This window comes from the organism of the source record quoted next, unplaced genomic scaffold (assembly GCF_019419815.1).
Source record: "Pyrus x bretschneideri cultivar Hongxiangsu unplaced genomic scaffold, Pyrus_bretschneideri_v1 Contig10, whole genome shotgun sequence".
Classification (NCBI taxonomy): Eukaryota; Viridiplantae; Streptophyta; class Magnoliopsida; order Rosales; family Rosaceae; genus Pyrus; species Pyrus x bretschneideri.
This window is the reverse complement of record NW_025999391.1, coordinates 5,959,877-6,031,348: the sequence shown is the minus strand read 5'-3', so window position 1 is coordinate 6,031,348 and position 71,472 is coordinate 5,959,877. Positions and strand designations below refer to the sequence as shown.

Genomic DNA, 71,472 nt, shown 5'->3' with positions numbered 1-71,472 from the left:
GGAACTGATCTACTGCAAGTCTCAGGATCAAATGGCAGACATCTTCACCAAAGCTCTACCAAAAGAAAGATTTGTCTATCTCAGAGAAATGCTTGGGATCAAAACCAGAATTCATTTGAAGGGGAGTGTTGGAATTAAATGAAATTTGGTTTTGATCTAATGGTTGAGAAGGAAGGAACCAACAGTTAAGAGAATGCTTAGTCTCATAGGACAAGTGTATGTTTAGGACAAGTGTATGCTTAGATTTCTGTTTTATGAATCAAGGGCTGATATAGCTTGTAAGGAAAGTGTTGTGTTGATATTTTAATGAAAATATTTGTGTTTGCTCTCTGTGAGAGCTCTGCACATTCCTCTGAAAACCTTTTCTTCTTCTGTGTTTGACATTCCCCCGAAAATACCAACTTCAAAACATTCTCAGAATTTATCAACAACAACTACTTAACAACCCCCGCACGCGCTGACTCTCCTCCCTACGGCATTGATTTTCCGACCCACCGACCCACCGGCCGCTTCTCCAATGGCTTAAACTTCCCCGACATTACCAGTACTATGATCACCATCGATCTAACTAGCTTAATTTAATTACAGTTCCCCCATTTCTCTTTCATATGGTAACACATAAATTATATGTGTAATACATAGGTGAGCAAATAGGATCTGAACGCGTATTGCCATATTTGAGTAGCGAGCTCAGAGGACAAAAGCTGCTTATTGGAGCCAACTTTGCTTCTGCAGGAATCGGAATCCTCAATGATACTGGGTTCAATTTGTAAGTCCCTTAACTACCCATAAGGCCACTACCACACAGGATTTTCTGTATTTTAGTAATCTAATTTTTGGTATCATATATTTTTTTTTATTTCCTAAGAAGAGGAAATTATTAATTATACTTTATCTTCTAGCTAGCTAGCTCTACTTTATTAGTATTTTTTTTCTTCTAAATTTATTATTATTAAGGAGAAAGTTCAAAACTATCACAACAATTAGTTATACTTTATCTTCTAGCTAGCTAGTTCTACTTTATCAGTTAACTAAGTGAGAAATTATGTGAAATAAAAAAGATAAACAAGTGAAAATCAACCAAATTAACTTTTTTGGACAATTCTGTCATAACCATTAAATATGACGGTTACTTTTTTCTTAAAGCATAGAATCATAATCACCGCTAGATCTGTAATGTATGTCACACATTATTATATGCAGTCATTGTGTGTCATTCATTGTTGTAGTATGAGGACACCAAGTGTGTCTTCCTACAAAAAGATGAAACTTTTCATACTTTTCTTATCCCTATCATTGTTGTTGCCTATATACGTTTCACTTCTGTTGTGAAGAATTCGAACATGATTATCAAATAAGCTGCAAAGTTAATTGTGTTTGTGTTCTTTTTAATTACCACTGCAGGTTACTATTATAAGGATCTTCAGGCAGTTTGAATTGTTCCAACAATACCAGCAACGACTGACTGCACTTGTTGGAGCAGAACAGGCAACACGGCTAGTGAACAGTGCACTTGTGCCCATAACTCTCGGAGGCAATGACTGGGTCAACAACTATTTCGTCCAACCTGTCTCTCCAAATTACGGAAGTTGGCGGAATTGTTATAGGTTATGTATACACCACATCAACAATCCATCTTGCCGCTCAAAATATGTCACATTATTTCGTGAGCTTGAAAAAATTACAATGTGGTATTAGAGTACTACCATCTAGTGTCATTACTTACTTATCATATGCTATAACATGAACAAATTGATTACACCACATGAAGTTTCTATAGTGGTATCGAAAAATCTTTGTGACAAAGTTGTAAATTGAGTGCAGAAACTATATGAATTAGGAGCCCGAAGAGTGTTGGTGACAAGTACAGGCCCATTGGGCTGTGTTCCATCTGAGCTAGCCCAAAGGAGTATAAACAGTGAGTGCGTCGCAAAACTACAAAATGCAGCATCAATCTTCAACCCACAACTCGTCCAGATGACTCAAGGACTCAACAGGCAACTCAGTTAAGATGTTTTTATCACTGCTAATGCATTTGATATGAACATGGACTTCATCTCCAACCCCGAAAATTTTGGTTTGTCCCCAAAACCCTCAGAAACCCTTTGTTCGACGTCTCAATTTGAACTTGACTATGCAATTATGTTCGGACTAATGTCTTGATCGTTGTTCAGTAAACTTATAATGTTGATACCAAACTTGTTAAATCATAGAACATATTGTGTCTTTCAAGTTAGTTTCATGTAAAAATATAACTTATAAAAAACTGCTTGGCCTCAATTCCAATCTTGTTCAGTCTCGGCAGCCAAACGAGTCGAGTCTTTCAATCAATATTTGGTTAGCCTTTGAAAGTAATGTATTTGCTTCATCTTTGACAAGTTTTGTGACATCAAAAGTGGCATGTTGTGGGCAAGGACGCTTGAATGGGTTGGGACAGTGCAATCCAACGTCAAACCTGTGCCCAAACAGGGATCTCTATGCTTTCTGGGATGCTTTCCATCCAACTGAGAAAGCAAACAGGCTCATTGTGAAGCAGATTATGTCCGGGTCTAGCAAGTACATGAACCCAATGAACCTAAGCACCATGATGGCTTTGGACTCAATGAGCTAATTATTATTAATTTCTAAATTAATTAGCCTCTTATAGTGGTTAATTACCAGCTTGGATTATGCTATTGTGTAATGATTATGTAATGCTTATGTGTTCTGGCTTTGTCAAATCAATCGGCATGGAGCCTTAATTATAAAAGATTAATTAATTAAGTACACAATGTTTATGCATATTGTCTCATAGCTTGGCAAACAATTCGATTGCGAAGCAAATTGTTACCAATAGCTCTTTCGTCAAGTGTAATTCTTTTTTCAATGTTATTAGAAGACATCCCAAATTTTAATGTTTTCTCGTCTGTTGATCGACAAACCGGACATTTGACAAACATATTCATCAATCATAAAGATTATAACAACTTAACTCGTATATGAATAATACAAAACACAATATAAAGGTTCTTGGTCTCCTCTTGCAAATAGAAACACGAAGATGCATGCATGTTACGTGGACTAGATTTTGTCCACTGCGCCAATGTCCAAAACAGGGGTTTTTCCTTCAGTGTTCTTCCTCTCCATTAGTCCCATGGATGGCCTCTTCAGCCCGTATTTTTTTATGCTTCCGAGCACCAGCCGATCCAGCCACGAAAACATCGGGAGGAACTTGTCAGTCAGCCAAACTGGAAGCCATTTTAGCAAGAAAACTGCCAATTCGAATGTGGATATTCTGAAGATTTCTCTAGGCATAACATGAACCTGTAAAGAAACAGAGCAAAACTTATTAGAATCCCATTAAAGGTTATAACTCAAAATAAAAAAATTAAGGTTTCGTTTGATAACCATTTCGTTTTTAGTTTTCAGACAGCCAAAAAGTACTTTTATCCAACACTTACCGAGCTTCTAACCACCATCAATGGCAGGCCAAGAGAGACTTCCATGACGGAATTTCCAGTATGGTCTACCACCAACATTTTGATATCGTCTCAACACTTATTGCTAGGTGCTGGGTTTTATCAAAAAAATCTCGGTGATATTAGGCATCCGTGTATTAGTTGTATATTATTTTATCATATAACTGGTGTGAAATCCTATTCTCCAACAGTCTCATTGCACTTTGGGGATTGAACGCAAGAGTTGAACTTTTGGGTTGATCTCAGAGTGTTTTGCGTATGACTCAAGGTAGTCGATGAACTATCGTTTTGTTTGGTACTCATGGAAGTCTTATGGGAATGGAAGCTATGGGAGTTGGCGAAATGCCTTCTGAAGGTGAAGCTTGAGGATCTAGAAATGAAATATTTTGCTCACCATTCTAAGTGATTTTATTCGATGTCGTTACGTGATGGTGATGCACACCAACAACACCACCTTGTTTATTATTGTTGGATGAATTTGAATTAACCTATTTACTGCACATATCTCAAAATTTAAACTAGTTCAACGAATCACTAAGGTAGTGAGCATCACCATTACCACTTTAGCATTGTGGTATATAATTAGCTGTAGAATGATCTAGTCGCCACCGAAGCCACAAGGGGCCATCTAAATTGATTCTTTTCTTCCCGATAAGCTCCAATTGCATCATAGAAATTACAGTATATAATTAAGTTGTAGAAATTTGATCAAATGTCTTACAATATCTCTAGAAAGTTGTTACTGTTTTTGTATGTGATCAGTCAAATGTTCAAATATTTTTATATAAAACATATCCGGATTATTGCATGTATTACAAGAGGATGTTACCAAATACATAGTTGCATTATATTTAGCAACGGGATATTTGAAAATATGGAATAATACCTAGTACGTAAACCCTCATGCACTCACATTTCTGTATCATCTAAGTTACTGACGAAGCTACATAAGTGCAAGGAAGTGTAGCTGCATCTCCAATTGTCAGAAATCTTCACTGAGATTGAGGAACCACCCCTTTAGTTCTGTAAATTTGTCGGAAAATGTTGGTGCTGCAACTTGCGCCTTCTTTAAAAAAATTAAAAAAATAAGAAAAAAAAAAAAACTTAGGCTCGACGTTGTTTTAGATCTGAGGTAAAATATGTATCGAAATGGGTATCATTTTGGTTTAGGGAAAAAAAAAAAAAAAAAAAACTAAACACTAGCACCAAAAAGTAAGAGTGGGTTCGGTACAGTTACCATACCAAAACCCCTGTACCAATTATCATACCGAACTTTCGGTTTGACAAAAATCCATTACTATTACCGTATTAAACTTTTGATATGCCATGATATGATAATGGTAATTGCTACTTTGTTTTTTTCTACTTTTTTGGGCCAAATTTTGATTTTTTTTTTCTAACGCATTTTAAAGGCAAGATCTTTTTTGGTACATTTATCTCATATATTGTAGCCTAAATTATCTATCATTCATCACACATTATAAATCAAATGATGCATTCAAGATTCATGAAGGAAATTAAGGTTATAATGCAAATAGAAGTTACAAACCATATTCAATCAAGAATATTACAAGATAATCTCATCAAGCGAAGAATATTACAAGATAATCCCAAGATATTATTTAAATAATATCTTTGAGAAAATTGTTTCTCCATCCATTATACAGATGACTCACCTTATCCAATTAAATGCTAACACATGTCAGGTAAACCCTACACATACGGTTGGCATAGCTCCTATAAAAACCTCATTCTCCACTAAATTTTGATAAGTTTTTGCTATGAAGTTAAGCCCTAAGCTCTCTAGAAACTTAGACATCGTGGGGCGCATCACTTTGGTAGTTGATCCAAGGTGTTTATTTGTTTTTCAGGTATAATTTCGTCAAGACTGAAGATGGTAGAATTTTGCTACCACAAGTCGGTGTTTTCTGAAAGCGATTGCAAGTGCCTTTTTTGAGATATTAAATCAGTCTCTCAATGAGAACACCAATTTGTGGTAGCAAAATTCCATCGTCTTTAGTCTTAACGAAATTGTACTTGCAACAAATAGACATCTTTGATCAACGGCAAAAGTCAAGCACATGCCCACAAGGTGTGGGGTTGACCAATGGATCAAAGGTGTTTACATGTTTCATAGGTACAAATTCATCACTTGAAGATGAATGATTTTTGCTACCACAATGTTGATGGCCATAGGTACGCTCTTGTTCACATGCCTAAGTTGGAGGCCTTAGATATGAGTGAAAATCCTATTGAAGATGATGACATCAGGTTGGTTGTATTTTCAATCTACACATATGCATTGAGCATTATAATCACCAAGGTTTAATATTCTAAATCATCGATATATCTAATTCCGTACTTTGTCGGAGCATCCTAAAAAGACCATTGAAGCCTCTATCTGTTGCTGATAACGACCCGACCTCGGCAGGTTTGTCTGGTTGACACTACCATAGACATTACATGTCATTACTTACGTTTCTTTCTCAATACTTACTGTGTCCATACTCACTCTTATGCAGCAAAGTAGCTCCAGCTTCGGGAAAAATCTTGTCTGCATCAATTCAAGTACTCGATGTTCAAGGCATTGGATTGGGTTCATCTGGTTTTCGGGAACTACAAGATGACATAACGAAGGTTCAAATTGATAGATACTTTTTCTTTATATGTAAGATTATTGTGGCTGATTCCAGGAGATTGATCTTATTTTTAAATTATGTGTAGCAAAAACCAAGAAGGATTGAAGCTGCAAAGTTTTTGGCAAACCTCATGTCAGGGGCTCCAGAACTTGTTGCAGTCAATGTTGCATACAATCTCATGCGTTTCAACTCCTCGACCATCATATTCTCTGTCATTAAAGCTGCTAAGTATTTATTTACTGTATCAATTTTTTTCAAGTAGCTAATGCCATTTGGATCATTAACTTTTCTGCCGCCGCCAGTTGCTTCGTCATCTATATTAGCATTACCAAATAATTTAAGCTGTCAAATATTAGGTTATCATGGTTCCACTTTGAGTTAAATCGTTGACCTTGGACCTTCTCTGCTTGTCTCTCTTTTGGTTCAATACTGTTAGTGAATAAATCAAAGTGAAGAGTGAATAAATCAAAGTGAAGCGTTCATGCAAAATCTTAGTTAGTAGGAAGTAAAATAATTGTTATGCCTGTGTTGAGCCTGTTGCTGACTAACTTTATCTTCTAGGTAATCTTGAGTGTCTGGACTTGAGGGGAAATATTTGGGATCATCAATCAGGTTATGCCTCTATGCTTGCTGACGCCCACTGTAATGGAAGGCCCGTTTTCATTCTTTCTTCTTCACAAACTGCGAATGCACCCTATCACGATGATCCTTAGATGGGATATGGCTATCATACTGTAGTTTTATTCAACACTTGTTAAGCATGCAAATGATCCCATTGGATGTACGTACCAAAAATTCTCAGCCGTGCAGCAAAATATGCAGGTATTATGCTTTTTAGATGTGATTGTGTATATTACTTGCGTTTAAGGCTGTAATAGCTATTAGCTAGCACGTATATGCTTCAGTTGTCAGTTCTTTCTCATTTACGGGTTCAATGTGTTGTAAAATTTCTCACTGATATATGGATTATCCTAGTAAGTGATTTGGTACTGTTCGGAAACTTTAGCTTGTTACATGCACTTCTTGAGTTGGAGAATGCCACGGTCAATCACCCTCGCCTGTGAAATCAGCATACCAGCACATGGCTAACCTTAGAACGCTCTTCTCGTCATTGGAGCTTCCACATAAAAATTAAAGACGCAGTTTTGGCTTGTGTAGCAACTAGCAAGTCACATAAAGAAGCGGTTGCCACTGCTCATCACCACTATACAGGGGTAAGGGCTTTACCTATTGTGTTTTGTTATGTATCCATCAAATCCATTGCCCAAAACGGAACCATCACAAAAACTAGCAAATTGTTGCCGCTAGGACTGAAGGACATGGAAACTTGCACAGCACATTTTCGACCGAAAGGTGCCATTTATGGTACAAGCATCTGGATATCTTTTGACAATCATGGTTCATTTATAAGTTGGGGAGAGAATTCGAACTTAAATTCTAGAAAATTCCAACTTTAACCAGTGATGAGCGCAATACAGTTTGGTACAGACTAAATCTCAAACCGAAAACACAACCAATGAAGCGCAATGGTTGGAATCAGTTCATTTGACGCCTTCTAGTACACAGACCGCTGTAGCGCTCGTTTCCTGCTTCGTTGCACATCTACAAGCTCATCCAATTGATCAAGAACATAATTTAGTTCCCAAATCTCACCCAGCAAAACCTAAAGGGCTGGATCAGCCAACCTGTGAAGGTCAAAACTATTTTTACAATAAAAATATTGGCATCATCCACCCCCACTTTCAGAGGGGCATTTTAATATTATGTTACTATTAACCTAGCATAATGGAGCAAGCAAAGCTAAAATATACCACTGTTGCCACTTAGTACTACGATATTCTTTTTCACTTGTAAGTGAGATGTGTTAAGTTTGATTTTCGCCAAATGCGAATTTGAACCATATTATTGCTAGCCCATTGTAAAGTTAAACCCACTTATCTTAGTGTAAATAATAACGTTTGTTAAAAAAAAAACCACTTTTTATCCTCTTTTTTTTTTTTAGTTTTGCGCTGTCCAATTGTTGAAAATGGGGTTGTTGGCTAGGCTTCGTCATCAAGTTGGGCTTTTTTTTTATCTTCTAATAAAATTGCCGTCTCCTTCCTAATCCTCTCAATTAACAAGAAGATTATCATCATATTGTGATAAATGACCCATGAACTAACAATTAGTTACTCATTATCTGGTTCAAACTTCTTATCTGTTTTGTCTGCATCATCTCTAATCATCATGGGGCAGGACTTTCTGGCAGATAAAACATAGGGTCCCCAATGAATTATCCTTTGGACAAACCAACCTTTTTTCCTAATTTACAGTCGGTCGGAAATTTTCCAACTATGGTTGGTCAGGATCGAAATTTTCAATCCAACTTGCAGTTCTACTCAAATTTACGTTTGGTCATGCGACGCATGCGTGGATTAGGCTAATTGGTCGTGACAGTTGGAATCTTTCTATGTGTAGATTATGTAACTTTGAATTTTGTCTGGTAAAAAAGGTTGGGTTATGTAACATTTTTCGTACAAGATACGTAAATGGCTTGTTTGGTTTTAAAAACTGAACTTGATCTGATAACTTGTAAAATTCAACGAATGTTGAAAGTAGAGGTGAATAGTTCTAAAGATTATCACCAATTATAATTATATTAAAGAAAAAACCGATTTTGTGAAAATTTTTTGTTGAAACAATGAAGGGCAATCAAACCGTTCAATTTCATATAAAATTCACAAAAAAGATTACTTTCATAATAATATCATTCCAGAAGCAGGACACGCAAGGTGGTGGCCGCGGAGGCGGAACAAAAATTTCCCAGCCTGGATTCTGCAATTTAAAACAAAGAATATTCCTCATTTGATTATTTATTTACACATTTAAGAAAGAAAAAAAACAAAGGATATTTTATTTTCTAAGACACCAACAGTAGGGCAAATCTTTAAGAAATCAAATTACTTAATAAAATAAACTTTTTCATGGAATTGCAGCTTCATAAGATGAAACAAAAATTAAGAAGATATAGAAATAGAACTTTTTTTTTTCTTTTTTTGACAAACATAGTGGAGGAAATTGTTAGTTGTTGGAAAGAAAGGAGAATCAGTGAGAATTGAATTCACACAAGAGTGCATAAACATGATTGTTTTCCGTCATTATGATAAAATGCCGTATACAAATAAAACTAACATTTCGGTAGAAATTCTGTGTTCATACCAAACCAAATAAAAACGTTTTGAATCATGAAATCGTAAATGACTAAAATAAACATGAATGTTGAAAGGGGTTTCAATCGTATTATATGTCGCATGAGCCACTGTCTGATTAGTTTCGGTTTCCATCTCCTCTGCCTACCAATTTGGTGATGCAAGACAACAGCCACAAGTAATTGTTTCTCCTTTTTATTTTATTTAATATTTTAATTGTGTTGTCTACTTTCATGTATTTGTGTAGTTGATATATGGGACCATGGTCCATGTGAGAGCCAGGTAGGAACAAGTGATGCTCCTGTAACTTCTAAGAGGATTTTTCATCCCTCGTGAATGGTACTTTCCAATTCTTAACGTGTTATCGTACCAACGAAAATACTAGGTCAGGTCGAAGATTTGATTTGATTCGATTCGCTTCATTGTAACGAAAGAAAATGAGGAAACAAACATAAACTCGTTAACATGTAGTGTCTTTAAGGAAAATAGTTGTGAGGCCCACATTACATCGAACTTCAATAATTTGGACTGTCTATTTTTCACGTTGCACCTTATAGATTATCTTTACGAAATATTAGTCAGATTAGAAATGTTTAAGGCATCTAATTCAGTTCAAAGAAATCAATAAACATTATATTGTAAGAAACATTGAAATTTCATCGTGACCTACCACATAACAAACTTCAGTAATATGAATCGTCTATTTTTCAAGTCGTACTTCTTAAATCATTCTTGAAAAATATTGGAAAATTCATGAAATAGCCATAATTTGTACCATGAATAGAATTTTAGCCAACCATTACATTATAACTTTTCATCGTTCTAATCAAAACTTAACGTGAAAATACTTAAGCGCCCTCGTTGATTGAAAATTGTTAAAGCTGTATTCTATAACTTCTGTTCTTTAGTCCCAATCGGGATCGAAATTGAATGAAGAAACGTTTGGGAAATCAACCGAAACCGTCCGATTGATTCCACGGTCATATGGCTAGCCTTTTAATGCTTTTGGGACGGATGTTCCAACGACCATCAAGCTCAATGCAGATTCGAAGCTCCAAAACCTCCAAATCGGAGCAACTCAGTGTCAAATCCTCCACCGTTCGGTTGAGTCCTAATTTCTCAACATACCCATTCCTCATAACGGAGGACTGAAAATCGAAGTACTGACTACCTCGTCAAGAGGATCAAATAAGAAAGGAACTTGGCCGCTAAAAAATTAGCGGCAGTTTCTGCTGATCACCAATCACAGATGGACACGTATTCAAGTGATTGAATTTTTAATCATATATTGGACACGTGTCCATCTGTGATTGGTGATCAGCAAGAGTTGCTGCTGATTTTTTCAGCCAAGTTATTTCCATCAAATCATTCAAATTTGATTTCTAGAGCGCGGAGGCGAATTACGGCGAATTGAACCCATGATCAATAATACATGTAAGCCAAAAGTGACAGTAGTTTCAAAAAAAGTTTTAATTGATTATTAAATGTATTTTATTAATTTTATTATTGTTTTTGTTTTAAATATGTAAGATGACAGTTTAATGTAATAAAATAATAATTTAATTTGATATATCAAGTGGAGAGTAAAACTTTAAAAGATATTAAAGTACCATATAAACTGTCCTTAAATTTTATATTTAAAATTTAACATCTTCAAATGCAATGAAATAGAATCTTTGAGTATTAACGAGAAGATTATAGCTTACATTATATTTGGTTTCCAGTTTTCACTTACCAACCCGTTAATTATCTTTGAATGGTTTAATCGATGTGTTTAAAGATAGGAATTACGGTAGTTTTTGCTAATAACATTGATCATTTAAGATGGTCTTTGTTAATGAGTTTTTCTTACTCATTTGAAACTTGTTATTTTTTTTGACAAACAATAATTTACATTAAATTTATATAAATAAAGGAATTTTTTTTTTTTGAAATGTTATATGAACTTGTACATCTTTTTCAATTTGTCATATCAGTTTTCCGAAATTATTAATTGGGTAAATTACATTTTCATACCTCAGGTTTGAGATCTATTTCAATTCATTACAACATCTTTAAAACATTTTACTTTCATACCTTAACTACTATTTTATTTCAAAATAATACCTCTGTTACATTTTTCATCTATTGATCCGTTAAATGCTGACGTGGCAGCCAAATGTCTACCACGTGGCAAATAAAATAATTTTTAAATTTTTTTTAAAAAACCTAAAGTTTCTCAAAAAAAAAAAAAAAAAAATTGAAACCCACAATCCCCTCCCCCCCCCCCAGCGACCCATATCTGCAAGAAGAAGAAGAAGAAGAAAAAGAAAGAAAGAAAAAAAACCCCAAAATCCCACCTAAGCTATGTGACAGCCCGTCCCGAAATTTTCGTACCGTAGGGGTGAAATTACGGTTTTGCCCCTAGTATGTTTGTTTCGTTGTGTGGTCGTTTTTGGAATTTGGCTGGCTGTTTTTGGACCACACACGCACCCACACACTTTCATCCCCATCTTCTTCCTATCTCGAGTCACTCTCTCTCTCTCTCCTATCTTCTTCGTACGGACAACACCAAAACCATCGGAAACGTTACAGATCGAGGAAACAAATTACATATTTGTGCTTGTGGGGTTCTTGGGAGTTCAACCATATCCATTTCAGGTAAGGGAACCATCATTTTCACGTCAAACCCGAGATGCTCAATTCGGGGTATTGTTCATGCACACGTAAATTCATGTGTTTTTGGGATTTTCAGGCTTGTAGGAAGCTTGGTGAGGTCCTTAGGAGGCTCGGGGTGGTTCGTTTGAAGGTTTTGGACATCGGGATCGTGAGTTGCAGGTTTGGCCGGAGTTGGTGGTGTTTTCCCGGCAAGATTTCGTTGGTTTTAGTGCTTGAAAGTGGTAAGGTTTTGTTTCTGTTGTTGTAAGCTTCATTTTGGTATCAATTTCATGAAATTTGGATGAAAAACGAGCGAGTTATGAAGTTTGGAACTTTCCTGGTTTTCCGGCGACGACGACGGCGCCGGAGTTTGGCCAGAGAAGATGACGAAATATTCCATTAGTTTGGACAGAATATTCCTAACGGCGTTAACGGAATATTCCTGACGGCGTTAATTGACGCCGTCAGTGTGCCAGGCATGTGCCTGCGCGTGGGCAGCATGTGTGGCCGTGCCTTGGCCGGCGTGTGGGGGCGCGTGCGGCGTCGGAAAATTATTTTAAAAATATGGGGATGTTAGTGAGGTTGAGTAGATCACGTTGGTGTATTCATACACCTTATTTGAGCATTGTATGAGAAGTTATTTCGTAATGTTGGTTATGTGCTTTAAAATTAACGTTTTTATAGTTGTTTCGCATATAGGTGAGACCTATCCCGAGGACGAGCGTAGTTACTCGAAGCAAGGGGTTACGACCTTTCTACATACCAGTGAGTGGGCTTTTGGTTTTCCGTATATACCTATATACTTATGATTTTCCCAGAAAATGAAATGAAACGTTTATATGTTTTAAATGCCATGAATTGCAACTGCATATTTAGTTATGCATTAGTAGTTGCATATATATATATATATATATATATATGTTTGGTACTGCGGACGCACAGGTAAGTGCCAGGTAAGTTATGGATTATGTTTGTGTTTAGTAGTGATATGAGATGCATAGAGAGCTCATAACCTGCACCCTGGTGTTAGTGCTCTTGCCCAGAGTAGGACACAGTCCTTTCACATGATGTTCACCTCCCGCACCACACGCTCATCTTGGATCCAAGTTAGGTGCACAGTCCTGTTGTATAGACCACTATATGTGGTTCCGACTCATAAGTGACCCGCGATTATTCGCCCAGTCTTCACGTGATCGTAGCACTTGAGCGTACTTATTTACACCCAGTCTTGTCGTACAAACCACTTTAGGTGGTTCTGACTCGTGTGCAGGTGTAGTTAGTGAGTTGGAGATTTGAGCTCTAGATTCAACCGTACAGGTCACGTTAGGTGACTCCGGCTGACAGATTACATGGCTTTGATTAACATTACCTGGGTACTTGCATTCTATTTAGAGGCATACGACATGACATATTTTCTGAGCATGTTTTCTATATTATGTGTATATTCTATTTTTTCTAGGAAGTATACAGGTTTTACAGCGAGGGGTTAGAACTTTTTTATTGAAATGATTTTGAAAAGCTTTGTTTTTGCCCACTCACGCTTTCTGTTTTGCGCCCTTCCAGGTTCTAGTTTGGATAGCGCTTTTGGTGGCTCCCCAGAGGATTTCTCGGCATATCTGACAAATTATCACCAGTGTAGGACCACCTTTGGGTGTGTTATTTAGTGTTTGTTTCTTCCGGACTGCACTAGGTCTTCCGTGCTCTGAACTTTGTTTTTCACACTTACGCTTGCACATGTTTATTATTTACCTTGTGTATAGCTAGGTTTGTATTTATTTGTACTTTTATTATTATTTCGTAGCTTCCGCACTATGCACATGATTACGTCACTCCCACGTGACGCCCAACATGCCCTGATCTCGGTCGGGGTGTGTCAAGCCACCCCTCCCAAAAATCCCCCATCACCTACCCCCAAAAATCCCACCCAAGATTAGGTGGATCTACCACAAAACCAGTCCAAAATTCATCTCAAACTCAAAGTATTTTCAAAACTCACCAACATTGAAAATCACCAAATCACGGAGGAGGTTCCCAGGGAGGGACGGGAGAAGGGTAGCCGGGGCGGGGTGGGGGGGAGGGATAGGAGGAGGGTTGCAGGGGGGGAGGGGAAGGGAGCTAGGTCGAGGTGGGGGAATAGTTCTAGGCTTGGGTTCTTCTTCTTCTTCTTCTTCTTTTTGTAGATTGTGAGTCGATGGGGGGAAGGGATTGTGGGTTTCATTTTTTTTTTAATTTTTAATTTATTTTTTTTTGCCACGTGGCAAACATTTGGCAGCCACGTCAACATTTAACAGATCAATGGATGGAAAATGTAACGGATGTATTATTTTGAAATAAAATAGTACTTAAGGTATGAAAGTGAAATGTTTTGAAGATGTTGTAAGGAATTGAAATAGACCCTAAACCTGAGGTATGAAAGTGTAATTTACCCTTATTAATTTGACATCTCACTCTAACTCCGTTAAGTTTTCTATCCAAAATAAGTCATGTGGCTTCCACATGAGTTATTTTCAAGGTTATTTTGTACTTTTCAATTCCTCACTCCCTTTCAAGATTATTTCGGATTTCGAACATTTCAACTCCATTTTTTTGTAGACATGAATGACTACGTTGGATTCTCAATGTTTTTAATTAGTTAAAATTCATGTTAGTAGCTTAATGTCTTTTTAGTAGTTGATAATAAGTTTTCGAAACGAACCTGACATGTTCTTTTTACTAGCTAAAAGTTTTGGGCACAAGAAGTAGATAACTTGTGAAAAAGAGGTCAAAAGACTTAAACCAATTTATACCCACACTGCATTTGTAAATATATCTATAAATGTATAAGAATAAAAAATAAATAAAAAAAACTTGTGAAAAGGTCTCAAAAGTTCGAAATAATCTTGAAAGTCCGAAATAAAAAGCTTATTTTGGATGAAAAACTTAACATAGTTAGGTATTTTAGAAAATTAATATGATAAATTTAAAAAAATGTATAAGTTTGTATAACATTTAAAAAAAAAAATTCTATATAAAATTAAAGAATGATTTGGACCCATGACGTAGACCACAATCCACAATCCACTATCCACAATCCACAACTACCATTTAATTACTTAAAGACTTATACATAATAATACATTAATAATTAATAATGTCATCACCTCACTCTCAACCTAACTTTTTCTTTTATATTTTCAACATTTTTTTTTCTTTTACAGGATCTTTGGTGCAATGGTACTAAAATATTGTTTCTTTTTTCTATGTTTAATGATATTAAAATATTGCACAGTTCTCATCAGGATTTTATTAAATTCATGATAATTGTTAAAACATTAATATGTTGTTTAATGACCAAAATAATACTACAATTTAATGAAATAATATATTAAATTCTTATCAGCATGATATTTGAAAAGTGCATAAAATTTCCAAGTGCGAGATATTTATATGGTATAACTGCTCATTCATGTATCTCGCAGCCATGCAGCTATAGATTTGGACAAAACAAAGTTCATATCATTTCAACATGCCAAAATTAACACTTTGTAAATGATTTAACAATAAATTTAGACAACCCATTTTAACACTAATTTCGTTATCTATCCCCAACAAATCCTAGCCGCAAGGGGAGAAAAAAAAAAAAAAAAAAAGAAAAGAAAAATCAGTCGCCGCGGACTCTTAGTCTTTGAGTTAGGCAACAATCTTTCTCATTCTCTTGTTGTTTTTGGTAGTGGTCACTCTCTCGCTTTGTCCATGAAAGCTTTTATGGTTGTGGTTACTCTCTCTTTATGAAGAGTTTATTTTGTGTTTTGTCATTTTTGTTTTGGTTTTGTTTTCATTTGTTCCCCTGAAAAAAGACTAAAACCTGGTTTGGTACTGAGGTGATTCTGAAAAAAGCTGCTATAAAAAAAAGCTGGGAGCTATTTTTGTGTTTGGTAAACACTCAGCTTCAGGTTTTTTTCACAGTTTTGGATGAAAAAAGCCAAAAACAAGAAGCTGCAAAACCCAGCTTTGAAAAACCGGTTTTTTTTCACATCTGTTTTACATAAAAGTTTACCAAACACTCTAATACTGTTTTTTTTTTTTTTTCAAAAGCACTTTTACAAAAAAGTTTACCAAACACTCTGCTGCTTTATTTCACAGCTGCTTATTCTCACTGCACAGCAGAAGCAGCTTTTTTTCAAAGCACATCAATACCAAACCAGCCCTAAGAGACATCTTCGTGATGTCTTATAAGATGACTTCTTTGCCGAAGTAGTGTTGCTTGTTGCAATTTCATCAAAAAATGATGCAAGATTTGTCTTCATGAGCATTATCTTTCCATTTAGTTACATGTGATTACGTGAGTAAATGTTTTTTTTTCAATTTATTTTATTAATAAAGTACTTATGCTTAAAAAAAAAAAAAGATAAAAATTATTAAATAAACAGAGACTGTGACAGTTTTCTGTAGTAAGTTAGCAACCACAGACTAGTAAGAACACAGTGGTAGAAACAGTAAATTAAATAGAAACCGGGGGTTAAAGTCTCGAACCAGCCTCAACCACATTGTTGTTTTTCATCTTCTCCTACAAATTCAATCAAGCAAAAAAGCCAAACTACCCTCTCCCTCTCTCTCTAAAACTTTCTTTCTCTAAAATCCGAACCAAACATCGTCTTCAACCTTTAGACTCGGAAGAGAGAGGGAAGACCCTGTAAATTCAGCCACAGTCATCCTCCTCAGCATCTCTCTCCGCACTTTCTCTCTCTACATTTCGCTTTCAGTCACTCACTCTCTCACTCCACCAACTCCAAACGCCACCCCTCTCTCTCTTATGCCCTCATTGGGCACCTAATTCACCAGATCTGAGCCCGACCGCAACAGATCACGCCCCCAGAGAACCCTAAAGTTGCTCCGATGGAGGAAGCGCTGGAGCTCGCGCGTGCCAAGGACACCAAGGAGCGCATGGCGGGAGTGGAGCGCCTGCATCAGCTTCTGGAAGCGTCCAGAAAGAGCCTGAGTTCGTCGGAGGTGACGTCGCTCGTCGACTGCTGCTTGGATCTTCTCAAGGACAACAACTTCAGAGTCTCCCAGGGCGCTCTGCAGGCACTGGCCTCCGCCGCCGTGCTCTCCGGCGACCACCTCAAGCTCCATTTCAATGCGCTTGTTCCCGCCGTCGTCGAGCGTTTGGGCGATGGCAAACAGCCCGTTCGCGACGCCGCTCGGAGGCTCCTGCTTACTCTCATGGAGGTGTGCTTTTTACTCTTTTCCTCTTTTGCACTCTGCGTTTTGTCTTATTTTCCCAAATGCAATGCAATAATAAACTCGAAATCGTCGAGGCTTCCAATTTGTAGATTCATTCTCAAAAGATGATAACATGGTAATGTCACTTGAAAATTTGAACGAAATTGTTGGCCAACAGGGTTTGTGGATTTTAGCATATGGTTAGAGACCAATGGAGTTGTATTAGAGGTGTTTTGCTGTGCGGGTATGGCTTACCGTAGCATAGATACACCTCAGTTTTGCACTTTGATGTTTTCAGGTTGTCGCTAATGCATCTAGACATGATCCAATTTTCAATTATTGTGGCTCAAATGGATAACAGACTTAGTGACCCGTATCGTACAAATACTTGAACCACTTTGAAGTTGAAGTTTCTGTGAATAGCATGAAGAAATGATAAGATGGGTTTTCATTAGTATAAAAGTATTTGCCTGATTCAGTAGATGTGCGTCCTAGATTTGAACCGTTTATGTTGGATAATGGATGTCATTTTCATCATTTTACAACACGATACCGCAACACATATTTAGTATGCCTCACTATTTCAGTCTTTGTCTTAATGCAATTAGTACTTTTGTGAGCCCCTTCTTTGTGTGCGTATGGAAGCTGGAGATCTTAATAGTGCCCTTGTAGTTTTTATCTGATTTCTTTGAAATATCAGTATGTATTCTGGTTTGTTCACAAATCGTTGTACCATTTTAGGATTAAAAAGTATCAAATCTCATTTTCTTTCTGTTGCAGGTTTCTTCTCCGACAATCATTGTTGAAAGAGCAGGATCTTATGCCTGGGCGCACAAAAGCTGGAGAGTTCGAGAAGAGTTTGCACGGACGGTCACCTCAGCAATTGGACTTTTTGCATCAACTGAACTTCCACTTCAGCGTACTATACTTCCTCCGGTATGTTTGTTGAATTTTATGAATAAAACAATCAATTTTTTTTTTCTTTTTTCCCTGACCAGTTCATATACTTGTGAGAAACAAACTAAAGTTTGCTATGTTTTTGTATAATTAGATTCTACAGATGTTAAGTGATCCAAATCCTGGTGTAAGGGATGCAGCTATAGCGTGCATTGAGGTTAATAACTTAGCAGTATTGGATTTATACTTTGAGTTTGACTTATTCTGTTTATACTTTCTCAAGTAATACTACAACCTCGTCTCATCTGACTATTATTCTTATTTATGCTTTCTTTTCTATTTCCAGGAGATGTATATGCAGGCAGGGCCTCAATTCCGTGATGAACTTCAGAGGCACCACCTTCCTATGTCTATGGTGAATGTCTAATAATATGCAGTTTACTTTCATATATTTCCTTGCCCCTTTTTTTTCAAGTACAATGATCATTTCTCGTAATTTTGTCAAACTAATTTGAATGTTATATGATGCGGGTTGCTCTTTGGGTTTCATTCTTGCTATACAATGTGTAACTGCAGCTGAAGGATATTAATGCGAGGTTAGAGAGGATTGAACCTAAGATTCGCTCGTCAGATGGACTTAGTGCTGTAGAAGCGAAGCCTGTGAACCTTAACCACAAGAAAAGTAGTCCAAAGGCGAAAAGTTCCTCAAGGGAAGCGTCTCTTTTTGGAGGTTAGGATGCTTTGCCCATCAATTCTGGGAAGTTCAAGAGATTACGTACCTACTGATTTATTCAGTGATAAATTAACTGTAGTTTAGTTCCCTAGGAAGGGGGACACCTGAGGCCCATCAAACCAAAAAAAAAAAAAAAAAACTGTAGTTGACATATGTGCATTTATATAAACATTATGCTGACGAATTTTGAAGCTTTTATTATAAGTTTTCATGACCCAGACAATACTTCGTTGCCTTAATTTATAGTTGTGAAAGCCAGTTCAATTATTCCTTATACCATATGATGAAAGACCATCGTAATTTTGGTTTCTGGATTTAGATGGGATGTGGAAAATTAAAGATTTTTGACTTTGCAATTTCATATCTAGGACATGTTGGTACTGGATACTATTGAAACATGTTGGCACAGTAAAAATTGGCCTATACAGTAAAATTCTCATATTGTAAAAGAATTTCTGCATATAGTTGTGTAAATGGATTTAGTTTTGATTGAAATATTCTTGCATTATCTGTGGAACTGTTAAGATGTTGAAATAATTGATATCCGTTGAATTGTTATTCTCTTCTGTCCATGCAGCAGAAACTGATGCTACCGAAAAATCTGTAGACCCTATTAAAGTTTATTCAGAAAAGGAACTAATAAGGGAAATTGAGAAAATTGCTTCCACCCTTGTACCAGAGAAAGACTGGTCAATTCGCATTGCTGCAATGCAGAGAATTGAAGGACTTGTATATGGAGGTTTGTTTCCTTCACTCTCTTGCATTTCCTACCATTCCCATCTCAGCCCCTCTGCCCTGGGCAGACATGCATGTTCAATAAACTTATGCTTTATTGTGTGTCATAACTGATGTTGATTAGATACAACCATTGTATTGTTGCCTCAGTATATTCATTTTTTTTCTTTTGAATTGTATCATTTGCTCCCAGATCCCTCTTTTCTCACAATTCTTAACTGCTTTCACATTTTGATGAATTGAAATTTAATCTATTTGTTACAAGTAATATAACTGTGAAATGGCTGTAGCTTCAAAAAGATTATTGTCTTGTAATAGTTCAAGTTAATAAATACATGTAGGTGCTGCTGACTACCAATGTTTCCGGGGACTTCTGAAGCAACTTGTTGGACCTCTGAGCACACAATTATCTGATCGAAGGTCCAGCATAGTGAAACAGGTGTGCTAACATATTCTTTTATTTTTCATGTGCCTGGTTATGGAATTATTCTTGTTCCCCAGAAACCACTTTTAGGTGATTAGTTCACAATCAAGTTTTTAGTAACCTGCAGCTTTCTTTTGTGAACAGTTTGCTGTTATTTTATAGATGTACCATTTTTCAGTTTGTATTTTAGCTCATCTCTTGTGGGAAATGTTCACTAGTTAGTTCAAGAAATAAATATTTATAATAAAATGCTACCCAAAACAGTTAAAAACAAAGTATTAAATTAGAGGCAGAGACTGGTTAGTTCTTGCTATTCTTTGCAGTTGTCAAGTGAGATATTTGGATTAGACATTTAACTCTTGCAAACCTTGCATAGATTGTGGTACAAATGTCAAAGGCAGCTGTTCATACCTTCTTAATATTTTGTGCTTGTTCGTGTGCCTTGGGGTGCTGATTAGTTTTTCTTCTTCTTAGGCTTGCCATCTGTTATGCTTTTTGTCAAAGGAGTTACTAGGAGATTTTGAGGCATGTGCGGAAATGTTCATTCCAGTAAGTTCATTTTTTTCCAAAATCAATCCTCAAGTGTTGACCGAAAAGAATATCCTCAAGTGATAAATTTCTTTAACTAATTTTATCATATTGTAACCAGGTTCTTTTCAAGCTGGTTGTGATTACCGTACTTGTAATTGCAGAGTCTGCAGATAACTGCATAAAAACGGTAATTCTAACTCTAATGGTCTTTTACTTTTTTTTTTCCGAGTAAAAGAAAACAACTTTTTAAAGCAGGATTTTGGCACTTTATCTTTTTTGCTTTTCAGATGTTGCGTAATTGTAAAGTTGCTCGTGTGCTCCCTCGTATTGCTGATTGTGCAAAGAATGACCGTAATGCAATACTTCGTGCAAGGTATAACTCCCAAGACCAATTCATACACAGGCAGATGCAGAGTTATGCGTTTTTTATTTTATTTTTTGTTTTATTTATTAATATATTTTGAATTGTAGGTGCTGTGATTATGCACTGTTGATACTAGAGTATTGGGCTGATGCACCTGAAATACAGCGATCAGCGGATTTGTATGAAGATCTAATAAGGTGTTGCGTGGCAGATGCAATGAGTGAGGTATTGAAATTAAGGATTCCTATATTGTTTTGTTCTGACTTGTTTGAGTTTTCAGATGTATTAGGATTCACATGTGGAACTTTCCTGTGTATATTTATAGGTCCGATCAACTGCAAGAATGTGCTATAGAATGTTCTCGAAAACATGGCCAGAGCGTTCCCGACGGTTATTTTCTCTATTTGATCCTGTTATTCAAAGGGTATGACATTTTCTTTATCGCAAGGATGATTGTATTGTATTTTTATGGAGAAGTCATTGTTTAATCTTTACAATTTTGCACAGTTAATCAATGAAGAGGATGGGGGAGTACATAGGCGTCATGCTTCTCCTTCTGTTCGTGATAGGGGTGTGTCACATACTCCTCAGCTTTCTGCTACTTCAAATTTGCCTGGGTATGGAACTTCAGCTATTGTTGCAATGGATAGAAGTTCAAGTTTATCAACTGGCAATTCTATCTCTTCGGGACTACTTCTGTCGCAAGCAAAGTCACATGGTAAAGGTACTGAACGTAGTCTGGAAAGTGTGTTGCATGCAAGCAAACAGAAGGTCAGTGCAATTGAAAGCATGCTAAGAGGTTTGGATTTGTCTGAGAAACATAATTCAACTCTCCGGTCGTCAAGCCTGGATCTAGGTACCTAATGACTTTGCCTATATATTATTTTTTATTTATTACAATACAACTTGTAAAATTCAGTATATGGAGTCATTAGATAGTTCTGGGAATGAACTAGCTGCTCAATTTAGCAAATTTGATTCAGTTGTGAGCGGCTAAATTGTTCTCTTTTTGCCCCTAGTGCAGGAGTTGACCCTCCATCATCTCGTGATCCACCATTCCCTGCTGCTGCCCCAGCTTCTAATCATCTCTCAAACTCTTTAATGGCAGATTCAACTACCTCAAGTATCCATAAAAGTAGTAGCCGCAATGGTGGCTTGGTTTTGTCTGATATCATTACACAAATTCAAGCTTCCAAAGATTCGGGTAAATCGTCATATCGCAGTAATCTATCAGCAGAAGCTATGCCAACTGTTTCGTCATACCCAATGAGGAGACCTTCCGAGAGAACCCATGAAAGGGGTTCCATCGAAGAGAACAATGACACTAGGGAGGCTAGACGATTCATGAACTCTCAAATCGATAAGCACTATGACACGTCTCACAGAGATGGGAACTTTAGGGATTCAAATAGCAATCACGTGCCCAATTTCCAAAGGCCACTCTTAAGGAAGAATGTGACTGGAAGGATGTCTGCAGGCAGGAGGAGAAGTTTTGATGATAGTCAACTCTCACTTGGGGAAATGTCCAATTATGTAGAAGGTCCCACATCTCTAAATGATGCTTTGAGTGAGGGACTGAATCCATCGTCTGACTGGAATGCTAGGGTTGCTGCATTTAATTATCTACGATCTTTGCTGCAGCAAGGCCCAAAGGGAATTCAAGAAGTGATTCAGAATTTTGAGAAAGTAATGAAGTTGTTTTTCCAACACTTGGATGATCCCCACCATAAAGTTGCTCAGGCAGCTCTTTCAACACTAGCAGATATTATTCCATCTTGCCGTAAGCCCTTTGAAAGTTACATGGAAAGGATCCTACCCCACGTTTTCTCACGGTTAATTGACCCAAAGGAGTTAGTTAGGCAGCCGTGCTCGACAACGTTGGGTATTGTTAGCAAAACTTACAGCGTAGATTCCCTCTTGCCTGCTTTGCTCCGTTCACTAGATGAGCAGCGATCACCAAAGGCCAAACTAGCTGTTATTGAGTTTTCCATTAGTTCTTTTAACAAGCATTCACTGAATCCTGAAGGTTCTGGTAATACTGGCATCCTTAAATTATGGCTTTCTAAGTTGGCGCCATTGGTCCATGATAAAAATACTAAACTAAAGGAGGCAGCCATTACATGCATAATATCTGTTTACTCCCACTTTGATTCTGTAGCTGTCTTGAATTTTATTCTTAGTTTGTCAGTTGAAGAACAAAATTCTTTGAGAAGGGCCCTGAAACAGTACACTCCTCGTATTGAAGTGGACCTTATGAACTTTTTGCAAAACAAGAAAGAGCGCCAGCGCCTTAAATCTTCTTATGATCCATCTGATGTAGTTGGAACATCTTCTGAAGAAGGATATGTTAGTGCCTCAAAGAAGAGTCACTTTGTTGGGAGGTATTCTGCTGGTTCAGTTGATATTGATGGTGGCAGGAAGTGGAGTTCAACCCAAGAATCGGCCATGGTCACCAGTACTATTGGTCAAGCAGCTTCTGATGAAACACAGGAGAACTTGTATCAGAATTTTGAGACCGGTTCCAACACTGATATTCTCAATTCAAAATTCAAGGATATGTCTTACACTATGAATTCTGTGAGTCAGAACTTGGGCTCCTGGACCAGCCCAGTGGATAAAGTTGATGGTAGAACAAATTTAGAAGGCTTGTCTACTACTTGCCTAGATGTTAATGGTCTTATGAGCTTGGACCATATAGGGGTTGCTGAGAGTACTGGGCATGATAGTGAAGCTGCGACTGACTTGGACCCTAATCATTATAATCTTACAACTTTGAAGGTTAATTCTACACCAGAATCAGGTCCCAGCATTCCTCAAATACTCCATCTGGTGAGTTCTTTGGCTTAATAAGCTCAAAATTTTCCTTAGAGAAATTTTATTATCATTGTTTTGTTACTGAACATTTTACCCTTTTAAGCTTTTATTATCATGATGACTATTTTTTGGATAATTGCACCAGTAATCTACTTCTCTATATGGTCAACTGTTGTGAGAGGAAATATATAGATATAGTTTTACCATTTATGGGGCATTAACGTTATATTATTTCTTTTCTATTAATTGAATGTCTCTATAGATCGGCAATGGAACTGAGGAAAGCCCTACAGCAAGCAAACGTGGTGCACTTCAACAATTAATTGATGCTTCCATAGCTAATGACCACTCTGTTTGGACCAAGGTTTGTTAGTCCTGAGACTTGACACGTTTTCTGTCTTATTTAATGTATGTAAGTTGTAAAAAAAATATTTAACATTTCTGTGAAGATAAGAAAACAGCGAGAGAATGCTTGAATAAATTAGAAACTGAGAAGTTGAGCATTGTTACAACATATCCTTATTTTTATTGTATTAACTCTCTCATTTGTAGAATGCTTGTCTGATGTCATAGATTTTGTAGCTTTGAAATGGTGTTAGCTTTCAGGATCACACTAGCATCGAGAATTGACTTAATAGTTGATAAATGTGTAATGTAGAAATGGATTTCAATGTTGAGACTGTTGACTGCACAGTGAAGTCAATGGGATGAGGAAACACATTTTATTACCACATACATATACACATTTTTTTGGGTATAAAACTAGAATTCTGTGATGTGTTTACTCGATCTTATATTAATGAATGTTCTGTGGTGCATGTGCAGTACTTCAATCAGATTTTGACTGTTGTACTTGAGGTGTTGGATGATTTGGATTCCTCGATTCGGGAACTCTCTCTTTCCTTGATTGTCGAAATGCTTAAAAACCAGGTTTGTGCTTAGTTTTTCGGATATGCATTGCCTGGAAATTGTTTAGCTCTTACAAATTGTATTCCTGATGTTGCTTTCATTTGTTTCCAGAAACATGCAATGGAAGATTCTGTTGAGATCGTAATTGAGAAGCTGCTTCATGTTACGAAGGATGTAGTTCCCAAGGTAAATTTTGTTGCTTTAATTATTTTATTCCGGGCTTACATTGTTTTCCATGGCTCAAACCGTTCTATATTCCTGTCAGGTTTCAAATGAATCCGAGCACTGCTTGAGCATCGTTTTGGCTCAGTATGATCCATTCAGATGTCTAAGCGTACGTATTTACAATCCATCATCCTACTTACCCAGTTGTTTAGAAGTGAAAAAATAAATGAAAATATCAGAAACTTTTTGAGTTATGTTTGGCTTCTTTCCCCTGTACTTTGTTGTGATTACTGTTTAACATGCTGCCAATTGTCGATACTGCAGGTTATTGCCCCTCTGTTGGTAACTGAAGATGAGAAAATTCTTGTTACTTGCATCAACTGTTTGACAAAGGTATTATGCTTCCATGTATTGGAGCTGTGTTAGTTGATGTCTAATGATCGATTCCGAACATTCAATTTTAGTTTAGGAGTTATCCTATTTCATGCGTAATTTTTATGAACAGTTATCTTGACAAGGCTCTTATGTTCGATTTGTCAGCTTGTGGGCCGGCTTTCACAAGAGGAACTGATGGCTCAGTTACCATCATTTTTGCCTGCACTTTTCGAAGCGTTTGGAAACCAGAGTGCTGACGTTCGCAAGGTAATGGTTATTTTTTGTCTGGTCCCTCAAACTACACATTGGCCCGTGGGAGTCATTTACGTTCAGCATATATTGTCTTCTGGTGCCGATGACCGAATTTTTTCATTTTTTGTTGTGCAGACTGTTGTCTTCTGTTTAGTCGATATATACATCATGCTCGGAAAAGCATTCTTGCCGTACCTGGAGGGGCTCAACAGCACACAGTTACGGCTGGTGACTATTTATGCTAATCGAATTTCACAGGCCAGGACGGGCACTTCAATTGACACCAACCATGATTAGCGGCAGGAATTTTGGGTTTTGGGTGGAGTTGTTCATCTTCTTGTGTATTTTGTATATTGTGTGAATGCCTTTTGACTTCAATTTTTTTTTTTTCATCACTTGTATTTTCATATTCTTTCGTCAAATTCTCGTGTTGGTCTGGTTTGGAGGTGGAAGACCTGAAGAGTGCATTTTGTGGGAAGCCATTAGCGTTGCAGCGGACATATTGTAATCAAAATTTCCCAAACATCGTTTATATATAAAAAGCAAAGGTTTTGGAATTACCATTCAATTACGTAATGAGCTCGTCCATCTTGTTCTCTGTTTGGCCATTCTATGTGTTGGTCGGGTGTTGTTACTGACACTCCAAAAAAGTCGTATTGTATTTCTCCATGATTTTGTTTACATTTCCCATGTTTGGGTCTTATGTTTCACACATTTGGGATGCGGTGTATCATGATTTTTTCGAAGTGCTAATAACAGCTCTAACTGGTAGCAACAGTTTAACTAATGAAGTGTGTTTGGAGTGGTTTGAAGAGCGAGCGCCTAATATTATTCAGGATGCTCTTTTGGATGATTGTAATTGGGCAACGGTGCTACGTCCTCCCTACGTCTCTTTTTCACATGAATAAAGCACCCCCTAGTGGTTTTTTCTGCGCCTCTGCGATGGCTTGTGGGGGAAAGAAAGGGAAAGCGATATATCTATTTGACATATTATACCATTTTGGTTCTCTTCTTTAATTAAAGTGAGTCGATATTGGGATTCTAAAAATCTCACTTTGCATTCCAAATTTTTTATAATTAGAAAGAAAAATACACTTATGAGGATATAGAATGAGATTTTTAGAGTGCTAATTAAAAACAGAATATAATATATTAAAATATTTGTCGGAAGGAAAAGAATCTTTAAATCCTTATAAAGGGGAAGAGATTGCATGGCGAGATAATTAGGGTTTGGTTTTGGATTTGAGGAAGTACAAGTTCCTTAATGCACAAGGAATCATTATAAATTTAGAAAATTAATAAAATGTTTTTCTTAAAACCTTTTTTTATTCAAAAATTCTCAGGCAATTTTTTTTATCATTTAGAGCACATTTCTTTATGAATAATGCTAGGGAAATCAAAATTTTAAACTAAAATTGCAAACCAAATGGTATGTCATGAACAGAAAATAACCACATTAATCAACATCCACATCATTTGATTTAAAAATTTTAGTTTAAAAATTTGGCTACCCTAGCATTACCTTTTTTTTTTTTTTAATTACTAAGGACACTTTCTTTATTGTTAAGGACATTTTTGTACTAAACAATGAAGGGAGTTGCACTTCACGAGGGTAAAATCCTTAATAATAGAAAAGTTGCTTAAGGACATTTTTGTAAGGACGTTTTATTAGTTCTCCCTTATAAATTAGGGTTTTGTGTGAGCCTATATATTTTCATAGTTTTCTCTTACCAAATCTACAAAGTACTATTGAGTTTGAGTTCTTGAAAAAAATTAAAAGAAATAAATCCTCGACCAAACTCATACTACTCATTGAACATGTCGTTTCTCAGAGAAATACTCAACAGGTTTCCCACAGGAATAAGCATGAAGTTTGTCACAGGACTATTCAAAACGATCTTCTTCTTCATCCCTACACCTTATTCATCTCGATCTTGAGCGCTTCACTCGTGGGGATATACGTCTGGTCACTGATTAAAGTGATGAAACCCGGCCACGGCACAATCTCAGGACTACATTTAATCTACTGGTTTATCCCCACCTTCTTAATCCTCTTCTCCTCGAGGATGTTGTTATCAGTAATGTACCTGTGGCCTAATTTGCATTACACAACCACCATCCAAAACCGAAGAACCCTACAAAGGAATCTCCATGAATGAACGCGTTTCTCGTTAATTTGGACTTGGAAGGGATATATTTTCTTAACTAGATCTTAATTATTACTGGGTATGTGTAATTGAGTTCACGAGGAAAGATTAATCCTCTTTTCAACCTCCTTGGTTCTTATGTTATGATGTTTAACGTTCTATTATCATTTAACATGTTGTTGGACGTCTAAATTTTACTTGACCTTCCCTTCGGGTTTTTAGTTCGATGAGCTTATTATTCTGGGTCGTCAATGGCAGTCCTCCGCGAAATTTCTTAAAGTTAATAATATATATATATATATATAGTAGTACTAATAATGTGACATCCCACATCGCCCAGGGAATGATCCTTATATATATATTCCCATCCCTACCTAGCACGAGGCCTTTTGGGGGCTCACTGGCTTCGGGTTCCATGGTAACTCCGAAGTTAAGCGAGTAGCGCGCGAGAGCAATCCCATAATGGGTGACCCACTGGGAAGTTGCTCGTGAGTTCCCAAAAACAAAACCGTGAGGGAATGGTAAACCCAAAGCGGACAATATCGTGCTACGGTGAGTTCCCAAAAACAAAATCGTGAGGGAATGGTAAGCCCAAAGCGGACAATATCGTGCTACGGTGGTGGAACGGGTCCGGGAAGTGATCCGCCCCGGACCGGGATGTGACAAATAATATCTTAAGAAGAAGTTCTCCATACTATGTACAAGTATTTTTATTTTATTCTTCTATTCTCTGAACTCTTGCGTTTGGTGTGAAATAATTTGTTGAATAATGTAAAAAAATGTATGCGTCCAAAACTTGTTAATAGGAAATATGATATATAATGAACGGTTTCGATACTAATAACGCTGTATTTTTTTGTGACAGAATGCCATACATGTAACTAGCGCGAGATTAATAAATGCAATTTTACGTCAGTATCAGTGTTGATTAGTAGGTGGCAAATCCATCAATAGTGGCAGATGCACATTGGGACCAAGGTGGTCTCAAGATCACTCAGAGTCTGAGAAAAGTATATGTGAAGTCCTCTGAAGATTCTTTTTGTATGTTTGATAGTATGCCTCTTGCAGGTTACATGGACAAAACACTTGTCAAATTGCTTCAGCATATGTTAATATTGTTGGACACGTGTGCAACTCAGTTCAGGTGACGACAACAAGCCCATCAAGTGTTCGCGAAATACCTCAGTGAATAAACTATTTTTTTTTTTGCGCCCTTCGTTCTCTATTTTTATCTAAAAAAACTTAGACCTCTAACACAGAGACCCCACAAGGTTCGAATCATAAATTCACCACTGTCCGTCTATGAAATACTGACAAAATTTGCCCATGAAAAATAAAGACCGAGGAAATCTTGACAAAACTTGACAATGTTGGCCTCTTTAAAGCAACAAGGATAATCACAACATGAAAACTATTATTTGGTCTCTAGATTCATAACAATCCACCGAATTATTTTTATATTATCTGATGTGAGATTGCCCTTTAGATATAAACACACAAAGAGTGCCAAAATTGTATGTTGGCCTCTTAAATGAAATACACAAGAAACTCACTCTACCAGTGTGCCTACAACACCAAAACAACAATAGATATGATCCAAGCATGTATATATTGGTGGTGAAAAGTTGAAAATGCTAAGGGCACAGCTGTGTATCGACATTTTAGAAGCATATTTGGGACCATCATTAAAAAACATAACTTCATCTACTAGACTTTTACACAATCACGTCAAAATCTCCAAAAATATTTTTGTTGAGTGTATTTTGTGCCTATAGAATGAATAGTCTCTTTCTTTCCTTTTTAAGCCCCCATGTGGTGCGTCTCTATCGCTGAATACACGAGATTTTTTTGTCTATCATTGATTGTATACGATTACGCATTTTGTTTTCTCTTATCGATGATTGCATATAAACTGGAAATAGAAAAAATTTCTCATCATTGATCAAGGGCGTATCAGTTTTTTTTTTTTTTTCATTTTCAGACGCCTAATGACCTGGTGGAGTTGTGAGCGCTTTTTTTCTTTTAAATTTTGTCATGCCAAACAGCAAATGGTTTATGGCATCAATAGATATTTAGTCCAATTACAGTGACACATAACCTTCACCATTTATGTCACATAATGATCAGGCAGAGTTGTGCATGTCTTTTTGCAAAGTTTGTCAACCAAAACAGCAAAGATGAGAAACTACTAGCACTACTATTTTTACTAGGAATATAGAAAATGTATGCCCCTACGAATTTCTTTTGTACTTATAACGTTGCTATCTACATGACTTATTATGTGTTGCACTTGCACACGGAGTGTAAACACATCACGCATTTCACTCACACTCAGAGCGTTATTATGTAGTAAACACATTGGTCACGTGTTCTACTTACATTATGCGTCACGTGTTTCACTTACATTCAAAGGGTAAACGCATCACATGTTTCACTCACACATAATTTGTATTTACCCTAAATGTTTTGAAGTGTAACGTAAAATGATACGTTATCTATATCACGTAAAACAATTTGTTTAAAAGTAGGTGGAGAAATACAATTAAACTAAAAGCTAGTTGGTGTACTAGGAACAATAGGTAAAAAACGATAAGTCTTGAATTCGAATCTTGTTGTAAGAAAAGAAAATAGATCTCATAATAAACCTGCAGCTTAAGAAACGATATTCTTGATTACGAATATATATTGACAATGGCTTTTCAGACTCATTTTCCAGTCGAGAAGCTGATATGATTCCTAAAGAAGTGAAAACCAAAAAAGGTAAAATTTCAAAGTATGAAAGTTGAATGCCGTGTTGGATCACATGGCAATGGTAATACTTTTGTACTTCCTGATTTGGTTTCCTAAATTATACGAAAAGCAAATTTGGGGCTATTAAATGCTACAAGGCGAGATATTCTAAAATCTAAATCATTATGATCTAATTTATGAAGATAAAGATTCGAACTTGAGTGTAAGAGAACGAATAGTACTAAGCTTTAAACTTATCAACCGACCTAACTCACAGCTCCAATAAGTATACAACTATCGTCTTTCTTTTTACCTTGCTGTCATCCACATAATTCAAATGATGCAAAGATGTCCTGAAAGAAGGTAGAAGCGTCTGATTTATGCATATCAACAATTAAGGAAAGAATCACCATTTTAGATTTTTGAGATTTTCAACTAAATCCAAGTGATACTCTGTATCCCCACATGGCCACTTTCATCCTTTTCCCCCCTTTTTTTTTTTTTTGGTTTTTAGTAGAGGATCCTTTTTCTCCAGTTTCTGCTGCCGTTTTTTTTATAAAAAGATTGAAATTGCCGCATGGAACAACAGTAGAAAAAACCAGCTTTTTGCTTTATCTTCTGCCTCACAATCATAGCAGAAGTCTCACCATTCTTAGATCACTTGCAGAAATCTCAGCTTTATCTTAAGGTACCTACTAAATCCTTGTCTTAGACAATTTTTTCGGGCTTTTCTTTGGCTTAATTAGCGCTTGACTTAGAAAACAACGTAAAGTCTTGTGGCGGATTGCCCTGGTTGATAGGGCGTTCTTTTTTAATTTATTGCGTCCAAGTTTAAATTTTCCTTCTCAACACCCCCCCCCCCCCCCCCCCTAGTGTGGTGATACTACTTGTAATAAACAAGAATGCAGTTTCAACCAATTTTTGCAAGGTGAAAAATAATTATTAATAGCATACAATTACTGAATTACATCTGTGAAAGAACTCATGATAGGAAATAATTTGGATATTTCAAGGCTCCAAATTGTATCTGACCTCCTAAGATTAACCACTCTCGTGCATATTAATGCTGAAAATATTGGTCTTTTGTTTTGGTTCCTTTTGCTAAGGAAATCTCGAAGGCAAGCCTGCTTTCCTTTCTATATATACACAAATTTCTTTTTTGATTTCGTATATTAAGCTATTAATTAAAGCAGATTTTTAACACTGTCTGCTGCTGTGTTATACAGGAAACCAAAGAATTCACCACAAACTGTTGGAAAACACAAGTTTGAAAGAACGAAAATGTTGAAGAGCAAAAACGCAACCACGAAGATGATGGCGCTTGTTGTAGACGATAGCATAGTCAACCAAAGAATTCACCACAAACTACTGGAAAACTTTGGCATAGAAAACCAGGTTGTAGGGAACGGGAAAGAAGCCATTGATGTCCACTGCTCAGGGAAACATTTTGACCTTATTCTCATGGACATGGACATGCCTGTCATGAATGGCATTGAGGTAAATTTCTTCTCTTTTTTTCATGTAAATAAAGACATAAAATCCTGGAAAGTTTATTCTAAATTTACCTGTTAATGTTACTGATTTTTTTTGTTTTGTTTGTTTTTGCTTTTGAATTATAGGCAACGAGGATGCTGCGTGCGATGGGAATTCGAAGTACGATTGCAGGTGTTTCGTCGCATTCGTCTCTCAGTGAAGACACGAAAGAATTTATAGAGGCAGGCTTAGATGATTACCAAGAGAAACCATTAACCCCTGCTAAGCTAGTTTCCATCCTCCATAAGGTTAATCTCCATGTTTGAATTAATTATTTCAAGGATTCATTAGTATTAAGAAGGGAAAAAAGGTCATGTACTTAAATGTAACCCTCTCACCATCAAGTAGTTCTTGAAATCATTGTTGTTTAAGTGTGATTAACAATTGAGAGCAGCTGATTAATCAATATATATGAGAAAGTTTTACTTATCCATACGCTTTGCTCTTTCTTAATTTTGTTCCTTTGGTGTGTTGCTGTGGCTGGTCTTGCAATATGAATGTAAGGCCATTTGTTTGTTTTTTTATATTTCTTTTACAATGCGATATTCTAAAATTTAAACTGTTCTAACGTATGAAATTGAGTTTGAATCACATTCTTGTATGTTAAGAAATACGGACTTCAACTCCTTCAAACCACTCGGGTTAAAAACAAATATTCTTCAACTTGATGAATTTTGTTTTTTGATGAATTTTGTTTTTTTGTTACATTGAAATGAGTCTAACCCTTGACATGTCTATTGATTATTTAATGATACGTTTGGTGAAGTATTAGATTAAAAACTTGATTTTTCAGTAAAAGAAAATTAATGTCTATTTTTTAAGAGAATAAACAAATTAAAGAGAATTGATCAGACTTGTTCTCAATTTTTTTTTTTTAAAAAAAAAAAAAAAAAAAAACACTTAGTTCATCATGACTTGTTTTTGTCTGTACTTCTTCCTCCTATTAATGAAAGTTGTGTTGCACAAAGAATCAAAGATTGTGATGTTCATCTACTTCATAAAAAAGAGATTGAAGAACATTTAATGGCACCAAGTTCCACTATTTAAAATCAAATTTGGTTTTAGAGCCCGTCGAATTGATAGGCAAAATACTAGAAACTACCACTTCTGATCCAGACGCAGCCACTGCCACCGTGGATGTTTGTCATAAGCATATGCAAATGCAGGTCGATGGCCTCTTCATCTATTAGCCCTAAGTCCAACTTATTCCACCACCCAATCCCCATTCCCAACAACCATACACAATCGCACACCCCAAACCCCAATTCCTTCTTCATCGAGAGAGAGAGAGAGAGAGAGAGAGAGAGAGAGAGAGAGAGAGGAATACTGGTTGAGATGATGGCTAGGGAAAGTTATGGAGTAATCCATGATAGAGGGATGAAGAAAAAGCTAGCATGGTTTTATTCCAGCAACCCGACTAATAATACCGAGGGTTTGGAGTGCATAAGCTATCCGGCGTGAGTTATATAAATTAAGTGGAGTAGCATAAATAATTTGATGCTAGTTTAATAGAAATGGCATAAAAGAGTAGAATGAGAATTAATGAGAAATATAACAAATTGTGGAAGGTCCCGGATTTGATGTTCCGAGCTGGTGAGTTTGGATGATTGTGGCCACGGGTAGAGTGAAATTCCCGATAACCTCTTTGAGCCCGAAAGAGGTTGACAACTGTGATTTGCCATTGTCTCCTTTTTTTTCTTCTTTCAAATTGCTAAAAAAATGGGAAGATAAGAATGATAAATAAAACGAATTTTGATTTGATTTGCTAACAAAATGATAAAATTAAAATAAATAAAATAATTAGATAGTCAACTGGAGGTTTTGGGAATAGAGGGACTTAAACCCTCACGATTTGTAAAGTCGAGGAATTTTCAAGCTACTGTTTAATACGGCATGTTAAATCAAGCTTTAACGAAGGGGAGCTCCCTTTCTTTAAGAAAAACTAACGAAAAACTAAAAAAAAAACTTTAATTTTAATAAAAAGGGACAAATAAAGGTGTGGTAATTAGTACTAGAGGTAAAATGTGGTTTTTTGTTAAAAGTAAACAGTACCAATAGTGTTTCGTCAAAACTCTCATTTCTTTATTGCTAATATAATTGCACTGAAGTGCTAATTTTGCAACTCTAACAACATTCCCGTAGGCTTACACCGAGTCAATTTAATTGGCAGTTGAAAATTGATAAATTAAGATATTATGCCATACAAAAAGTCTTACAATTTGAAAAGAGAAGTGTGATATTTTGTACCAGAACTCAGAAGAAATATAGAAGAATAAGAACTTACATCAAAACTGAATGAATAGTACGTGGTGAACAAACTTCACGCAAGCGTAAAATTACTCTAATAATTATGCAATTAAGAAATATAAAGACAAGTTAGTTCTTGTTACATTGGTATGGTGTGAGTTCCGAAGCCTAAGTTAGACTCAATAGATGAAATAAATTTGAAAGCTCTAAGTTTATTGGTAGATGAACAATTATCTTTCCTTGGTTGATGGTCATTCCTTTATATAGTATTAAACATGAGTTTGAAGACGATTGTATGAGGCACGAGTAGCTAACTATTATTAATTGGTTGGTTTGAGCCTCTATTAACGCCCATTAAGCCAATTAAGGAGATGTGATAGTGGGCAACTATTAAGAGTCTCCTTTAGGGAAGCCTCTTAACCACATCAAATCTTGTGGCCTAGGTCGCGACAATAGGGATTGTAATATCATTGGTGCGAGATTATTCCTTATCTAGTTTTGTTGGGCTAAGAAATCCATTATGTTGCTGAATTACGCGTATCTTAGATGTATATTCTGTTAAGGTGTTTTCTCTGTTAAGCGAGATCCACAAAACTACGCTTCGTTCGCATTTTATGCCTAGCCCAAACGTGAACTTGGATTCACTTGAGTGTTATAGGAGCATTCTCATCAATCACAAGACCAGTGACTTTTGTTATCACATTATATATTGAAAAAGTATTTAAATGATGATTTGATTACAATACTTATATGTATCTAATACAATTATAATTTTAACGGTAAGATTTGGTTTCCTAGTTTATATATATTTGCATGAATTGTATGTGACCGTTAAATAATAGTTTCACGGTATAATATTCACATAAATTGTACTTAAAAGAAATGAATATCATGAATTGAAAAGAAAAAGGAAACTCAGGTAAACAGGCCTGCGTAGAAGGCCCATCAGGGTCCGTGGCTTTCAGCAATAGTAACTGGTCCCCAAAACCCTAAACCCTAACCAAATGCTTCTAGACCCTTCTCTGCTGCACATTTTATACTCTCCTGCTCTCTCCCCATCTCTCTCTCTCTCTCTCTCTCTCTCTCTCTCGCCTCGCCTTTTCCTGATTGCGTACCTTCTTTCTCTCTCTAAGGTGCTCTGCAACTTCATCAATCATGTATCGCTTCGCCACTAACCTTGCCTCCAAAGCCAGGTATGTACTCCCATCTTGCCTCTGTCAAAATTCGAACTTGTCCCCAAAAGTCACCGTCTTTGATTGTTTTCTCATCTGGGTCGCTCGCATTTTCTGAATTTCATTGCTTTGTGGTTGCAGGTTGGCTAGGAACAGTTCTCAACAGGTACTTGTTCTTCCTTATCTATTTGAAGTTGTGATTTTTTATTGCTTAATTGTGTTTTGATGTGGGGTTTTGTTTTCCTTACTGTTCAGATTGGCAGTAAATTGATTTCGAGGAGGAACTATGCGGCGAAAGAAATCAGATTCGGTGTTGAAGCCCGGGCCGGGATGCTTAGGGGTGTGGAAGAGCTCGCTGATGCTGTCAAAGTCACAATGGGGCCGAAAGTACGTGACTTTTTCATTCTTGATTTGTTTATATTGGTTGATTGCATTCTGGCTATGGTTTGGAACAATAATCTGTATATTGGTAGCAATTTTTTGCTTTGAGTTCTCATATTCATATGTTTAAATCTTGATGATCTATGGGTAGTTTAATAAACTCTGAGATTTGTTGGATATCGTATTTTGTTTATTCATTTTGGTAATTCCTGCAATTGTAAGTAGTGAATTGAGTTTGTTTCTTTGTTCCCTCAGTCTTCAATTCCATCTGACTTATTATGATGGTTGTTGTTCATGCTTGATTTTTGATAGGGGCGCAATGTTGTTCTGGAACAAAGCTTTGGTGCCCCAAAAGTGACAAAGGATGGTGTCACTGTAGCAAAGAGTATTGAGTTCAAAGATAAAGTGAAGAACATTGGTGCTAGTCTTGTAAAGCAGGTTGCCAATGCGACAAACGATGCAGCAGGAGATGGTGAGTGTTCTTTACATTTTATGTACAACTGTTTGTAAAATCTTGGCTGATTGTGAAGATAGTGATGCAAATGTTGTTATTTGTGTTTGCAGGTACCACTTGTGCTACAGTCCTTACTCGTGCTATATTTACTGAAGGATGCAAGTCAGTGGCGGCTGGAATGAATGCTATGGACCTAAGACGAGGCATTTCAATGGCAGTTGATTCTGTTGTTGCAAACTTGAAGAGTAGAGCTAGGATGATCAGCACATCTGAAGAAATAGCTCAGGTTTGCTTTTTTTTTTTTTTTAATTGAGAATTGAGAGAAATAATATGAATGTCTAAATTTATGGTAATGAGTTTGTTGCTCATGTGAATTCTTTTCCTTTGAACAGGTTGGTACAATATCAGCAAACGGAGAGAGAGAAATTGGCGAGCTAATAGCTAAGGCTATGGAGAAAGTTGGCAAAGAGGGTGTTATTACCATAGCTGTAAGTTGCCTTCATAGAATCTTTCCCTGTTTCCTATAATTTTCTGTGAGTAGTATTGTATTATGGTATGTGGTGGCACATTGGAGCTTTCGCATTCTCTACATAATCTGTTTCTAATTTTGTTTTCCTGTTGAATTATTTCAGGATGGAAAAACACTGTATAATGAATTGGAGGTCGTTGAAGGAATGAAGCTGGATAGGGGCTACATATCCCCCTACTTCATCACCAATCCAAAGAACCAAAAATGTGTAAGCAGTTTATCATTATTTGTCACTGTTCTAGTTTCATGGTAATTATCACACTTTTGTAAAACGGCTTCATTGTGCTTACTCACTAGACATTTTGATTTTTACAGGAATTAGAAGATCCACTTGTCCTAATCCATGAGAAGAAACTCTCAAATTTGAATTCTATAGTGAAAATATTAGAGCTGGCCTTGCAGGTAAGGGTTTCTTTGGTGGTATTGTTGGAATCTTGTGAATGTGCTATTGCTTCTATGATTGCGTTGCCTGATTTGATGTGTGTTCTCAGAAACAAAGACCTCTTGTAATTGTTGCTGAAGATGTGGAAAGTGAAGCACTTGCAACGCTCATTATAAACAAGCTTCGTGCTGGAATTAAGGTGATGCTTGTATTTTATATTATGTGCTGATTATGCATCCGATATTAGAAGTGTTGATTGTCTATATAGACTTCATATGTCCTGATATGATTCTTTTGATGGCTTGAAGGTTTGTGCAATTAAAGCCCCTGGATTTGGAGAAAACAGGAAGGCAAATTTGCAGGACCTAGCCGTTCTTACGGGAGCCCAGGTAACTTGATATGTATTCTTCACTTCTCCTCGAAAAGTTCACATTATTAGGAGGATGTCAAGTGAACCACTTTGTTTTCTTTTTCTTTGGGTTTTTAGGTAATAACTGAAGAGCTTGGTCTGAACATCGAAAAAGTGGGAATAGAAACACTTGGAACATGCAAAAGGGTGAGATATACCAACTGTGTATTAGCATGTGTTCCTAATCTTGGTGTCTCAGTTTCTGCTTTAAATAAGTTGAAATGTTTAATGACTTGCGTGGTCTTGGTATTGTAGATTACGGTATCAAAAGATGACACAGTCATTCTTGATGGGGCTGGTGACAAGAAAGCCATTGAAGAAAGATGTGAACAGGTTTTTTTGCTACTTCTCTTTGTTTAATCTCTTCAAACAACTATTTTGTGTTTCGTTGTGTTTGTTAACGTGATGTGTGGACTTTGATTGTTGTGACAGCTGAGATCATCAATTGAATTGAGCACTTCTGATTATGACAAAGAGAAGTTACAAGAGCGCCTTGCAAAGCTTTCTGGTGGTGTTGCCGTCTTAAAGGTTAATTTTCCTTTTGAAAATTGTCAACTGTTTTCTGTCCCTTCTATTGGTCTAGAGTCTAGGGTGACAGATCTAATTTCTAAAACGTCTTATTCTAATCACTGTTTCTACTGAAAACAAGTCTGATTGAGATTTACTCTGTAGATTGGTGGAGCTAGCGAAGCGGAAGTTAGTGAAAAGAAGGATAGAGTAACTGATGCTCTAAACGCCACCAAGGCTGCTGTAGAGGAAGGAATTGTACCCGGTAAGTTGTCTTCTAGAAATGCGTTTGGCTCGTCTTGTTTGAATTGTGTTATCTTATGGTAATTAATAGCTTGCAATATGCAGGTGGTGGTGCCGCCCTTCTATATGCTTCAAAAGAGCTGGACAAACTGGTGACTGCGAACTTTGATCAAAAGATCGGTGTTCAAATAATTCAGAATGCTCTAAAGGTATCAATAAAAAAACAGTTATTTTGTATATTTCTCATTCTCTTGGGGTCTTTTTGTAATTCAAATAAACTTAGTGTAGCTTTAAGCTTCATGCTAGTCATGCTCAGACTAGCAAGAAGTCCTTTTTAAGTAAGGGGAAAATATGAAATGTCAACCTAGTCTTCAATAGTTTCATAAATTAGGAATTCCAAATGCTTTCAGATTATCAATTAAAAAAATACACAAAGCTAAGTAATCAATTGCTAATGGATCATATACATTTTAATCTTATCATTTGGTTTCATTATCTTTTAGATGCCTGTATCCACAATCGCTTCTAATGCTGGAGTCGAGGGGGCTGTTGTCGTTGGCAAACTACTAGAGCAGGATAATCCTGACCTTGGATATGATGCAGCTAAAGGTTGGTTCTTTTTAACCATCGAACAAACATGATAACTGGTGGCTTCACCTGTGTCTAGTACTGTAAAATATGTAGAAGGATTTATTCGTTCTCTACTCCTTTCAGGTGAATATGTTGACATGATAAAGGCAGGGATCATCGATCCATTGAAAGTCATTAGAACCGCCTTGGTGGATGCTGCAAGGTAATCCATATAAAGCCTTGAAGCTCCTCGTGATTTTCCTTGTTTTTTTTTTAAATGACATTCTTAGAGCAAAGATCTGAAATTTGTGTCGCTGTTGCAGTGTTTCCTCGTTGATGACCACTACCGAGGCAGTTGTCGTCGAGCTTCCAAAGGACGAGAAGGAAACCCCTGCAATGGGAGGAGGCATGGGAGGCATGGATTACTAGATGTTGTATCGGCATGCTGAATTTACTAGAGGCTGTCTTGTTCGGCTCCTAACCTTCCTCGTGTCGTTTATTTTGAAACTGAGTTCTCCAATTTCTCAAATTTATAGCTTTTTCTTTTTGAATGGTATTGGAGGCTGAACATGAATGTAATCATAGTGAGGGATTAACTGTGCAGTAGCGTTTTACACCGGTTGTAGTCTCTGATGGGTATTTATTTCTCATTTGACAGAGGATTTTGTTTTCATCTGCAACTTTGTTAGTGTTAATTGTGAGAGAAAAAAAAATTTGATAATAAAAGTACGTATGAATGTGTGGTTAGTGTCGTATTAATTGTTTAGCGCTTGTGCGCTACTATTATAGAGTTAGTAAGTTATACTCCCGGTGTTTTTTACACTCAATCCTCTTGTTTTTGCTTCTCGATTGTTTTTTAAGTTATTCAGTTCAAAATGATAGAAACAGAGGATTTTCACATCTTTTTTTTTCCCTCTTGCACGTTCTTGTTAAATTTAGCCTTTTGATTGAATAAATCACAGTCGAGGATAGGTGAAAAGAAATGCGAGGAAATTATTTTTTACGACAAATTTGAGTGTGGATGGGGAGATAGGAGTACGCGAAAGTCACTTTCTCTTGTGGTGATTTTCGATCTCATTTTCACATCATACTGTCATGTTATCCTAATTTTTGAATTGAGTAAGTTAATAGAAAATCAAGGGAGGAAAATAAAAAAAAAGAGCTTTATAAGAAATGCAAGATGATTGTTGAAGATTGCATGTTTTGTGAATTCTTTCATGATTTATAAGATTACATAATTCAAGTGTATTAGTGTAAAGAAATGCATGAATAAAAGTAGAGAATAAAGCCTTTATTTCTTTTCTTGTTCCTTGATAGATGGATGGAGGTTGGAGCCATCACAGCTAGAAATGTGGAGTCTGGGAATAATCAAAACCTTATGTTATGTGGGCATGAAGCACTTGGTGAGTCGGTGACCAATTATTTAAGGACAAACAAGAAGCATATTAAAGCAGTTTGGTGGTCGTGAGAAGGGAGGAAGATAAGTTGGTCACCCATATGGTACTAAAATGTTGGTGAACCAAGAGGTACTCTCCGGATTCTTTTGGTGCGTGGGGATCCGTAAATCGTTTATATTCTCGTACATTGTGTGGTCAATTTTTGTCAAGTACTGTTTGTATTTAATTTTAAATAAAAATATTTAAAATAATTTCTGATCCCACGATTTATGATAAACGAACACGATTAACAGATTTCCAAGATTCTCACAAAGAGGATCTGATGAGGATCCGGATTAGTTGGTGAACTCACCAACATGGCCACGTCTGCACCCCTTCGGAAGAAGAAGACTCCTTATGTTCATAGAAATTTTCCTCTTTGTTATTTTTTTTTTCATAGCTTCGTGTATTTGAAGATCTTTATTGAAGATTTATACTTCCCTAGACACGAAATCTACACTCTATATAAGTTTTAAATTATATATGAGAAGAACTTTCATGACACGAGTACACTGTTATTGTAACGTTCCGTATCAGTGTATCCTTGTCATGAAAGTTACTATCTCTTAATAAGCAACTTAATTAAGTGCAGAGTTAAAAACTTTTAACGTGGTCTTTAACATAGGCAATTGAAAATTGAACATAAGACCATGTATCAATCGCCTAGTTTGATACAAATATATACAAAAAGAGAAGTGCAACATCAGAAAACAAAAGATAAAATGGATTGTTTTATGTTGTAATGTTTACCTTTGTACGATTTAAACATGTGTGCATGAGTAACTACACTTTTCTAGAGATACAAAACCTCATAAACGCATTCTTCAACTTAGAACATAAAAACATATAAATAAAAATCCTTAAAAATTCTAGTTAATGCCATTTTTTAGATGCTGAAAGAGAAATACAACAGCGAATAGGTGTTAAAACCTCTTACACAACCCATATCATACGATAAAGAGGAAGTGTGTATCGAACAGAGGTAGGACTGGTATGGTCCCAAGCATAAGTTTCATCCAAGGAGTGACCAATGTTAGTGATAGTCGGGCACAAAGTTTACTTCCTTCAGTTTACCAAAAAAAATAAAAATTTTACTTCCTTCAGAACATCTTCAAAGAAATACTGGTGAACGAGTTCTGGAGCTTCCAAATGTCAATAATTGTTTCCAATCTCCAAGGTGGTGCACATTTTCTCTGGACGTAGATACATACAGGTTCTTTATGCAAAGGGATCTCTATTTATTGTTTTAAAAAATTAGGAATTAGGGGTAGAGCTCACTCCACATCGAACTTTAATGATCCGAACCATCTATTTTGTAAGTCTCGATTCATAGATCATCCTAACAAAAATTCAATTCAATCCAAAACCATTTACCTATTTAATTATCAAGATAAAATTTTATTGTTTCTTATATAACAAAGTATTCGTTAATTTCTTTGAACCAAATTAGATATCTTAAATACTTCTGATTTGGCTAATATTTTGCAAGAATGATCTATAAAGTGCAACTTGAAAAATAGATAGTTTAGATCGTTAAAGTTTCATGTGGTGTGGACTCCACAACTAATCTCCATTTTTACAAAACAAAAAAAATAGGGATCCCTTCCCTTAAAGGCTTCCTATATATATACACACACATGCAAGAAACAATAGAGCGGTATTTCATTTATCGTCTCCAAAAACAAATATAGAGTGCTAATTGGGTACAATATTTCTCTCTGATGTGAATTTGTGCAAACAAACAACAAGAACACAAAACTACAGACGCCACCTATACAAAACTAGTGCAAAGTACAATAGACATGACAAATTTGCATCGGCAAACACACCGATCATTGCTAAATAATGAGGTCACATAAAGTTATGACAGAAGAGCAAGACTACATAACATCATTGTTAAAAGACAAGACCACATAACTCATCGCATAAAGGCGAAAACCACATAATTACTCAACAAAAATATCCGTCAAATTCTTCAAAAATAGAACATTAATATGATAATCCTTTTACTTCCTTCAGAACATCTTCAAAGAAATACTGGCGAACGAGTTCTGGAGCTTCCAAATGTCTTCAATAATTGTTTCTAATCTCCAAGGTGGTGCACATTTTCTCTGGACGTAGATGCATACAGGCTCTTTATGCAAAGGGATCTCTATTTATTGTTTTTAAAAAATTGGAATTAGGTGTAGAGCTCACTCCACATCGAACTTCAATGATCTGAACCGTCTATTTTGTAAGTCTCGATTCATAGATCATCCTTACAAAAATTCAATTCAATCCAAAACCATTTACTTATTTAATTATCAAGATAAAATTTTATTGTTTCTTATATAACAAAGTATTCGTTAATTTCTTTGAACCAAATTAGATGTCTTAAATACTTCTAATTTGGCTAATATTTTGCAAGGATGATCTATAAGGTGCAACTTGAAAAATAGACGGTTTAGATCGTTAAAGTTTCATGTGGTGTGGACCCCACAACTAATCTCCATTTTTACAAAACAAAAAAAATAGGGATCCATTCCCTTAAAGGCTTCCTATATATATACACACACATACAAGAAACAATAGAGCGGTATTTCATTTATCGTCTCCAAAAACAAATATAGAGTGCTAATTGGGTACAATATTGCTCTCTGATGTGAATTTGTGCAAACAAACAACAAGAACACAAAACTACAAACGCCACCTATACAAAACTAGTGCAAAGTACAATAGACATGACAAATTTACATCGGCGAACACACCGATCATTGCTAAATAGTGAGGTCACATAAAGTTATGACAGAACAGTAAGACTACATAACATCATTGTTAAAATACGAGACCACATAACTCATCGCACAAAGGCGAAAACCACATAATTACTCAACAAAAATATCCGCCAAATTCTTCAAAAATAGAAAATTAATATGATAATCCTTTTACTTCCTTCAGAACATCTTCAAAGAAATATTGGCGAACGAGTTCTGGAGCTTCCAAATGTCTTCAATAATTGTTTCTAATCTCCAAGGTGGTGCACATTTTCTCTGGATGTAGATACCTACAGGCTCTTTATGCAAAGGGATCTCTATTTATTGTTTTAAAAAAATTGGAATTAGGTGTAGAGCTCACTCCACATCGAACTTCAATGATCCGAACCGTCTATTTTGTAAGTCTCGATTCATAGATTATCCTTACAAAAATTCAATTCAATCCAAAACCATTTACCAATCTAATTATCAAGATAAAATTTTATTGTTTCTTATAGAACAAAGTATTCGTTAATTTCTTTGAACCAAATTAGATGTCTTAAATACTTCTGATTTGGCTAATATTTTGTAAGGATGATCTATAAGGTGCAACTTGAAAAATAAACGGTTTAGATCGTTAAAGTTTCATGTGGTGTGGACCCCACAACTAATCTCCATTTTTACAAAACAAAAAAAATAGGGATCCATTTCCTTAAAGGCTTCCTATATACATACACACACATACAAGAAACAATAGAGCGGTATTTCATTTATCGTCTCCAAAAACAAATATAGAGTGCTAATTGGGTACAATATTGCTCTCTGATGTGAATTTGTGCAAACAAACAACAAGAACACAAAACTACAGATGCCACCTATACAAAACTAGTGCAAAATACAATGGACGTGACAAATTTGCATCGGCGAACACACTGATCATTACTGAATAGTGAGGTTACATAAAGTTATGGTAGAGGAGAAAGACTACATAACATCATTGTTAAGAGACGAGACCACATAACTCATTGCACAAAGGCGAAAACCACATAATTTCTCAACAAAAATATCCGTCAAATTCTTCAAAAATAGAAAATTAATCTGATAATCCTTTTGCAATAGGCGCACAAACATTGCCAAGTTTCCTAGTGCTGGCAAGAACAGGTCTTCCATTTGCATTTCTAATGATGAAATAAACTGCAGCTTAATTACTTTTCACCGAACCATAAAAATTCATGTTCACAGTTACTGTGATATTCCTATTCGCATTGACTATAGGATAGTAACTGCTTCCAGATAATATCAGATATTGAAACAGTACTCATAAAATTCAGTTTGAATCATTGATCTTATTGACTTATAATTCTAAGAGACAAACCCGAAAGGAATGTGACTCGGCAAATATTTAGATGATTGTGCTAGAGTGGTGGCCAAAAGCAAGTTGTCTTGTAGCCCTCGCCCTTTTGGAGGGTCCCCAGATCGAGTCCACCAAGCGAGAGGCACTGCATGAGAAGGCATTGACCAAATGACGAGAGGAGATCGACCAGACAACGTATACATACATACATACATACATATATATACGTATATATATGTATAGGTATATAGTTAATAATCTTTTAGTTATGGTGGGAATATAATAGAAAGCATCTGATCGCAGTCGCAGCACATGGGATGGTAAGATAGGCCTTATTTCTATATTTATTATAAAATTAGCTGACCTTTTCGATTACATATATAGGCCCTTTATGCAAAGGAATTCTTTTTTTTTTTTTTTTTTAAATAGGAATTAGGTGTAGGGTTCACTTTACATCGAATTTTAACGATCAAAATTGTCTATTTTTTAAGTTTCGATTCATATATCATCTTTACAAAAATTTAATTCAATCTGAAACTATTTGCTTATTTAATGATTAAGATAACATTTCATTGTTTCTTATATAACAAAGTATTCGATAATTTCTTTGAACTTAATTAAATGACTTAAACATTTCTGATTTGATTAATATTTTACAAGGATGATCTATGAGGTGCAACTTGAAAAATAGACGTTTCGGATCGTTAAAGTTTGATGTGATGTGAACCTAACAACTAATTCCAATTTTTATAAAAATATGAAGATCTCTTCCCTTAAAGGTTTCCTATATATATATGTATATATAACGTTGTAGGTGTTTGGATACTGTTTTTAGGGTTTTAGGTAGGGACAAGGATTGTCTGCCCTTCCGTGCCTTCCTGTTTTATGTGGTCAAGGTTAAGTCACGTCAACATTTTATATTGTTTTTTATATAGAGATAATAAGACAAAAATGAATAGTAATATAACATATTGACGTGACTTAACCATGATCACACAAACAGAAGGGCACAAGAAGACACGGAAAGTGGGAAGGCAGACAATCCTTATCTTTTAGGTAGAGCAGATGCATTGCATGTCAAGAATTTTAATTTTTCTAGCGTGCTCTTCCAGACTTCCCCATTCGTAATGGAGAAGAAGAGATAAGGGTATTTTTGTGTTTTCAAGCTTCAATTTCTGTGTACTATAGTAAGGGTTGACGCACATTGTTTTAAAATTTCCGTCCAAACTTGTTGCAACTCACTTAAACAGAAAATAGATAACTTTTATTTTGCATTTTTTTTTAATAAATTGTAAGAGACGTTGCATACTTAAATGAACACACATTAAATGCTTGTTCCCCATGTTTTCATTATGTTTTATCACTTTATAATATATATATGTTATTTTATTTTGTAGTTTATGATGAAATTATAAATATTTGAAGTATAAGTTCACACTTATTTAAATAAAATATAATAGAATTACTCAAATTTGCCTAGACGCCCTCCTAACCGTCTAGGAGCTAGGCCCCAACCAGCAGCCCGAATAGTACCTAGCGCATTTTAGAACCTTGATGACGCAATAGGTGTTTAGGGTTCAAGTTTTGGTTTAGCATTAGGAAAATATAGAGAGACCATGTTTCTAATTTTTTTTAAAAACCACATGATGTGGCATTTAATAGTTGAATTCCTTATTAAAGAAAAATGCAACCATCAATCGCCATGTAATCTACAACATATGGTTTATGCATATAGTTTCTATAGCTTCACCCTTAGTATTACTTACGAACTAACGTAATAATATTGTCATCCGGTTTTGTTTAGTTTAGGCTCGCACTATTAGCATAATCGAACTAAAGTAAAACCGACCTAGTAAAAAGATCGAATTCCTTCAGGACAACTGCTAATAACAAATTTCGAAAAATATAATAAATAATTAAGCTTATGTAATTTTAAAACCACGAGGAGGATCTTGAGAGGATCCTCAAATTGTGTCTGTTCATCGTATATCGTGCGGTCAATTTTCGTTATGTACTATTCATATTTAATTTAAAATAAAAATATTTAAAATGATTTATAGTCGCACGATGTACGATGATCTGACATGATTTGAGGATTTCCAGGATCTTCACAAAGAAGATCTGAAGAGGATGCTCATTCATTTTAAAAGACCAATTTCAATCGAACCACAATAATTATGGTATGCTTTGGTTCAGCTTAAGATTACACTCATTTAGGATAAAAACAAATCAGTTTATTCATCTGATTATAACTGTTCATAGGATTTATTTGCTTAACCCTAATCACAATTTTAGTCATATATATATATCCCTCAAGCGTTTGCTTGATTAAGTTCTTAATTAGGTTAGGCACTAAATAGTATATGCTATATATATTATTCATATGTCGAGATGAGTGGCTGTTGGAAATGGCACTATCCAGAGAGACAGTAAATATGAACCAGTTCAATGATGTGTTCCTATTCCATGTTCAATTACCAACCGCTTCGTCCCACCACAAGTAGGAGACTTATCATTTACACAAGAAAATTTTAATGAAAAATTTTCGGTACTGTTTATTTTAACGAAAAATCATATTTTTATACTAAAAAATTAATTCTGGTACTATTCACTTTACCTTTTATTTTGTCTTTATCTTTAAAACACAAAGTTTTTAAGCTCTTTTCATTAGTTTTCCTTTTAAACAAAGCTTTGAATTCGACCACCTAATCAGAAATACTTATAATTTAAACAAAGCTTTGAGTAAAACGATCAAATCAGAAATTAGATCACGTAGTTAGAAAAAACGACTTACATGACATGAAATACATGCTAATAATGTATTATACATTCCTTTTTTGTATCATGTCACAAAATAGCGACGAACACCGATAGTATGGTCATATCATGTAAATTCTCATTTCGATCCACCACCGCCACTGTTTTCAACTGGCCCAGCCGTTTTGGCCGTAGAAAATTCATATTTGGTAATGCAAGCATGCTTATAACAGGGCAAAGTCCGTAAGCTTACCTAAAATAGCTAATTCATGTGGAAATTCAAGGAGTAAATACTTAAAGTTGGCGCGTAAAGGTAGAGTTCAGATCTAAAATGGAATAAAATATAAATTTTGGCTTTCTTGACAACTTGACATACAGATTTCTACGTGAGGAAAAATAACCGTGCTACTTAATTAATTAAGTTTGAATTTGGAGACGGTTTACCGTTAATTGTCATTTTCCAAATAAAGCAATCGCACTGACGTTCAATCATGCTATTTCTGTCCCTTTATTTGGCCTCCTGTTTTTTTTTATTTGGCCTCCTGTTATGTATATTTAAAACTTGGTAGTCTTTTTTAAACTATAATTAGGGTTGTGATGCGTGCGAACTGCAATATAATCTGAATTAAGATTGAAGGGAGAGAAGATTAAACTATGGAGGAAGATAGTGAATGGTTGGTTTTCATTGGGGAGTGGTGGAGGGGATGAACACCCAATAATATTATTAAATATTACTATATGCATTTGTTTTCAAATTAATTTTCTATATATGTGTGTGTGTGTGTATGTTACTTACTTACTTTCTAAACCAATTAATTATTTTGGATCAGTTTGTTTTTAAAAAATCCCTACTATGCACTCCATTTTGGCCTTGTGCACATTTTCCATTGTTTCTAATTTTTAGAATTAAATAAATTATAAGAGAATTAATGGACAAAAATAAAAATTAAAACATAAGAGAAACTTGGAGTCAAAATCACTGCCCTTGAAGCATCCTCTAGCTTGTGAGCTATCATGTAAGCGATCTCAAGATCACCTTAATTTTGAATGTACGTTTTAACTCAAGCTATTTAAAACAGATAGAATGACGCAAGAGATAGTGTAACTGTAGACTTGAGACTCAAACTTTCACATAGAATAGAAATGGTTGAAATAATGTACGTCAAGTGTATGATTCATAAAACAATATAAACAAATTATATCAATCCGTTACCAGAATACACTAAAGATTTAACATATATGTTATGGGTTTGAACAACCCAATAAAAACTCACTAATCTTGCATTAACCCATCCCTAAATAAGGGTCTAAATTTCAAATCCCTGGAGATTGCAATGAGCTTGACCAAGGAATGTTGCCCTAAAAATTGTAGGGTTAAAGCTCCCATAGTAAGCATCACTATAGAAAAACTCTTTAACTCGTGAAAGAAAAGAACTATATTGATGGAGCTAATATAGTGGGAAAATTGGTCAAATCGGGACAAATTAACACTTGTTGTAGGGCCCAAAGAGTAGCTGATTCACGGAAAATGATCATCGTCAGATCCTTTTTCTGAGGTTCTAGGGATCTCGTGATCATGACCGTTCATCGTACATCATGCGGTCAGTTTTCATTAGGTACTATTTATATTTAATTTTAAATTTTAAAATTTGAAATGATTTCTAACCGCACGATGCACAATGAACGGTCACAATCACGAGATTCCTAGGATCCCCAAGAAAAGGATTATATAAATGTTTGCATAAACTTGGGTTAGATGGACCTAGTGTGCTTTTGGTCCTCTGAGTAAAACTCTCATAACATACATGATGATACATTCTAATCCCCTACCATTTTTTTTGCATTTTTAGTGTTGGTGAATCATACTTACGAAAGCATCTTGAGTGTAATTCCTTTTGTGTCCTTTTATTGGATTTGTTTTCTTCTGAAATACTGAATTAAAGTGTTTTTCTCTTAAGAATAAAGTTTCCGTTTATACAAGAAACTATCAAACATTTGCTTCCTTAAAAGTATGTTGAAATATGTTAACTGAGAATTTGTCTCGATAAATATCAGACATCTTGGATAATGAATTGAAATCGCTAGAGTACTTGTGACATCATCAGGTTGATTGCGATCTTTGACCAAGCAATTAAACAGTTAAACAAACTTAAGACATCATCAGGTTGATTGCGATCTTTGACTGAGCAATTAAACAATTCTCCCAGTCAACAATATATATAGTACATAACTCATTGCACAAAGGCGAAAACCACATAATTTCTCAACAAAAATATCCGTCAAATTCTTCAAAACTAGAAAATTAATCTGATAATCCTTTTGCAATAGGCACACAAACATTGCCAAGTTTCCTAGTGTTGGCAAGAACAGGTCTTCCATTTGCATTTCTAATGATGAAATAAACTGCAGCTTAATTACTTTTCACCGAACCATAAAAATTCATGTTCACAGTTACTGTGATATTCCTATTCACATTGACTGTAGGATAGTAACTGCTTCCAGATAATATCAGATATTGAAACAGTACTCATAAAATTCAGTTTGAATCATTGATCTTATTGACTTATAATTCTCAGAGACAAACCCGAAAGGAATGTGACTCGGCAAATATTTAGATGATTGTGCTAGAGTGGTGGCCAAAAGCAAGTTGTCTTGTAGCCCTCTCCCTTTTGGAGGGTCCCCAGATCGAGTCCACCAAGCGAGAGGCACTGCATGAGAAGGCATTGACCAGACAACGTATACATACATACATACATACATATATATATATACGTATATATATGTATAGGTATATAGTTAATAAGCTTTTAGTTATGGTGGGAATATAATAGAAAGCATCTGATCGCAGTCGCAGCACATGGGATGGTAAGATAGGCCTTATTTCTATATTTATTATAAAATTAGCTGACCTTTTCGATTATATATACAGGCCCTTTATGCAAAGGAATCCTTTTGTTTTTTTTTTTTTTTTTAAATAGGAATTAGGTGTAGGGTTCACTCTACATCGAACTTTAACGATCAAAATAGTCTATTTTTTAAGTCTCGATTCATATATCATCTTTACAAAAATTTAATTCCTGAAACTATTTGCTTATTTAATGATTAAGATAACATTTCATTGTTTCTTATATAATAAAGTATTCGATAATTTCTTTGAACTTAATTAGATGACTTAAATATTTCTGATTTGGTTAATATTTTACAAGGATGATCTATGAGGTGCAACTTGAAAAATAGACGTTTCGGATCGTTAAAATTTGATGTGATGTGAACCTAACAACTAATTCCAATTTTTATAAAAATATGAAGATCTCTTCCCTTAAAGGTTTCCTATATATATATATATATGTATATATAACGTTGCAGGTGTTTGGATATTGTTTTTAGGGTTTTAGGTAGGGACAAGGATTGTCTGCCCTTCCGTGCCTTCCTGTTTTATGTGGTCAATGTTAAGTCACGTCAACATTTTATATTGTTTTTTATATAGAGATAATAAGACAAAAATGAATAGTAATATAACATATTGACGTGACTTAACCATGATCACACAAACAGAAGGGCACAAGAAGACACGAAAAGTGGGAAGGCAGACAATCCTTGTCTTTTAGGTAGAGTAGATGCATTGCATGTCAAGAATTTTAATTTTTCTAGCGTGCTCTTCCAGACTTCCACATTCGCAATGGAGAAGAAGAGATAAGGGTATTTTTGTGTTTTCAAGCTTCAATTTCTGTGTACTATAGTAAGGGTTGACGCACATTGTTTTAAAATTTCCGTCCAAATTCGTTGCAACTCACTTAAACAGAAAATAGATAACTTTTATTTTGTATTTTTTTTTTAATAAATTGTAAAAGACGTTGCATACTTAAATGAACACACATTAAATGCTTGTTTCCCATGTTTTCATTATGTTTTATCACTTTATAATATATATGTTATTTTATTTTGTAGTTTATGATGAAATTATAAATATTTGAAGTATAAGTTCACACTTATTTAAATAAAATATAATAGAATTACTTAAATCTGCCTAGACGCCCTCCTAACCGTCTAGGAGCTAGGCCCCAGCCAGCAGCCCGAATAGTACCTAGCACTTTTTAGAACCTTGATGACGCAATAGGTGTTTAGGGTTCAAGTTTTGGTTTAGCATTAGGAAAATATAGAGAGACCATGTTTCTAAATTTTTTTAAAAACCACATGATGTGGCATTTAATAGTTGAATCCCTTATTAAAGAAAAATGCAACCATCAATCGCCATGTAATCTACAACATATGGTTTATGCATATAGTTTCTATAGCTTCACCCTTAGTATTACTGTAGTTTTACTTACGAACTAATGTAATAATATTGTCATCCGGTTTTGTTTAGTTTAGGCTCGCACTATTAACATAATCGAACTAAAGTAAAACCGACCTAGTAAAAAGATCGAATTCCTTCAGGACAACTGCTAATAACAAATTTCGAAAAATATAATAAATAATTAAGCGTATGTAATTTTAAAACCACGAGGAGGATCTGGAGAGGATCCTCAAATTGTGTCTGTTCATCGTATATCGTGCGGTCAATTTTCGTTATGTACTATTCATATTTAATTTAAAATAAAAGTATTTAAAATGATTTATAGTCGCACGATATTCGATGAACGGACATGATTTGAGGATTTCCAGGATCTTCACAAAGAAGATCGGAAGAGGATGCTCATTCATTTTAAAAGACCAATTTCAATCGAACCACAATAATTATGGTATGCTTTGGTTCAGCTTAAGATTACACTCATTTAGGATAAAAACAAATCAGTTTATTCATCTGATTATAACTGTTCATAGGATTTATTTGCTTAACCCTAATCACAATTTTAGTCATATATATATATCCCTCAAGCGTTTGCTTGATTAAGTTCTTAATTAGGTTAGGCACTAAATAGTATATGCTATATATATTATTCATATGTCGAGATGAGTGGCTGTTGGAAATGGCACTATCCAGAGAGACAGTAAATATGAACCAGTTCAATGATGTGTTCCTATTCCATGTTCAATTACCAACCGCTTCGTCCCACCACAAGTAGGAGACTTATCATTTACACAAGAAAATTTTAATGAAAAATTTTCGGTACTGTTTATTTTAACGAAAAATCATATTTTTATACTAAAAAATTAATTCTGGTACTATTCACTTTACCTTTTATTTTGTCTTTATCTTTAAAACACAAAGTTTTTAAGCTCTTTTCATTAGTTTTCCTTTTAAACAAAGCTTTGAATTCGACCACCTAATCAGAAATACTTATAATTTAAACAAAGCTTTGAGTAAAACGATCAAATCAGAAATTAGATCACGTAGTTAGAAAAAACGACTTACATGACATGAAATACATGCTAATAATGTATTATACATTCCTTTTTTGTATCATGTCACAAAATAGCGACGAACACCGATAGTATGGTCATATCATGTAAATTCTCATTTCGATCCACCACCGCCACTGTTTTCAACTGGCCCAGCCGTTTTGGCCGTAGAAAATTCATATTTGGTAATGCAAGCATGCTTATAACAGGGCAAAGTCCGTAAGCTTACCTAAAATAGCTAATTCATGTGGAAATTCAAGGAGTAAATACTTAAAGTTGGCGCGTAAAGGTAGAGTTCAGATCTAAAATGGAATAAAATATAAATTTTGGCTTTCTTGACAACTTGACATACAGATTTCTACGTGAGGAAAAATAACCGTGCTACTTAATTAATTAAGTTTGAATTTGGAGACGGTTTACCGTTAATTGTCATTTTCCAAATAAAGCAATCGCACTGACGTTCAATCATGCTATTTCTGTCCCTTTATTTGGCCTCCTGTTTTTTTTTATTTGGCCTCCTGTTATGTATATTTAAAACTTGGTAGTCTTTTTTAAACTATAATTAGGGTTGTGATGCGTGCGAACTGCAATATAATCTGAATTAAGATTGAAGGGAGAGAAGATTAAACTATGGAGGAAGATAGTGAATGGTTGGTTTTCATTGGGGAGTGGTGGAGGGGATGAACACCCAATAATATTATTAAATATTACTATATGCATTTGTTTTCAAATTAATTTTCTATATATGTGTGTGTGTGTGTATGTTACTTACTTACTTTCTAAACCAATTAATTATTTTGGATCAGTTTGTTTTTAAAAAATCCCTACTATGCACTCCATTTTGGCCTTATGCACATTTTCCATTGTTTCTAATTTTTAGAATTAAATAAATTATAAGAGAATTAATGGACAAAAATAAAAATTAAAACATAAGAGAAACTTGGAGTCAAAATCACTGCCCTTGAAGCATCCTCTAGCTTGTGAGCTATCATGTAAGCGATCTCAAGATCACCTTAATTTTGAATGTACGTTTTAACTCAAGCTATTTAAAACAGATAGAATGACGCAAGAGATAGTGTAACTGTAGACTTGAGACTCAAACTTTCACATAGAATAGAAATGGTTGAAATAATGTACGTCAAGTGTACGATTCATAAAATAATATAAACAAATTATATCAATCCGTTACCCGAATACACTAAAGATTTAACATATATGTTATGAGTTTGAACAACCCAATAAGAACTCACTAATCTTGCATTAACCCATCCCTAAATAAGGGTCTAAATTTCAAATCCCTGGAAATTGCAATGAGCTTGACAAAGGAATGTTGCCCTAAAAATTGTAGGGTTAAAGCTCCCATAGTAAGCATCACTATAGAAAAACTCTTTAACTCGTGAAAGAAAAGAACTATATTGATGGAGCTAATATCATGGGAAAATTGGTCAAATCGGGACAAATTAACACTTGTTGTAGGGCCCAAAGAGTAGCTGATTCACGGAAAATGATCATCGTCAGATCCTTTTTCTGAGGTTCTAGGGATCTCGTGATCATGACCGTTCATCGTACATCATGCGGTCAGTTTTCATTAGGTACTATTTATATTTAATTTTAAATTTTAAAATTTGAAATGATTTCTAACTCCACGATGTACAGTAAAGGGTTACAATCACAAGATTCTTAGAATCCCCAAGAAAAAGATTATATAAATGTTTGCACAAACTTGGGTTAGATGGACCTAGTGTGCTTTTGGTCCTCTTGAGTAAAACTCTCATAACATACATGATGATACATTCTAATCCCCTACCATTTTTTTTGTATTTTTAGTGTTGGTGAATCATACTTACGAAAGCATCTTGAGTGTAATTCCTTTTGTGTCCTTTTATTGGATTTGTTTTCTTCTGAAATACTGAATTAAAGTGTTTTTCTCTTAAGAATAAAGTTTCCGTTTATACAAGAAACTATCAAACATTTGCTTCCTTAAAAGTATGTTGAAATATGTTAACTGAGAATTTGTCTCGATAAATATCAGACATCTTGGATAATGAATTGAAATCGCTAGAGTACTTGTGACATCATCAGGTTGATTGCGATCTTTGACCAAGCAATTAAACAATTAAACAAACTTAAGACATCATCAGGTTGATTGCGATCTTTGACTGAGCAATTAAACAATTCTCCGAGTCAACAATATATATAGTACAAACGTAACCACACTTGAGGTACATTAAACCAAAATCGATTAGTGGATGTGGATTAAGTTTAAGGGAAGTGATTTCCAATTTAAAAAAAATTGAAATTAGTTGTGGGGCTCAAACGACATCGAATTTTAACAATTTGAATTGTCTATTTTTTAAGTTGCATCTCGTAGATCATTCTTACAAAATATTCACCAATTGGAAATATTTGGAACATCTAATTGAGTTCAAAACATTGACGAACACTATGATATAAGAAGATTGAAATTTTATTGTGACAATTGAACGAGCAAATGATTTCGAATTGAATTGATTTTTTTGCAATGATGATCTATGAATCAAGATTTAAAACATAAACGGTTTGGATCGTAAAATTCAATGTGAAGGTAATCCCATAACTAACCCTCATTTTTTTTTCTTCCAAAAATAGAAATCCCTCTCCATAAGGGCCTGTATATACATAGGGGGTGTGCTATCCATACATCCCATTTTACTTCTCACACACCCCTTGATAATTTATGTCCGTTGATCTTCTTCAATTCATCCAATCCGACAGCCGGAAATTAAAAAGGTGTGTGGATATCACACCCCTATACATATATATGTTATGTTATATGTATGGATGTGTATGTATATGTAGATGAAAGAATTAAAACCTTGCCATTCGTTTTGTTGAAAAGAACAGAAAAAGACAAAGTGCAAGTGGCTTTGTGTCGCAGAAGGTGGATGTCTTTTTGCATATGTATACTCATCATCCAAGAATTCAGCCAGAAAATACTTAAAACTCCAAAGCATTTCCAAGAATATTTGTTATATTGTTCTTAATTTAACTAGTGTTCATTAAAAAATTGTTTGATTAGTCGGTCTCTTGGAGCAAAGTTTTTTTGACGTGAGATATTTCACACGCTCGCTCACGTATGATTATTGAGCTTTTATATGCAAACAAACATGTGCTGACGTCATGAAAAAAAATTTAAATTTGAAATCAATAGGTGATTGAGAAATTGCTCAACCGTTTACAAGCTGGCCGAAGTACAATTATTTTTGGGCTCTCAGAATAAAAAAGTAAATGAATTATGCAGAATTAAGGGCCTAATTACTACATTGATTAAGTGCTGATTCAAATCGGCTATCTCAGCCTACTTGGTCTACCAATTGGACGTCCTACTTTGTTCTACCAACTAGGCCCACCGGAGTTGATTCTCGCCGACGTATACTTACATCAGCGATAACCACCGGTTCGAGTTTCAAGCCAAAAAGAGTGCAGATAAGAAAACCGACCTGAAAAAGCTATATGAACGAAAGATAGAAACCGATAGATGCAATTTCTGGTCGCGGAAAAATGCACAGTAGAAGTAGCGTTTGACTAAGGAGACAAAGTTAAAACCAAAAACTACCTGAAGGCTAAGTTTATATAGCCACATGCGCTCAATCTTGACCATCCAAAAAGAAACAGTAAAATGACCAGATCATGACACGTGGAAACCAACTTATTTTGTTTTTAAAAAAGAAGGCGCGTGAAACAACTTCGCAGCTCACGCGATCACACCTGTTTATTGTGCTTTTAATAAAGAGACGTCTTGATTAAGCCACCAACCAACAAAGCACACGTATACTACATGCACTGTTCTCCCGACCGTTTCTACTTCTATCAAGGAGTTGGGTACCTAATGGAATTCCTACGAGCACTATAGAGTGAGAAAGATCCGAGCGCTAAAGAGGAAAGCAAAACCAGAGTGCTTTAAGAAAACGTATATTTCTCGTCAAGGCTCATAAACCAGGTATTATTTTAGGGTTGACTAGCCGTTACAACTCCATGCCCTAGAAGAAACCTCTAAACAAGGAGCGGGGGGACTTGTTAATGAGATGTCGTTTTAGACCCCTAAATTACTACAGGCCTAGAGAAGGCCCAATGAAAGCCCAAAGAAGATCCAAAGAAGCAGCTTCGAGCGCTATATACGACCACTCAATAGTCTGGTTTGACTATCGACAAAGAGGTCGAGTGCTATAGACGACCACTTAAACCTTGTTGGCAATCTTTTATAGTCTTTATCTCGAGCTCATCAAGTGCCGACCGTATTAATTTTTGTTGACCTTCCAATTTCAATTTTTAACAAGCTTTATTTATTGATTTATATATTGTCTCAAATTGCAATTGAAAAGCTATAACTACCCAAATAATATTCTTTTCAATGAGCGATCAACAAGAGAAAAATTACCTATAACTAAACTGCCACTTTGACGATATTTTTCACCAATCAAGTGAACTTATAAACATAAAACTAAAGAATGGTGCTATCGACACTCTTTTTTTTTACTTTCTACACTAATTTCAATTTCTGGTACTTGGATCAAAGGAATTGGAGAAGATCAAAGGAAAAAAAATAAGGGCAATGCGAGAGAGACCAAATTTTGTAAACCAAATGATGTGGTTGTTGATACTTGGATTATTACTCACATGTTGATTAACGTGCTTATTTCTGATTTGTAATATATCATTTGGTTTGCAAATTTAGTTTAAAATTTAGTATTCCTAACATTATACAAAAAATAAACAAAAAATGTATGGAAAGTACAAATAAATGTGCGAATAACACCACCCAAACTAATACACATGAAAATATTAATTGGATTAGTTTGAAATAAGTTGCAATGAGGTTAGACTTGTAGGTAAGTTGTTTCTACTTCAAGTACAGTATGAACCATGATAGTGGTAAACCTAATAAATGGAGAGAGATTGAGTTTGAGTTTTAAGATGTTGATAATTAAGTGGGGCATTAACACGTGGAGCTTAGTTACTCATAAACATATAACATGAGATTATAGAGAGATTTTTTAGCGTGTCAGAATAGTGAAATTGCTCGGTATATTTAGCGGGAAAGTAACTCAGCAGCACATCACCTTGCTCGAGTGGGAATTGGTAGTAATCAAGAGTTTGTATGGTTTGAAGAACCCTTGATTTGGTTAGGAATATTTTGTTCAAAGATGTGTCGTAAGTACCTATATTTTGTTATTTGAGAATATGTTATCTTGTTGTGCAATACACTATTTTCTCTTTGATCGGTTTGAATTTTTTATCTAGATCCATTGTGCAAACTATTCTCAATTTGTACATTTTCTGATTTGCTTAATGAAAATCATCGCTTCCTTCAAAAAGAAAAATGTCAAAAAATAATTAGTTATAAACTTAAAAAAGAACTTTAACTAATTGTATTAGACATTGGTGTATCTTACAATGTTCTGACATACCGAAAAATTTATCGAGATGATGAGAGAAATGAAAAAACAAATAAAACTTGGGAACGACACACAGTTTGCCTTCGAAGGCGTCAAAACTTCATTTCGTCCTTTTCCTTCCTATTATTTGGTATTATTCGGAGGAGAAGTCTCTCTATTCGGAGAGAGAGAGAGTTATCTGCAGACACAAAACAACATTTTTTTCGCTTGAGATTTCTCTCCATTAATTTCCCATCACCATTACCCACCTTTATTCAAGTACCGTTCTTTTGCTCTGCACCACCAGTCAGAGATTCAGAGACTCAGAGACTCAGAAACCAACTACATCCTCTGCTTCCATGGCCTGTTCAAATTTGCAGAACAAGTACCTCCTCAAAAAAAACAAAAATATTTATTTCTTGATTTATTCAAAATTATGAATTTCTGATTGGGTTTCTTTCAATTAGGCCTCAAATGAGTGGATTTCGGAACAAAAGATGAATCGGCGCGTCCCCGATTTCGAAATGGACTACGACTACTTACTTCCCACCACCTCTGCTCTGAACCGACCCAGAAAATCAACCATGTAAGTCTTTCCCCACTTGATTTATCCGATTTGGTTCGGTTCGGTTCGTTTAGCTCAAATTCGACCGCAGGCCGGAAGACGATATCATGGAGCTGCTATGGCAGAACGGCCAAGTCGTGATGCAGAGCCAGAACCAGAGGTCTTCAGTCAATAGTAAAAGATCGCACCAGTCCAAATACGACGTCGTATTGCCCGACGACGGGGGCGGCATCACCAGACCGACCCCCCAACCCCAACCCCAACCGCCGGCCCAGAACCAGCACCTGTTTATGCAAGACGATGAAATGGCCTCATGGCTTCAGTACCCTCTCGTCGACGACCCCTTCTCCGCCGGCCTCCTCTATCCCGATTCCAGCACCTCCGAGCACCGGACGCCCCAGGTTTCGGGGCCGGCGCCAGCTTCGAGGCCGCCGATCCACCGGCCGAGGAGGACCGAGCTCCAGAACTTCCTGCAGTCCGACAGGACCAACAACAACAGGCCTATGATGTCGGAAACGGCGCCGTCAAGCTCGAAGAAGAGCGTGGTAAGGGAGACAACGACGGTGGTGGATTCCAGCGACACTCCGCTGGTGGGCCCAAGCTCTAGGGCTTTGGATTCTAGGCCCGACGGCGCTTGTGGCGGCTTGGCTAATGGAGCGAGGTCGTTAACCGCTGCAACCGCTGCGACGTCGTTTCCTGGAAAAGAAGTGACCACGTGTGAGATGTCGCTGACGTCGTCTCCAGGAGGCTCCAGCGCGAGCGCTAGTGAGAGCACCGAGCCGGAGTCGGCTCCCAAGCTGCCGCTGACTGCCGATAACCGGAAGCGCCAGCGGAAAGGGAGAGAAGCCCCCGCCGCCGACGACACCGAGTTTCAAAGCAAGGTGAATCAGCACAATTTTGTTTTTACTAATTTTCATTTTCACGTTTTTTCATATAAAACAAACTTTAGTAATAAAATAGTTATTCAGAAATAATCGTTAATGATATAAAAAAAATTTCAATAACTAAAAATCGTTTGATCATCGTTAAAAAAAAATTTGAATTCAGCGAGCAATTTATTTCACTCTTTATAAGTTTTATTTTTAAAATTTGAATAAGTACATGCGATCAATTGCTAGTTACTTGGTAAGGGTAACATTTTCATAAAAATGTGAAATTTAATTAAATTAAATTTTAGTTTTCAGAAAATACAAACTGAATAGTAAATCCATTGTTCTCTTTCCCAATGTGTTTGTTGCCTGGGTATCTCGGCTAGGTTGCGCATGGCGCGGTGGTGCCGTAGGTAGGCGTGCGCACTACGCACCCACCTGCTGCCTCTCTCCTTCCTAGGTTATAACCCTATGTAAAGGCTAGAGTGTGCAGTTGTACGCCGTACACGTGGCATTTAGTAGGAGGGACATAACTTTTCTGACAATAAATTGAATGAGAGAATGAGAGATGTTTGCTAGATGACGTGCACGTGGCAGTGAAATCCTACTTGTAGTGTATAAATGGGTTCCACTGTAGGGGTGCAACGAGCCTGGATGATTAGGTTTACGGAAAATAATGAATTCATATCATCCCAGGTTCGTAGGATTTAATGTTACGTAGCATGAAAAATGTTCAGCATAAATTACCAACTAAACTGATTTATTTGAAGAAAATGATGGTGTGTAATACGTGGAAAATGATTGATTTATTTGTTTTGGACTAATGATTTATTATTCATCCTAGGTTTGCTCGACACTTTCACGAGACTTGTATCTTTGTCTTGTATTAACATTCATTTTTCCCTAATGCACACGTAGTTTATTTGGTGCGCATGGTGAAAAATAGTGTGCGCAAATCACTTTTGTTACTTCCTGAATTAATAGTGAAAAATAATGTGTGCAAATCACTTTAGTAGATGTAAAATTTGATTTACTTCCTGAATTAATAGAAAATATTTTTGGTACCTGAAACCAACGGGTTATTGATATTTCTGCAACAAGTATTTTATTGAGTAGCCACCAAATTGGTGATTGAGGAAAGTTGCTCGTAAAAGGGCATAACTTGGTGTATGGGCATTGACAGATATTAGAGTCAGATGATAATTGGTTGTTTAAATTTGTTGATCTCTTGTTAATTGTTATTAGCCAATACCGATATAGAAATTTAGCGATGGTTTGATGGAAAGTTTGAATTTTTAGTTTTGGATTATCTTTGTTGATTTGGTCTAGACTCTAGAGTTGATGTACTTGCGCTACAATGCCATGCATAATTCAGTTGGTGGGATTGGTGAGGGCGTTTATCATGGACGGAGCCAATGAAAGCTCACTGGGGGCATATAGTGCTCTTGTTCTGTCATTCAAACCGAAAAAACCCTCTCCCGCCTATCACGTACTTATATTTTTCTCATCACTTTGCCACTTTCCACTACTATATTGAAATTTTTGTAACATTGGAATTGTGATACATCGTCATTTGAAACCATCCTTGATATCATATTGCGTATAACCATACTATAATAAGGTTTTCTTAGTTGTTTTCGGTTGCCCCCACTAGAAGAAATTTCTGGCTCCGTCCCAGGCGTTCATGTTTGTAGCTTTGAGCATTAGAGTCCATCAAGACGATGATAGTTCCTATACTTGCAATTTATACCTGTGTCTTTAATATCCTTTATGTTATTTACTATTGGATTCTGGAAAATAATTGCTCTTTTTCTTTCCTTTGTTTAAAAAGGATGTCGAGTTTGAATCTGGCAATGGAAAGAAACAGGTCCGAGGATCGACATCATCTACAAAGAGATCGCGAGCTGCAGAGGTCCACAATCTCTCCGAGAGGGTCTGTACAGACTATAAATCTGTTGACGATCAAAACTGGTTTTTCATTTCCTTCTTCATGTGCGGTTATTTTTCTTCAAAATGGGGCTAAATGTAGAACTCTGTGCAGAGACGTCGAGATAGAATAAATGAAAAGATGAAGGCTTTACAAGAACTAATACCTCGATGCAACAAGGTTTGTCACTAATACAATCTGTCACTGGAATTTTGAAAGAATTTTGAATTGCTTTCTCCATTAGATGTTAAGTATGTTTTATTTAATCACTTTTATTCTGTATGACCAGTCGGACAAAGCATCAATGCTGGATGAAGCAATTGTGTACTTGAAATCTCTCCAGTTACAAGTACAGGTATGCTCGTTTCTTGTTTCCAAATGCTATATATGTCTTATCATACTTTTACGGTGGAAGAAATCTTAAGCAAAATTCTGGGAAATTGGATATATACATCCTTGGAAAATGATTTTTTTTTTTTTTTTTGTCAAGTTATTTTAGCAGTCTAATCTTTAACGAAAAGAGAAGAAGATTAAAACAGTGACAAATTAACGGAACATCAATCTTTTGTCAACAAAACAGTGAACTTTCTTAGAAAATAAGAATTAGGAAAGACCAGATAGCAACATTATTTGTAAGTGTTTGTGCATTGTTTATGTCAACATTAGATTGTAACCAATCTCTGCAGATGATGTCCATGGGATACGGCATGATCCCTATGATGTTTCCTGGAGTTCAGCAGATGATGTCCGTGCCCATGGGGATGGGAATTGGAATGGGCATGGGCATGGGAATGGAAATGGCCGGCATCAGTCGCCCAATGATGCCATTTCCAAATGTAATAGCCGGTTCACCCATGCCAACAGCAGCTGCTGCACATATGGGACCTAGGTTCCCTATACCACCATTTCACATGCAGCCTATTCCTGCAAGTGATCCTACCGGAGTTCCAGCAGTCAACCAGACAGATCAAATGATAAACTCGCTCGGGGCACAAAATCCAAACCAATCACACATGCCAAATTTTGCAGATCCTTACCAGCAGTTTTTCAGTCCCCAACAGATGCAGTTGCCACTGCAGCACGTATGGTTGCTTCGAATATGAAATCTCAATCACAAATTTGTCTTCACATAAAACTACCTGTAATGTTTACTATTTCGTCTTCTTTTACAGAAGCAAGCAATGCCCCAGCCAACTACTGGCAAGCCGAGTTCCAATAGGAGACCTGAAACTCATGAAAACCATCAATCAGGTGAATGTCTGTTAACCTTTTATTTTATTTAGTCCAAATCATGATTTTAGGTGACATTCCACTAGATTGTTGTAGCTTCAGTTGTCCCAATATAAGTCTATAGGTTTACTAATTGTTGCATTATAAGGACAATAGCTTAATTCGGTCAAAATTTTCGACAAAATTTGCACATTAGTGACATATTTAGGGTAAACCGGTCTTAAGCGTTAAAAGCGCCACACACATGCTTCGTATATCTCGTATAATTACCAAATTCGTTTGGAAGATGGTAATAACCAGCGCTGTAACTTTTTGTGCATTGCAGGTTAAAGTTATAGGTTGAAGTTGAAGAGTAGATGGATAACAGAAGGTTCATATACCTGCTAAGTTTTGTAGTCTAAAGCTCTGAGAGTAGCTTTTCTTTTTCTGCTCTCTTTTTTTTTTTTAGGCTAAACTGCCATATAACTAAAAGCTAACCTGTAACTATTACAACCCCAATTGTAATATATTTTACCAGTTTCCGATTTTGTCGCCGTCGGAACTGTAAAACTGTAGAGTGTCAACAAGTTTATTAGTCAGTGAGGTGACAGAGTTGATGGGTTCTGACGGAAAATCCTAGAATGAACTGGCTCGTGTCATGATCCAGAACTCTTAGCTGTTGGATTCTTGGACAGTCTCTTTGACTAAACATCAGACGGCTAAGGATCTTCTTGGAACATGACACGAGGCAGTCCATTCTGAAAGACATGGAAGAAGATGGTGATACTTTGGTATCGTTTTCTGCTTTCATATGATTTTGCAGAAGCACGAAAAGATAAACAAAAAGGCGTATTTGCCCATGTCTCGTGACCAAATCACAAACCTGGTCAAGTGCGCTATTGGAAAGTGAGATGTATTTCTGGTTGTATGCGGGATTCCCCCGACAAAGTCATCAGACATTGAGATATGCTTGATCAGCAAAAGATGAGGGCACATAAAATTACATATACAAAACAAATATATCGGGATTGTATTCGTTGTAGTTTTCTCCAGACAGGAGGATTGATAGCCAAACATATAAACTCGGAGAGAAATTTATATTCTGACACTAACTTGTTTATATGTATAAGTGTTTTTCTTCAACTTACATTGGCGATTGCAAATTAATCTTTCCATGGTTTCAACTTTGAACCCGATTACAAAATTCTTCGGCCAACGAAGGGCTTGAAACTAGAGGAAGAAGATCAAGATGACAGCATAATATTTTCATGTGTTTGCATTTGCTGAAGACGAAGATGTCTCGATGGTAGATAGGATCTGACGACAGAAATCCAAACAATAGGTTATTCATGTGAACTGTCAATGGTCGTGTAGCCACCCAATACATTTCATAAATGTACAATACGAGGAGAATATTAGAGGGAATCACCTTGTCAGTAAATACGCGAAACGCGTCCACGCCCATAGCTTTCTCAAGTTCCTGATTGTAGTATACATCACAATTAGCAAACAGTGTTCTCCATTTTAGTCGGGGGCAGTCTGGTTTCAGAACGAGTATCACGTCTACATAAAAAATATTCGATAAAGAAAAGACTTCGGTGTCTCGATTGAAGTAAATGTTACTACTCACCTTCTCTGCATCTGGAGAACAATCTATACTCAAAATGAGTTTCCGAAGGTTCTCATCTTTCAAAGCACTGTGAATTTCACTGGAAGAAGCTGCGATTAAAAAACGAAGTGAGGGCTTGATAATAGGGGGAGTATTCTCATCAGCCATGAATTTAACAATAAAATTTTCAGACAAGTTGCCAAAACTCAACAATTTCTTCATACATATATAACCAATCCTTCAACCAGAGGTCTAAAGCGAAAAAACAAGGAGATGCGGGATGGGTTTCTGGAGCCAAATCACGTAGGACAACTCTGATCCAGAGTTAACTGCAGAACATTAAAATGGTGCCCCTGGCCACTTATAATCGTTTGTTGTCTACACTAAATTAAACTAAACTACTGAGCTGACGGATTCACTAAAGAGAACCATCATAAGTCAACACATGGACAAATACCTCAAACGCCTGAAAAACGAGCCTTAAAGATTGTGAGGGAAAGGCAATTGCAGAATGACGGAAAGAAACAGAAAAGTGGTTACCAGATACAGTAACACGATGAACTCGTTCAGCATAAAGACCATAAACCCTGGCTTCACTTATGCCCAACCTAGTTGCAGAAACCATCCTGCAGGTTGTTCATCCTCTTATTGGTCTCTACCGATAAAACAACCTTTTGTTCTAGATTTGGCTTCAAACCAACCTCTTTCATTCTCCTAATTCACACCTTTAGAAAAAAGTAATTTGAATAAAGTTTTACAAGTCGGAACCTAGGTCTAGTATGCACCATAAGCAAGTCAACTTCTCCAAAAAGGTGAAGGGTTAATCCTCCTATTTCAATGTTCATCATTCTCGCCACCATCCCACTTTCTAGTCATTGCTCCCCTCCCTAATTACATACCCATGGATTGCAATTTCCAGCAATCCCAATAGCACATCTTATGTAAATGAGTAAAGAAACTCTAATGCATTTCCAAGCTAGTTATGAATCCTACCTATCGCCTCGAGTTGCGGCCCTTGCAGCACTTGGCTCGGTTCCTCCACAAGTAATGGCCTCTCTACCAGTAGCTCTGGAGCTGCAGCCGAACAGTAAGAAATAAACAAGAACGAAAATAATCAGAATCCGCAAAGCACACAAGTCTCTTGAAAATCAGTGCATATGAAAGCAGTTTAATTAGGCTCAAATCAGAGTGCAAAAATTCTTACTTGGTGGTTTTTCCTCGGAAGAAACTGGAAGAGCGCATGGGTTTTCTGCAATTTTCATAAGTAAGCTCAAAATTAAGCCCCAGATAATCATCAAATTAAGAAATTAAATAGATTTTGAAATTTAGGATCATCGTACCCTTGTGCTTCTTGAAGCAGGGCACAGAACAACTGCAAGAAAAAAGTTTCGATTTTTTTTTTTTTTTTTTATAAATTATTTTATGCGAAAATAATGAGATAGCAGTCAGAAAGAATCGAAAGGAAAGGTAGCTTACTAAGGTGCGCGGCAGGAGGGGCACTTGTATTTGGATTGTGCTTCGTTGCAGACTTGGCACACTACTCGAGGACCCATTTCAAGGAAAGTTTCTGAGAAAATTACTTTCTGAGGAGCCAAACAGAAGCTAACGTGACAAAAACCCTAAACCCTTTTGTAACCTTAAAGTTAGGTTTTTTTTTTTTTTTTTTTGGTAGGAAATTTTCATCTTCTTTGATTGCAAAGACGTGGTCGAGTTAAATAAAGTTCCACTGTGTTTTTTATTTTTTTGGTAAACTGAATATTCATAGCCAGGGTAAAGATGCCAACATCAAATAGAGGGCCACCAACAAAGCAAGTAACAAGCAAAACACAAATAATCGAGCAGTGCAGGGGGTTACAAGAGAGACAGACGTCGCACCATGTGCAAAGGCGTCGCCTCCTACACTGCCAAACACAACTTAAGGAGGGCACGGTAAACCATCATTGTTAAGTACATAAACCAAAGAAGAAGGAGGTCGATTGATCTATGAAAGATCACTCATCTCCTGAGATCTCGTTGATGCTAACAGGTTTGCTGTCTGATTGGTTGATATTGGAGTCCAAGACCAACGAAAGTCATGGAAGGAAGCCCCAAGGTTTTTGACTTTCGCCAGAATGGGATAAGCTTTCCAGCTGCCATTCTCCAACGAGTCATCCAAGCATGAAATAGACTCGAGAGAATCAGATTCCAAAATAATCTTTCTGTAGCCCAGCAAGATGTCCAGATTGCAACCATGCAGAAGTGCCATGGCCTCAGCTTGAGCCGCCCACCGAGCCACAATTTCCTGCCTTCAAGCCATTAAAAACTTGCCTTCCTTGTCTCGAACAACAATCCCCACAAACCCCGAATCGCTGAAAGATACCCAACTTGCATCCACATTGATTTTAATGAAAGGGAAGATCGGCGAGGTCTAACTAATTACCTCATGAATGCCAGCAGAGCTTGCGGCAAGTTGATTCCCACTAACATGCTTCGCCTCAAGAAAAGCACCCACAACATTAGGGATGGCAAGAAAGACCTGAGAAGGGTTGATATCGCAATGGTTGAAGATGAGGTTGCATCTTGCCTTCCAAATATGCCAACACATGAAGGCAACTAGAGTGAGCATCCAATCCTTATCCTGGTGTGCCCATCGACCCGAGTTGATGAACGACTCTAACCATTGCGGCCATGAAACGATGTCGTCCCTATCAACCCTATAGTTTAGCGGTCCTTTAAACCAAATTGCTTCCACCCAAGGACATTGAAGGAAAATATGTTCAATAGATTTATCATCGTTTTGGCAAATAGGACATGTCGGGGAATGGGAAGATTTCTCTTGAAGAGATCAACCATCGTGGTAAGGGCCCTATGTATTGATTTCCACATGAAATTCTGGAGTTTTGGAGGAGAGTTCAGCCTCTAAATAACCTTTTAAACTTACTCTATGGAGTGCCTGATGTAGGGTGGACGCTGACCCTCACGATTGTGAGCCCTCAAGTGTGCCCAGTGGTACCCCGACTTCACCGAATATCTTCCCCATTTGTCAAAGGGCTAGACCAGTCTATCCTTTTTGGAAGTGTCCCTTATCACCATATCATGAATTGCGTTCAGCTCCTACATAGATAAAAAGGGCATTAGAAAGTCGGTATCCTAAGATCTTGAGTCTGCATATATTAGGGACTCGACTCTAATGTTCCATGACACTGCCACATCACCCCTCGACATAGGATGTCCCACGGGAATGGAAGGGATCCATCTATCAATCCATAAGCACAAATCCATTCCTCCCATTATTTACGAATGCGCGCCTTTAATCAGGAGATCCCGTCCCACCAATAGGCTTGACCAAACCCACGACGCACGGCTACCCCTATTCGCATCAAGAAATGAGCAATGAGGAAAATACCTGGCCTTTAAGACTCTAGCCCAAAAGGACAAGGGGTCATGGATGAGGCGTTAACACTGTTTAGCTAGGAGAACATCGTTGAAATCCTAAAAATTCCTAAATCCTATGCCTCCCATACTCTTCGGTAGGCCAAGAGTTTCCTTTGCCACCTAATATATTTTCCTTTCCCCACATTTTTGCTCCCACCAAAACCCCGAAATAAGAGTATCCATCTCGTTACACACCACCGCAAGAAATTTGAATAAATTCACCGGATAGGCCGGGATAGCTTGTATCACTGCCTTAATCATAACCTCATTTCCCGCCTGTGAGAACATGCAATGCTTCCACCTTTGAATTTCCCCATGATTCTACCTTTCGCATAGGCCAACCTCTGTCTTTTTTATCGCCCCCAAATGGCAGGGACCTTGAGATAGATACTAGGATCATTGGCAGTCAACATCCTGAGGATATCCCTCAATTCCACCGAAGTATCCGTAGGGATGTTGGCACAAAAAAATACACTAGATTTCTGAAGATTAAATGCCTGCCCAAATGTCGAGCAGTACTCACCCAATAATTGAACAAGATTAGTAAAATTCTTCTTATCAACCTTCAGAAAGATCAAAGTGTCGTCAACAAAAAATAGATGCGAGATTACTAGGCCATTAGGGTTCATCTTCACACCATCCAAGTACCTCCTATCCACTGCCGACTAAATTATACATGACAAAACCTCACTCACCAGTAGGAATAAGTATGGGGATAAAGGGTCCCCTTGTCGAAGACTGAGAGATGGAACAAACTTCTCCCTTGGTTGACCATTAAGAATGACTGTAATGCAAACTGTGCTAACACAGCCCATAACAATCTTCCGTCATGTAGTACAAAACCCCATCTTTTCCATAATTGCATCCAGGAAGTCCCACTTCACCCGATTATAGGCTTTGTGCATGTCAAGCTTGACGCCAAGTTCGAACTTGCCTTTTGCTTTCCTGACTCATGTGCAATCCCAATACTATCATGTATTTGTCTGCTCGCCACAAAAGCATTTTGCATGGGGGAAATGAGGTTCTGCAAAATGGGCTTCAACCTGTTCGAAAACACCTTTGATAGGACTTTATAGGAATAATTGCATAGACTGATCGAACGGAATTGCGAAATTGTCTCCGAGTTATGTACTTTTGGAATCAACACAAGGTGGGTGGAATTGATACGGCGAGGGCATCCGTTCTCGGACACCAAAGCTTTGACCAAGTCGTTAACTTCGGCTACGATATTTTCCCAAAAAGTATGATAAAATACACCTTGAAAATCGTCTGATCTCGGAGCCTTAAGACTCTCCATTAGGTGTGCCGCTACTTTGATCTCCTTCACCGTGACCTTAGAAGTAAGAGATCCATTCATATCCATTGTGACATTCGGGGGAATACAGTCCAAAATTGATCCCCACTCCCTATGCCCAAAGGTTTTGAAGAGGTTCATAAAGTGGTTTTCAAATAAGCTTCAGACCTTCCCCGGGCTGTCCTCCCAATTACCATTCTCCTGCTTGATCTTCAACATTTTGTTTCTCATTCGCCCTTGAGGAGTAGATTGGTGAAAAAACTTGGTGTTGGCGTCACCCTCCCGGAGCCAATTAACCCGGGATCTCTGTTGCCAAAAACTCTCATCCTGCTTCTATAACTTATCAACCCTTTTTGACAAATCCTTTATTTGATTGACATTCCCCTTCCCCCCCTTCCCCCAACCTTTGCTACAAATCATCCAGCAAGGCTAGGAGCTCACCAATTTGCTTGTCCCTCATTTTAAATTTCTTCCTACTCCATTGGATTAATTTTTTGACCAGCACACATTAATCCTCTTATGCCACTTGTCAATCGCATTCCCCTCGCAAGGTCCACGCCAACAGGATCTAACCAACTCTCTGCAATCTTCCTCATTGGCCCAAAAGGCTTCAAACCAGAATTGATTCTTTCCCCTTTTAATGCCAGGCTCACATTGGATGATAATTGGGCAATGGTCAGAGCCCATTACCGTAGCATGGATGACAAGAGTATTTGGCCACAACTCCTGCTAGTAAAAATTGAGAAGACCCTTATCAATGCGTTCCTCAATAAGATCACCATTACAGATACATCTCCAAGTGAAAGCCGACCCACATCCATCAACCTCGTGCAGTTCATGAAGTTCGCCAAGTATCTAGGTCGATTATAGAGCATCTGTGTCCCTCCCCCCGGAGGACTTTTCAAAATCCCAAATAAATTCATTAAAGTCCCCACCACGCAGCCAGGGGAAAAAAGAAGGGGTAAAGTGGGAATTTACCCATCCATCCCCAAAACTCCTCTTTCCCAGCTCGATACAAAGTCCCGTAGACCCCAGTAAACTTCCCCTAATTTTGCTCCCCCACTTTTCTAGCCCATGTATCAATAATGTTTTTTAAAAAGTGATTTGAACTTCCAAATAGTCATCCCACCATAAGCTTAACCTACCAACTTTTCCAATCGAAGCAACATTAAAGCCATCCAAAAAACCTATACGACGTCTTACCCCATCAATTCTACGATCTTTCATCTTAGTTTTAGAGAGAAAGATCATAAAGGGCCTATACTTTCTTATCACCCCATGCAGGGCTCGAATTACCGTGTTCGACCCAAGACCACGACAGTTCCAAAAAAGGTAAGTCATGGTGAACTTGCGGCTGTTGAAGGCCAACCGCCTCTACCTTGGCAAGATTTTCCCGCTCTTATCGCTAATAGTGCACTCCTTTCTTTCTCTGAAACCTCATCCATGTTGCTCCACATATCCTGGTATTCAACTGGGACTTCCTGGAGTTCCTTTTCTGCATATATAGCTCTCTTCATCATCAGGCATCTTTCCTTAATACTCATTTTCCGAAGCCTTTCAACAACTTTCCCTTTTCAAATGGCAATCTGTGGCCTCAAGGCCGTTGCCTTGCTCTAACTCCTTGTCATGTGTCTCAACCTGAGCCGCCAAAAAGGACATCCAATGTTGTAAGCTACTCTATGTCTTTGCCCATCCCCATGCTTAACTGTGGAAGCAGTTGACTGATTGTCAAGCCGGGATCCTCCCCTTTTGTTTGAGTGTCACTCTTAACTGGCATTTCCTGAATCGTGACTAAAAGGTTTGTTCCCCTGCCTTGACTGTACTCCTAGGATATGTGGATGAGAATAGCTCAATGGCCCATATCCCATGAGCATGTGGTGGGTAAAACTAAGAGAAACTCCAGCCATAAGCCATTGTATAGGATTGTTCCCTATCCCCATCCTTCTACTTTCTAGCCTGTCTCTTCTCTTTCTTCTACTTTTTGCCTCCTGAATCTCTTCTGTTTGCAATGGGTCCAAAGGGTTGGTGTCATGTTCCCCCTTCACACCCTGTTCTGATATTTCTACATTTCGTTGCGGTGTGGACGTGGCCTCTAACCTTACAGCACCAGCAAGCCTTCTTTCCCCTTACCAAATGATATGGCTTAAGGCAGATCCACCACTTCACGTATTGGCCCCGTTTTTGTCCATTCCCCGTAACCGGTAGCCCCTCTTTATTCGGATCAAAAGAGCACTCATTATTTGTATGCCCTATTCTCCCACACCTATAAAAGAAGTCTTGCAGCCTCTCGTACCTGAACTCTATCCAAGTATCCTTATTGCTCTCCCTTGGTAGCCAACAACCTGTGATCAAGGGTTCAGACGTATTTACCATGGCTCTTACACGAAGGAAACCTCTGGCCTTGGAAGGATCTTCAAACTCCATGAACTCCTCAATTTCTGTAGCGAGGCGCTTGATGTTGGCTTTTGAGATCAGAAATAACGGCACTCCCCTAATTTGGACCTAGAATGGGACCGTTTCCACTTTTACTTCCTCTAAGGCAAGCTCCTGGGACCACATTTTGACTGAAAAATTGTGTTTCATCACTGCCCAAGGAACCTGGTTCAGAATTTTTGTAGCCGTACTTTCATCTTGGACGGTTATGATGAAGGTGTTGCCCTGAATCCATTTGACTTCAATCTCCCCTATCTCTTTCCAAGCAGATCAAAGAATATTCCTGATCCCCCATTTGTTTAAAGTTCGGGAGCTGCTCCCACCAACTTAATCCCATGTTCCATTGTCAACAAATCCATAGACCCTTCCAAATGGACCACCAACTCCTCTACCTCTGGTTGCACCATTTATCTCCTAGCGTGACTTAGAGCACTCTGTTTTGCTTGACTTGAAACCCTCCCACTGTTAATTTCCTACTTGCTGGTGGTT

At 36.7% G+C, this 71,472-nt stretch overlaps 5 protein-coding genes across 6 annotated transcripts; 4 read left to right on the top strand and 1 right to left on the bottom strand.

Moving 5' to 3' along the window:
- The first annotated feature begins 16,562 nt into the window (after positions 1-16,562).
- Positions 16,563-25,894, top strand: LOC103960331 (CLIP-associated protein). The gene is made up of 21 exons (XM_018650659.2): positions 16,563-17,130; positions 17,905-18,060; positions 18,176-18,238; positions 18,368-18,436; positions 18,598-18,751; positions 19,332-19,493; positions 19,831-19,928; positions 20,388-20,462; positions 20,563-20,631; positions 20,732-20,817; positions 20,916-21,033; positions 21,134-21,232; positions 21,316-21,664; positions 21,833-23,637; positions 23,885-23,986; positions 24,448-24,552; positions 24,643-24,717; positions 24,797-24,865; positions 25,021-25,089; positions 25,237-25,338; positions 25,459-25,894. Exons 1-21 carry the CDS (start codon positions 16,798-16,800, stop codon positions 25,618-25,620), a joined length of 4,320 nt encoding a protein of 1,439 aa, XP_018506175.2. The 5' UTR covers positions 16,563-16,797; the 3' UTR covers positions 25,621-25,894.
- A 4,816-nt stretch (positions 25,895-30,710) lies between these two features.
- On the top strand, positions 30,711-32,162 carry LOC103960352 (two-component response regulator 24). Its single transcript, XM_009372811.3, has 3 exons — positions 30,711-30,888; positions 31,427-31,697; positions 31,820-32,162. Exons 2-3 carry the CDS (start codon positions 31,482-31,484, stop codon positions 31,997-31,999), a joined length of 396 nt encoding a protein of 131 aa, XP_009371086.1. The 5' UTR covers positions 30,711-30,888; positions 31,427-31,481; the 3' UTR covers positions 32,000-32,162.
- A 2,830-nt stretch (positions 32,163-34,992) lies between these two features.
- Positions 34,993-39,382, top strand: LOC103960361 (chaperonin CPN60-2, mitochondrial). The gene is made up of 18 exons (XM_009372824.3): positions 34,993-35,173; positions 35,294-35,318; positions 35,408-35,539; positions 35,846-36,005; positions 36,098-36,273; positions 36,380-36,475; positions 36,620-36,724; positions 36,832-36,918; positions 37,008-37,097; positions 37,207-37,287; positions 37,386-37,454; positions 37,563-37,640; positions 37,740-37,835; positions 37,980-38,079; positions 38,163-38,266; positions 38,561-38,666; positions 38,772-38,850; positions 38,951-39,382. The coding sequence occupies exons 1-18, from the start codon at positions 35,136-35,138 to the stop codon at positions 39,054-39,056; spliced, it is 1,728 nt and encodes a 575-aa protein (XP_009371099.2). The 5' UTR covers positions 34,993-35,135; the 3' UTR covers positions 39,057-39,382.
- Positions 39,383-57,781: 18,399 nt separating this feature from the next.
- Positions 57,782-62,803, top strand: LOC103961475 (transcription factor PIF1). Its single transcript, XM_048567387.1, has 9 exons — positions 57,782-58,048; positions 58,131-58,249; positions 58,320-59,109; positions 60,929-61,030; positions 61,139-61,204; positions 61,314-61,379; positions 61,711-62,106; positions 62,197-62,275; positions 62,580-62,803. The coding sequence occupies exons 2-9, from the start codon at positions 58,161-58,163 to the stop codon at positions 62,582-62,584; spliced, it is 1,593 nt and encodes a 530-aa protein (XP_048423344.1). The 5' UTR covers positions 57,782-58,048; positions 58,131-58,160; the 3' UTR covers positions 62,585-62,803.
- Positions 62,804-63,227: 424 nt separating this feature from the next.
- Positions 63,228-65,503, bottom strand: LOC103960379 (zinc finger HIT domain-containing protein 3). 2 transcript variants are annotated; one of them, XM_009372844.3, is made up of 7 exons: positions 65,319-65,503; positions 65,183-65,214; positions 65,047-65,091; positions 64,836-64,922; positions 63,864-63,952; positions 63,663-63,713; positions 63,228-63,550 (listed from the first exon to the last, which is right to left on the bottom strand). In XM_009372844.3, exons 1-7 carry the CDS (start codon positions 65,393-65,395, stop codon positions 63,500-63,502), a joined length of 432 nt encoding a protein of 143 aa, XP_009371119.2. In that variant the 5' UTR covers positions 65,396-65,503; the 3' UTR covers positions 63,228-63,499. The 2 variants fall into 2 exon arrangements, with proteins under 2 accessions (XP_009371119.2, XP_009371129.2); XM_009372854.3 differs by having other exon boundaries at positions 64,836-64,916.
- Between the last annotated feature and the right edge of the window lie 5,969 nt (positions 65,504-71,472).

Bases quoted from the DNA above. Each gene is read 5' to 3' on its own strand.
- LOC103960331 (XM_018650659.2), top strand. From the start codon at position 16,798: ATGGAGGAAGCGCTGGAGCTCGCGCGTGCCAAGGACACCAAGGAGCGC. The intron at 19,494-19,830 runs GTTTGTTTCCTT...AAATACATGTAG, and splicing joins TGAAGGACTTGTATATGGAG to GTGCTGCTGACTACCAATGT. The intron at 19,929-20,387 runs GTGTGCTAACAT...TCTTCTTCTTAG, and splicing joins GGTCCAGCATAGTGAAACAG to GCTTGCCATCTGTTATGCTT.
- LOC103960352 (XM_009372811.3), top strand. From the start codon at position 31,482: ATGTTGAAGAGCAAAAACGCAACCACGAAGATGATGGCGCTTGTTGTA. The intron at 31,698-31,819 runs GTAAATTTCTTC...TTTGAATTATAG, and splicing joins CTGTCATGAATGGCATTGAG to GCAACGAGGATGCTGCGTGC.
- LOC103960361 (XM_009372824.3), top strand. From the start codon at position 35,136: ATGTATCGCTTCGCCACTAACCTTGCCTCCAAAGCCAG. The intron at 36,476-36,619 runs GTAAGTTGCCTT...GAATTATTTCAG, and splicing joins AGGGTGTTATTACCATAGCT to GATGGAAAAACACTGTATAA. The intron at 38,667-38,771 runs GTTGGTTCTTTT...TACTCCTTTCAG, and splicing joins TGGATATGATGCAGCTAAAG to GTGAATATGTTGACATGATA.
- LOC103961475 (XM_048567387.1), top strand. From the start codon at position 58,161: ATGAATCGGCGCGTCCCCGATTTCGAAATGGACTACGACTACTTACTT. The intron at 59,110-60,928 runs GTGAATCAGCAC...TTGTTTAAAAAG, and splicing joins ACACCGAGTTTCAAAGCAAG to GATGTCGAGTTTGAATCTGG. The intron at 62,107-62,196 runs GTATGGTTGCTT...CTTCTTTTACAG, and splicing joins TGCAGTTGCCACTGCAGCAC to AAGCAAGCAATGCCCCAGCC.
- LOC103960379 (XM_009372844.3), bottom strand. From the start codon at position 65,395: ATGGGTCCTCGAGTAGTGTGCCAAGTCTGCAACGAAGCACAATCCAAA. The intron at 64,923-65,046 runs GTAAGAATTTTT...CTTACTGTTCGG, and splicing joins TTCCGAGGAAAAACCACCAA to CTGCAGCTCCAGAGCTACTG. The intron at 63,953-64,835 runs GTAGGATTCATA...TTTTAATCGCAG, and splicing joins GCCGCAACTCGAGGCGATAG to CTTCTTCCAGTGAAATTCAC.